Below are 71,818 nucleotides of genomic sequence, written 5' to 3'. Positions count from 1 at the left end.
TTCATTTTCGTATATCACTATCCTGTTTGCCAATTTTATAGTTGATAGAAAAGTGCTAAAAGAGACTTGCTGTTATTTCATAGTTTAAGAATAGAGGTAATAGTTAAAGTATAGACCAACACAGGTTTGCCTGGGAGATAAGGCAAAGCCAGTGGGGTACGCGGTAGATGATCAGGGATCGTCTACATTGATAAAAGTATATTGTGTTACGGTGGATCTTTGCATTGCGTACACGTGTCTCTAACAAAGACTAGCGTACGCAATCCAAAGGCCGACGCACGCAGCGTACATTACGCAACGGAGCGTCCGGTTACGCCCACGTAGCTCAAATCACGAAAAGTTGAATTTTAGCGCAAAGCGATAATTAACGCAAAAACGATAGTTAGCGCTAAGCGGTAAATAGCGCAAAAGGCGATAAATAACGCAAGTCTATTTTTGGAAAATCTGAAATTTAGTTTAACAGATCCTGCTCCTAATTGGTAGCACAGCTGGGCTAAAGAAAATTTCTGCGCAGAAATAGAAATAGAAGCAAAAGTGTACATGTGTTGAGTGAGTGTGTTTTTACCACATAAGAGGTTGAACCAAAAAGAAATCGGGTACTCGTAAGGGACATACGTGTAAGTGACATATACGGTGGCTAGGGAGGCATCCCTGGTTAAACATAATATTTGAGCATTAGAGTATAGCGGACCAGTATAGAACAAGACCAGGAGGTCAGACCAGGAGGTCATAACAGACCAGGAGGTCATAAGGAGACAAAGAAGTCCGCTATAAAGGTAAGAGGCACAACCCCGGGGGTTGGTGCAGAACCCATATAGGCCATACAAGCTCTGGCTGAAGGAATTCGCAGCCGAAATTTTCGATTCCATTGATCTCTCAGTACATAACAGGTAGTGCTTGTGTACTGAACGATTGTACCGCACGTCATTGTGTGCATTAGTAAACCTGACTAGTATCATTTTGCGTACAAAAGTCATAAACGCTAGTTGTACATTCTGACGTGATTTGTGTAATTTTTTATTTTTGAAGGGAAGTTCGCTGGTCACTCAGGAACTATCTAACAACCCCACCTTTACTGGAAAGAGTAAGTGTCCTGCGGGTAACCCTCACATGTTCCAGTAAACAGAAGGTTTCTGGTAGGGCCCTGTATCGAGTACGCCAGCACCATATCGGTGTGATCAGGTCGTATTGGTCGAGGTGGGCGAGTGAGTGGGGTACTCGGTAAACCGCCACCGCCGGCCTATTTTGAATAATCTGGTTTGCTGTAAGGGTTCGCTGAAGACCGTGATATAAAGATCAAAGGAGTAGTAAGCAACGCCTGCAGATTATGGGGGCCAGTTGTTCAGGTAGGGGGCGATCAACCTCGGTTCGGGTTGATTCAGAGAACCGACCAGTCGGGTCGGCAAGGTACATCATGTGTGAGAAATATGGAAGTCACACAGAGGTTTTATGTGATGAATGGGAGAGAATGACTGTACGAGACAGGGAGAAATTCCCAAGAATAGGTAGCTTCAGTCCAGAAGTGTTACAAAATTTAAGGAGGAGGATATGTCTCATAAAATCAACAAAGAGACGAATCCAACATCATGATTATTTACAGTTATGGCAACAGGAAGGTGAGATACAGAGAGGTTTGGCTCTGGCGGCGGGATCTGGGGCAGTCAGGAAACTGATAGCCACAGCCCCGCCTCCACCATACATTGCAGGAGAGAAGTTGATTGCGGAGAAAAACGCACTGGGGTGTAAAACACAAACTCTTAGCAACCCTGTAAATGTTAATGATGTTAACCAAGTAACCCATGCAATTATTGACCCGTGCAAGTTGTACCCTGTTCTGAACTTTCCTCAGGAGTGTGATCAAGAAGACGATTCGGCAACAATTTCAGCGCTCTCTCTAGCGGCCACCATATCAGAAACCACAGTAGGAACTGCACCACTCACGAGATTAGTGAAGGCCCCTAGCGGAGGGATAGGTGAGGTCGTGTCAACGGGTAAGTACGGCACCATGCATTATACCGAAACAATTTCACCACAAGTTGTAGAATCTACACAGAATGAGGTTGTTAGAGTTAACCCTGTTAGAGTAATAGCAGTTCCCAATGGGAAAACAGATGTATCAGGAGCCACTCCCATAAGGAACATTGCCATGTAAACTCCATTTTCCCGAATGGAATTAAGAACCATAGTGTCCGAATTTCCTGACCCCAGGAAAGACTTAGTTGCTAGCCAAAAATACATCAGGGATCTAGGGAACACTGTAGAGCCCAACAACAAAGATTGGCAGATACTGCTAAGAGCTTGTTTACCTTCAAATGTCGACTCAGTTCAATTCTTGGCTGATTGTGGACTAGATAAAGATGTGCCGCTTTCAGATGTGTACAACAAAGATAACGTAAAAAGGATAAATTTACAGCTAAAGGAGTATTTCCCAGCCGTTGTTAAATGGAACAAAATATTCTCCATTAGACAAAAAGAGTCCGAAACGGCAGCAGAATATTTTCACCGGGCACTATTAGAAATGGCAAAATACACTGGTATAGAAGACATTAGGACCAACCCAAACCATCAAGAAGTAGCAGTATCTGTACTGATGGATGGTTTAAAGGAAACACTAAAGGCTAGGGTACAGACCACGCAACCATGTTGGCGAGGTCTGTCAGTGTCCACTTTGAGAGAGGCTGCTATTGATCACGACAGAAACATCACCAGGCACAGAGAATCGCAAAGTGATAAGTTAATGTCAGTAAGTATACAGGCGCTGACCACAAAGCAGCCTGCGTATGTACCATCGAATCCTGTAAGTAAGTCAACTGAAATAACTTGTTATTCCTGTAACAGACAGGGACACTATGCACGAGACTGTAGAATAAAGAGTGTACAAAGATCTTTTCAACCCCCTAGACAACGACACAACACAAGACATTGGGAGCAGGGTCCACAGAGGCGGAGTTTTGAGCCACATACGGGGGAAACAAAAAGATACCCCCCGAACAGAGATTGGCATGCCTCTGGTAGTTCCCAGCTAACTCCCTCACAAGTAGTTGCTGCCAGCGGGATTCAGGGAGGTCAGCATACCCAATAGGGGTGTGGCCATACCTGTAATCTGCAGCCAGTAAAATTGATTGCCAGTCTTGGAGGTGAACCAGAGATTGCAATCAATGTAGCTGGTAAAACTTTAAACTTTCTTGTAGACACAGGGGCGGCCAAGTCAGTGATAAATTCGACAGTGGGCATGAGAACCACTGGTAGGACAATTCCAGCCATGGGAGTAACAGGAGTAGTCCAGCACTACCCTGTTAGCAAACCAGCCGAGATTACAATAGGGCCTTTGCATACCAAGCATTCCTTTTTGCTGGCTGCATCGGCACCAACCAATCTCCTGGGAAGAGACCTACTATGTAAAATGGGGTGCGTCATTTATTGTACTTCTGAAGGTGTATTCTTGGACATACCTGAGAATCACGCTCAGGAAGTGCGAGACATGTTAGACTCCCCATCAAAATTAATGTCACATTCCATTATGACAAATAGGAATCCATCCCAAGTAGAAGAGATGACTTCCCAGATACCAGAGTCACTTTGGACAAAAGACGGACAAGACACTGGATTAATGGCAAACGTAGCTCCAGTAGTTGTACAAGTAAAAGATGGTAGGATAGCTCCAAAAATCCCACAGTATCCTCTGAAGCCAGAGGTGGAGTTAGGAGTTTTCCCAGTAATAGAGCGCTTGCTACAACAGGGCATTCTGGTAAGAACGTCCAGCACTGCCAATAGTCCCATCTTCCCTGTTAAAAAGAGTGGGGGGAGGGGTTACAGGCTAGTGCAGGATCTAAGGGGGATTAACAAAATAGTTGAGAGTCAGTTCCCCGTAGTGCCAAATCCAGCTGTCATCCTAATGCAAATTCCTCCCACTGCCAAATTTTTCACTGTTATTGACCTCTGCTCCGCTTTCTTTTCGGTACCTCTGCACCCTGACAGCCAATATTTGTTTGCATTCACATACAGAGGAGTCCAATACACGTGGACTCGACTACCCCAAGGTTTCATAGATAGTCCAAGTATATTTTCTCAGGCTTTGCATGATTGTTTACAGTCTTTCCAACCAGAGAGTGGATCAGTATTGATACAGTATGTGGATGATTTACTACTGTGTTCTGATTCATTGGAAGCATCCCTGAAGGATACGAAACAGCTCCTGTTTCATCTTTCAGACACAGGTCACAAGGTTTCCAAAGACAAGTTGCAATTATGCCAAACTAAGGTAAAATATTTAGGACACTGTCTAACACAAGGACTGAGACACCTGACCGCTGATAGAATCCAAGCAATTAGAGACATGACACTGCCACAAACCCAGCAACAAATCAGAACGTTTTTAGGAATGTGTGGGTATTGCCGTAATTGGATCCCAGGGTTTTCCATATTGGCGTTACCTTTGCAAGAAATGGTCTCCTCAAACAAACCTGATCGGATTTCGCATACCGACGAATCCGAAACAGCATTTGAGAGACTCAAACAGTGCCTAACGCAGGCGCCAGCACTAGGTATGCCAGACTATGGGAAACCCTTTGAACTATACGGAACAGAAAGTGCTGGTTGCGCAGCAGGTGTACTAACCCAAAAATACGGTGACGCCAGCAGGCCAGTTGCATACTACAGCGCTCAGCTAGATACGGTAGCGCGATCCCTCCCCACATGCTTGCGAAGCGTTGCTGCAATAGCATTGCTAGTAACAAAAAGCGAAGATGTCGTGCTAGGCCACAACCTCACAATCCATACACCACATGCAGTGTCAGCCTTATTGAACTCTGCCCAAACCAGACACGTCTCATCAGCGAGGTTTACAAGATGGGAATTGGCGCTAATGGCCCCAGTAAACATCACCATAAGGAGATGCAGTGCATTAAATCCTGCAACATATCTCCCAGGTGTGCCTGGTCAGGCACAAAGGGTGGAAGGTGAGAGTGATGGGGAAGAAGGATTTAATACAAAGGAAGACACACATGATTGTATGGAATATTTGACCCAAAATTTTACCGCAAGGCCTGACATCAGTGACAACCCACTGGAAGATGCAGAACTCACGTTCTACATGGACGGTAGTTGTCACAGACAGTCAGACTCGGGAGACTTGTGTACTGGATACGCAGTCGTAGATGACCAAGACACCATAGAAGCGGAACCGCTAGGCCCACCTCACTCAGCCCAGGTTGCTGAACTGGTCGCCCTAACCAGAGCATGTGAATTGGCTAAGGGTAAGTCAGCCAATATCTACACCGATTCTAGATACGCATTCGGGGTAGTCCATGATTTCGGAGCCCTATGGCGCCTCAGAAATTTCATGACGGCAGCTGGTACACCGATAGCGCATGCAGCTCACATAAAAAGGCTTCTAACAGCAATACAGGAACCCGACAGAGTGGCTGTTATCAAATGTAAAGCACATACATATAGTCAAGACCCAGTATCACTTGGTAACAGCCGAGCAGACGAAGCTGCTAAGTTAGCAGCTGCTACCCCCATACCGACAGACACCACACAACTGATGGTATTCAATACCATCAACACACAGAAGTTGTGTGAAATGCAGAATTTGTGTTCCGCACAGGAAAGAGCAGTCTGGAAGGCAAAGGGATATGGCCAGGAGTCCTCAGGGCTCTGGACGGATGGACATGGTAAACCAGTGGCCCCCAGGACATGTCTTCCATGTCTGGCTGAAGCAGCTCACGGGCTGACTCATCTAGGCAAGGAGGGGATGTGCAAATTGGTAAGAGCATACTGGTGCGCCCCAGGATTCTCCTCTCATGCGAGTAAAAGAGCAATGTCATGCCTTACCTGTCTGAGAAAGAATATTGGAAAGGCAATACCTACAGAACCATCCCATATCCCACCTGCCGGCGGCCCTTTTCAGGTAATACAAATTGACTTCATTCAATTACCCCCATGTCGGAATTTGAAATATGTACTTGTTTGTATAGATGTTTTCTCGAATTGGGTCGAAGCATTTCCAGCGGCTACAAATACCGCTATGTTTACAGCTAAGAAAATTGTGCAGGAATTTGTATGTAGATATGGTATCCCTAGAATAATCGAAAGTGATAGGGGTACCCATTTTACAGGTGATGTCTTTCAAGGAATGTGTAAGTTGATGGGAATTGATAGCAAGCTGCACACTCCGTACCGTCCACAGGCGAGTGCGAAGGTCGAAAGAGTGAACAGCACTATTAAAAATAAATTGAGTAAAGTAATGGCAGAGACAGGATTGACATGGCCAGAAGCTCTACCCATTGTTTTGTATAGCATCAGAACCACTCCCAGGTCCCCTCTTAATCTGTCCCCTTTTGAAATCTTGTTTGGTCGACAACCGCATGTCATGATTAACCCTCAGGATGATTTGAAATGTAACAATGAAGTAACTGTAAAGTACTTAATTAACATGAGTAAACAGTTGAGGAATCAAAATGAAAATCTGAAGTTGGTGATTCCTGATCTACCTGATAGTAATTGTCATGACATTGAACCTGGGGATTATGTAATGATACGAAATTTTCTACGCTCAGGTTGTCTTATTGATAGATGGGAAGGACCATACCAGGTCTTATTGACTAGCACCACAGCATTGAAGGTTGCTGAGAGAGAGACTTGGGTCCATTCATCCCACTGCAAGAAGGTTGCTGATCCAGAGAAGTCCCGTGATAAGGAACAGACGGTAGAGGTTGTATCACTGGAGTGTCTGTTCCAGGAGGACTGAGGCGGCACCTGAGCCTTGAAGACCGAAAGCAGTTGTCGACTCCCCAATCCCTTTTATTGTTTTCTCCACTTCCCATCCCCTCTCCCTTGAAATTTCTTTTTCCCCCTTTCTCATTCTTCTCCATTTCCTCCTCAAAGATGGACTTGTCCCAAGAGACTGTGATCCGGATTTTCCTGTTAACCATGATGTTGACTAGAGCAGTCTGTTCCGGCGAGAGTACCATGGAGGTCGAGAGAGGTTCTGGAATGGGTTCCGATTATGATGATGGAGGCGTAGTTTTCCAAGATCAACCTAACCAACAAGCAAAGGCGAGTATCAGAAAACGATCCGATAGAAGAAATTGTGATGGATTGTTAGCTGAAGAAAACTGTATCTGCAGGCTTTGTAACAATTTGGTTGAGGATGGGTGCATAAAGAAATGCCAATCCAGTTTTAATATCCATATGGACCGGCATCCATTGAGTGACTATCACTCCTTAGTGGGTAATGTGTTAAACAAAACAGATTGTTGGGTATGATCTCAAGTACCTCAGGGTCATAGCAAATCAGGGCTAGTACCATTTCCTTTAACGATAGGGGAGGTACTTGAGTTAAATGGTGGGAGACCGGTGGACAGGAGATTTAACATCTCCAGCCCTCCTAGCTTGAAGCTCCACCAATACCATGTGGATAGGTCCCTCTTATGTTTTAACATCTCCAATCCCCGACAGCCGGGAAATTGGGAAGTGTCATGGAGCAACCTGACCATGACCTTCTCGCATAGAGCAGATAGAATGCCTACAGATACAGAGCTTGTACGCCACATAGCCAGTAGAGGAAAATCTTTCAGGTATAGATATACCTTAGGAAATAGGATTACTAGAGTTGGAGAAGTATCACCAGGATACTGCGCACATATCGTACAACCTGATACGTGCATTAAGCAGATGGAAGAATTAGGGCTAGGAGATTTCACCTGGAAGGTGTGTAATATGGTAATGTCCTACTCCGTCCCATATGTTCTCCCCGATGATGCATATTTCATATGCGGGAGAAAGGCGTACAAGTGGCTTGCCCCAAACTCTGAAGGATTGTGTTATATTGGAAGAGTATTGCCTGAAGTAATGACTGTAACTCATGATAAAATGAAAGACATACACCGTGGTGCCCAAGCTCCTTATACTCACACTCATTACGAGCACCGAGTTAAAAGACACCTGTCAGAAAGGTTAGAGCATCCGGCCTCTGATCTGATCCATGAATCCACCGGGATTCAGGTTCTGGTGGCGTTAGATTTCACTCGCACCGCTCGAGGAGTGATGAATTATAGATACATCTCTGCGCTTGCAAATTTGTTAGATAATATCACTGAAATGTATGATGACACGTTTAGATACACTGGAAGAGAACTCCAAGCTTATAAAACAGAACTGGTACAGCATAGAATGGTTCTTAATTACCTCACAGCAGTGACAGGTGGATATTGTGTTACATTGGCAACACAGTACGGCGTGAAGTGTTGCACGTACATCACGAATAGCACCGAGGATCCGGTAGAGGTCATAGACCAAAAGATGGATGATATCCTCCAACTAAAGTGGGAATTTCGCCGAAAACACAATCTCACTCTTGCTGCTGTAGGTAATGAGCTGACTGGTTGGGTGTCATGGTTGAACCCGCGAAATTGGTTCTCCGGTTTGGGAGACTGGGCTCAAGGAGTCATAATGGATGTTGGAAAGTTTCTCCTATGTATTTTGGGTGTTGTTATATCTATTGGATTGATATTTAGATGCGGGCAGGCTTTAATGAGGTGCAAACAAAGTACAAGAGTGATGAGTTTGAGGAGTGAGGAAACTGTAATTAACCTGGATTTGATTTATGACCCAATGATAGAAACCAGGATGTGATGAAAATGCGATTATACGGTCCGTTTCTTTCACCTGTTTTTCTGCTTTTCTCCAAGATAACAAGACCCCCTTGGACGAGGAAGTTGACGAGACGCTATACAGACAGCGGATGGACCAAAGAAAGAGTTTTGACCACTTGAGAAATGGACACTTGATGAACTTTGCCATGGATCCCCAGTTTCCCTAGTATTTTTAAACTCACGCTAGCCCAACATTTTTTGTAAATCTGATGGCACTGACAAAGCTTGTTGCTCATGCCTAAGGAGGAAAACAGCGCAAAGAAGACGACTTTCAACTGATACCGAACAAAACTTCGACGACAGATGTACATTTACCTGACATAGAATATCATTGCATTTTCCATAAGTGTTCTTCATCTTCATCTCTACAACCCTCAGGTAATAACACACATAATATAGGGAATACAGGCACAGATATCAGCAATCACATATTCCCCCATTCATGTATCATCAACTAAAATGTGCTCCCCATTTTGTTCAAAAACCGAAAAGAGCTCGGTAAAGTTTGACAGCCCATCCACAGACCCGTACCACGGGATAAGAAGGAATTCAAATGTATACTTCGCAATACCTCGAAGCTTGATTTACAACACGTACGGCACGATGATACATGACCCCCCAAACATGGACTCATACACACATGCTTCTGCTATCTCACTAGGTCATACCCTCTTCACACCTACTCCTCTCTCCTCCCCTACCCAACCATGGAAATGAATTAACCCCTGACATATATTTTTCTCCTTTTGAAATGTTTTAGAAGGTGGCAGTTATTATTGACTGCCAAAGGGTGGACTGTCAAAGTCAGAAAAATATCTCTATGCACACTGCCATATTTGCACCTCACGCTGGTCCGCGCTGCGCATGCGTGCGCTTTCCCGTGATAGCGCATACCCGCTGATGCGTGCACCCGCTCGCATCGGTATGCGTATTTACGGTAAAGAGTATGTAGTCGTAGCGTGCGACCCAATCGTTACATATTTCCACAATTAACGTAGTTTATAGATCATGGTCCCTTTGATAGATTCTGAAAGTTTGGTTAATATAGAATGTCCCTGAACGGAGGAATCCCTCTTTGTATTGTAGGAAGGGTCTAACAGGAGTCATACAGCAGTGTTTGGTACCCATCGGAAGAGTATTTAAATAGCAATATTCCGGTGTTGGTTTGGAGCGTATTAATCGCTCGTGCGAATAGTTATGGACATAAGAAGTTTATGTCCATTACTATTATTTACTCTTACTCAGGTATGCGGCGGGAAACCCAGTTTCCCACCCACCTGAGCTGTTTGAAATCGTCACAGCCCACCTGTATGAATCAACCTATGACCTCTTGTTATAGTGCGAAGCCGAATTCCTGTGTCCAATGGACGATCAGATTGTAGGGACCATTAGATTGCATTGTGTGTGGGGCATAAATAGGCAGGCCGACCACATCCAGCTCTCACTCTTCAACGGTTCTCATTGCTGAAAATCGGGTGCTGGATGTCCAGGCGCATGCGATCGTTTCCCCTTGTGCGTAAGTTTTTCTCCGTGATCATATTGTCTTACTGTGAGCCATTTCTCTCATCTCTCTCTCTCTCTCTCTACTCTTTCTCTCGTATTTTCCTTAAAGTATCTTGAATTGTATTGTATTGTATTTATAGTGTAGTTATTTGGTTAGGAAGTCTCTGTTATATTGTAGTGTATCATTTGTACTGTGATTCCTTTTTTTACAAGTATATTAGTTATAATACATTTAATAGGCTTTGGACCCTAAACAAGTATCTGTGTACTTTCTCATAGTGTTAAGTGTTCACAGAGCGTCGGTGACGCTCAAGCAGCTTTGTAGTTAATCAGGTTACACCAGGTTGCACTTACACACTGTCTCTACATAAAGGTATACTGTGAATCTCATTGTTAAAGGTATAGATATCAAGGTATAGCGTTGTGAGCGTCTGCGCCGCTGGTGATCTCCTCGTGGTCTCGAGCGTCCGCTACGCCATAGCGAATCATTACGTTTGTCTGTAGCCAATAGTGTGCCAGTCTGTGATCTCTGGGCCGTGAGCGAACGCGACGCTTGAGCGTCTCGCCTACGGCTGAGCGATCGTTACGCAAGTAGCGTACCCTTACGGTACTTCTTACGTAGTCAGCGTACAGTGTTTTTAGACCTCTTATAGGGTTATTTATACGATAAATAGATTCAGCTTTATCACTTCATTGCACAGGTACTGCAGAAAGGGTGCCCCCGGCCACACAGAGGGACATGTGTAATTCACAGCAACCAGGTGCAGACCAACACCATTACTGGTGGCAAGCAGCAGCACATTGTCTCCTCTCCTCCACATTTCACTCAGTGGACTCTGGATGCACTGTGGTCTTGTTATCCTTTGAGTCTGCGAGGCAGCCCTGAGGGGTCCTCTCCTATGGTTGGGTAGCAGGAAGAGTGGAGGAGGCAGTCCTGGGATCCTCCCCTGTGGTCGGGTGGCAAGCAGAGTGGAGGAGGCAGTCCTGGGATCCTCTACTGTGACTGGATGGCAGGCAGAGTGGGGGAGGCAGTCCTGAGATCCATTCCTGTGGCCAGGCAGCTGGCATCTTCTCCTGTGGCCAGGTAGTAGGCAGAGTGGAGGAAGCAGTCCTGGGATCCTGTCCTGTGGCCGGGAGGCAGTCAGAGTGGAGGAGGTAGTCTTAGGATCCTCTTGTGTGGCAGGACAGCAGACAGAGTGGAGGAGGCAGTCCTGGGAACCTTTCATGTGGCTAGACGGCAGGCAGAGTGAAGGAGGCAGTCCTGAGATCCTTTCTTGTAGATGGGCAGCAGGCAGAGTGGAGGAGGCAGTCCTGAGATCCTTTCATGTGGCTGGGCGGCAGGCAGAGTGGAGTAGGCAGTTCTGGGATCCTCTCCTGTGGCTGGATGGAAGACAGAGTAGAGGAGGCAGTCTTGGGATCCTCTCCTGTGGCTGGGTGACAGCCAGAGTGGAGGAGGCAGTCCTGGTATCCTTTCCTGTGGCTGGACGGCAGGCAGAGTAGAGGAGGCAGTCCTGGGATCCTTTCCTGTGGCTGGACAGCAGGCAGAGTGAAGGAGGCAGTCCTGAGATCCTTTCTTGTAGATGGGCAGCAGGCAGAGTGGAAGAGGCAGTCCTGGGAGCCTTTCCTGTGGCTGGACGGCAGGCAGAGTAGAGGAGGCAGTCCTGGGAGCCTTTCCTGTGGCTGGACGGCAGGCAGAGTAGAGGAGGCAGTCATGGGATCATTTCCTGTGGCTGGACAGCAGGCAGAGTGAAGGAGGTAGTCCTGGGGTCCTTTCCTGTGGCTGGTCAGCAGGCAGACTGGAGGAGGCAGTCCTGGGATCCTTTCCTGTGGCTGGACAGCAGGCAGGCTGGAGGAGGCAGTCCTGGGATTCTCTACTGTGGCTGGGCGTCAGGCAGAGTGGAGGAGGCAGTCCTGGGATTCTTTCCTGTGGCTGAATGGCAGGCAGAGTAGAGGAGGCAGTCCTGTGTGCGTCTCGGGGCAGGCACTACCCAAGGAGGGCAGACAAGGCAGCATGTCGCTGGCGCATCTGATCCATGGCGCCCTGCTCTATGCGGCACCCTCCTCAGCTACGCAGCTAGCGTGTGCCTAAAACTGTCTGTGGTCAGAATTAATAGGAAAAATATAATTCTTCCAGTGGGGTATGTGCAATGTGTCTGGCGCTGGCGATTGAGGATGTGGTTCTTAGTATCTGTTTTCTCAATATAGGGACATCATAAGACTTGATACAAAGCTAAACGCAAGTCGGCCATAACTGCTTCAGCACTGCGTGCGCAAAACTAAATGCATATTTTCCCCTCCTGCAAAATTGTAAGCCTCTATGCAGGCGGACCATCTCCTATCTGTGCGCTGGGGCACATAGACACAATCAGTATTTGTACCAGCCCTTGGAAAAAGGAGTATTTGTACCTCCGGCCAACTCCACATAGCCCGATACTCCGCCAGCATGAATGCAGCTGAAATGTACACATTGCTGCATGACCCGCTCTTGTGTCCGCTTAGTTATGGAGCCTGCGCATTGCAAGCACACGCAGCATACGCTGCGCAAATGCATGTTCCGCTACGTAACGGCCCCAGCGCATGATGAGTCATCTCGTAGAAAGACGACAAGAGGGTGCATAAAGGGCCTGATTCATCTTTGTATGCGAACCCAATGGTTTGTGTACAAATATGATGTTGGCACCCCTGCTCACAGTCTGCACACCCTTTACACCCCATATATTAACATACTGTAGCTCTTTTACTGATGCCCTAGAGCTGAGAGACAGATCATTGTATTTAGTGTTGCAGCTGTCCCCAATGTCTTGCATTAAAGAATCTGCTTTTCCTACCAGTGACGTGTCGCCGCTCTTGTGGCAAGTTCATAGACTACATCTATAATTAAATACAAAAAACAAAAACCATAAGCCCACCTGCAACTTTGATCCCGCCCCCCGTAGCAGTCAGAAGGAGCAGAAAAAGGGGAGACATATTGGGAAGATATAGAAGAGTATAGTTAATAAAAGAAAAATTGTTGTGCTAGAGAAGAATTGTTCCATCTCTTTGTGTCAAGGTGCTGTTATATTTCCTCTTCTCTGTTGTCTTCCCTCTGCTCAGTCTTCAGAATTAAGCCGCCTACACAATCGGTGACCTGCCTCTGAGGTGTCCGACGGCTGATATGGCTGACGGGCGACCCGCCGCAGGTGCCGGTGATGAGGGGAGTGAAAGATTTTTCATTCCCCACGTCACCCGGCTCCATTCCAGAACATGCAGGTTGTCCATATCGACCTGCATGTTCAAACGACGGGAGACCAACGATGAATGAGCGCGGGGATGCGCATCGTTCATCGTTGGTGGCTCCACACTGAACACTATGAACGACATATTATTCAAAGGGGGGCATTCTGAGTTGATCTAGCTGCCGTTGTTCGCTGCATAGCGATCAGTGAAAAAAAGGCTAATCTGCGCAAGCGTATGCACCGCAATTCGTACGTGCAACGTACGGGTACAAAGAGCATCGTGGTTTTGCACAGGTTCTAGCAACGCTTTCAGTCGCACAGCCAATCGCAAGGAGATTGACAGGAAGAGGGCGTTTCTGGGTGTCAACTGACCGTTTTCTGGGAGTGTTTGGAAAAATGCAGGCGTGGCCGGGCGTTTGCTGGGCGGATATCTGTCGTCATTACCGTGTCATTGGTCGAAGCAATCATCGCACAGGATAAGCAACTACAGGGCTGGTCTTGTTTTGCACAAAATGTGTTTGCAGCCGCACTGCTGCACAGGCGTTCACACTCCTGCAAAGCAAAAATACACTCCCCAGTCGGCGGCGACTATGCGTTTGCACGGCTGCTTAAAACTGCTAGCGAGTGATCGACTAAGAATGACCCCCAAAAAATGACCAATATCGTCCATATTGCTCATTAATGTGTAGGGGGCTTAAGTCCTTGTTCCACGCTTATCTGAATTCTCTGGTATAAGTGACCGCCGTCTCCATCATTTTCTAATGTTCGTACCGCAGACCTCAAGCAAGTCTGGTTTAAACTCCCATTTTGGCCAGAAGATAAAGTCGTTGCATGTTGTAATACTATATGTTTAATTTAGGATTCAGAATGCCAACACTTAACTTTCATTTAAAAAGACGCTAAGCCGCCGAGCAGGTGTCTCACCGCCTGGTCTTTCCTCAGAAATTGTTCTTAATGCATTTAACAACTGAATACAAAGTAAATGAAAACATTTGGGGACATTTGTAATCTCCTGTGCTTCCTGGAGACAATATGCAAATAAGCGGCACCTGGGCACGAGAATGAACCACTGGCAATGCCATTCGTACAAGCAGAAATTCAGCCTTGGAGAGAAATAAAGTGGAGAAATTGCCCATAGCAACCCTTGAGTTAGATTTGCACTGCAAGAGGTGTCTACTCTTTGGTTTACAGACCAGTTACAGTGGAGACAGGTCTGATTGCACAGGTCATGAGGGGCCAGATGGTGATGAAATAGGAGCTGTGTCAGTAGATATTCTATGTCAGCACAAGCCTCTGTCATGTTTTAAAAGTACAGTGTGGTATATTGAAAGGGCTACCAGATAGGAAGGCAGGGAATTCTGATGAAAATTTGGATAACAACATACATAGGGTGAGATGTTTCAAAGTTTAGAGAAAGATAAAATGGAGAGAGATATCGCCGACACTTTGGGGAGAGGTAGTTAGGCAGTGGGAGGAGAGATAAGGGCTAGGCACTAAGGGGAGGATTAAAGGTTAGCGATACACCTCTGGATCTGCGAGAAGTCATCATCACCTGTCCTCCAGGTTCGGAAGACAGCACTGGAGCCACCTGTGTCAACATTCTCATGTTGACATGATTGTGAAGATAATACACCATACCCACACACACCATCTGTCGAGAGAGAATAGTAAAGTGGAGGCACTAATGACGGTAGATGTTAGCAAATCTTTATTCATCGCCATACAAGTGAAGCTAAAGTTACGTTATGGATTGCTCCTGACAAATTCCCATAAATCTCCCATAAATGTATACAGTCCTTGAATTTATTATGCTTGGGGATAGTAGAAAATAATCTTGAGCAGCACGGGGGCTATGTACGGTTGATTTCTGGAATTATTTTTTTTGAGAAAAGGAAGCTCTGATCAGCCAACGTTGCTCACCTCCACCACCTCCCATTCGGTCTCCTGCGCTATAGTGCGGTCACGCTATATGTCACGCATCTTACGTGCACGCTGGAACATTTTTGCAATCTCTTTCCTCCTCCACCTTCAGAAACTGCCCGTTCAGTTTACTACATCTGAATTTGGGAGTTCCTGAGAAATAAACATCCAACTCCTTCGTTATTCCTGAGATCTTGGTCCTGGGAGGAGAGAACAGGAAGATACATTCACTGAGTGTTATTATTCTACTTATTTGTATGATGCCATCAAGTTCATAACACTTTATAGGGAAACAATTTACTTTGAAAACAAGACAATTTCAATAAAGAAAGTATAAACCCCCCTTCCCCCAAGAACGTATAAAAGGTATAGACTACACAGTATAATTGTATGGTTGCAGGGTGTGCAGTTCGGAACCCCCTGGACCTAGGTAGGTAAAGTACGCCAATGGGGCTTATGCATTTACAATTGCGGCAGTCCACAACGTGGTAGGAATAGCCATTTTTTACATGATTATACCAGCTATCTATTAACAATGGCGACCAGCGATGCAATCCAAATTTAATTGCAACCACATAACTGAATAAGGGAAGCCCCCCCTGTGTGCGCACACGGTCATGGGTTGTATGGTCTCAGCAAAATTTACATCGCTTAGCAGGTGGCCCAGTTTTCATTATAAAATGATGGGCAGTCTAGTTCGGTGACTCACTTGTATCCGGGATAATTCACCAAGCACTCCCTGTATCTCTTTGTCTTAGACGCTCCGCATGGGGAGGAGCAGAGACCCCAATTACTCCATTCCGACCAGTTAGCTTCAATTTCTCCTTTGGACACTGAAACCAGACAGATGTTACCATAGGTTCTAATGCAATGAGGCAAACTACCAGCAATCAACTCCCTACTCACGGTATCATTCATTACTGCATTCATTTGCTAACAGTCATTTACAGAGCGCGCAGTGGGGCTCATTCAGGTGCGGTTGTTCTTGCTGTTGTTGTTGCCATCTTTTTCCCTACGCAATTGCGATTATATGCTAATGAGGGCAGAAGCTTACCTGAGACTAATTCCTTGTTGCGACCGCTATAGCAATTCAATCGCTGCACAGTAAGAAAACATCGACCAATGGGCCTAATTCAGCTTTAGTTGTAGTGTTGCGAGAATTTGCAAAACTACAACTCCATTCTGTAGCCCATTGAAATGCAAGCGCATCGTTAAACAGAGATGCGCTCACACCTTAAGGGTAGCCCCTGCCAGTCGCTGAACTGCCATGTTTTTGGTCGCAGTGGCTCCATGCGACGTCATGTAGCTGCCGCGGCCCTGCACGCAAATAATCCGGACATGCCTGCATTGTCCAGGCCACGCCTCCGCAACGCCACCCTCAAAACGCTGGGTTGCCGCCCCTGCAGGGACTTAGATAGTGTTTGTGTGTGATCGCAATCTGAATCCTTGCGCATAGCGATTTCCGCACTTCAGCGTCCAATGCTGAATCAGGCCCTATGTGCGTACAATAGCCAATTTGCGACCGCACCTGAATAAGCCTCAGTAGCCTTGACATACAAGCTCCCAGTATAAATATGTTGTGTATACAGTTTTTATTGATGGAATGGACTCTCCCTCGCTGACCCTTGCTTTGCCTGACATCACAGAGTGCCCCTGGCTATGGATGACGCTTGTGATAGCCGGTGATAGCCTTCACCTACAGGAGGGGATTTGATAAATAGGCGACTGTCCTAAATCTTGCCTCATTTTAGGGGCTTTGATAGATAGACAGTCTCAGTATTTCATTGTGCTGCAGAGAAAGATCATTAGGAATATATATGTATTCGTTATCTGGAATTGGTTTAGGAAATTAAGGAGGGCCAGAATGTAACACAAATGCATTGCAGGGACAGAGGGCTCTGACAGGAGCCCATCACTGCGATCACTTTAAGTCTAGGTTCAGGGCCCAGGGCGCTAATGTGCATGTGTGCTCTGCTGGGAGATTGACGTGGGGGACCCTAAGAATCCTTCTCCAGGAATCTTCGCAGTATGCAGCTTATAGGCTAAAATTACTAATGCCATCTGCAGATGGCGTTATCTTTGGGAGCCAAGCGTTTGATAAATTTGGCATTTTATCAGCTCCTATAGAATACTTTTTGAGGGCGGTCGAAAATGGGATCACAGGAGATTTGTGCGGTTCCCTGTATATACACTCACTTGATGCTTATCATTGGCCGGTGGTCCCTGTTTTCAGGGGATTTCCCATAAACATGTTTTTTTAGAAATACGCCCCTTAGTGTTATGTAACCGATTCATTGTCAGCCTTGTCTATCTATCTATAGACTGAAGAGAGTAAGAAATATCATAGGCAGATGTAAAATGTGCAGAGAGTTTGATTTGGGTGGGGTGTTTTCAAACTGAAATCTAAATTGCAGTGTAAAAATAAAGCAGCCAGTATTTACCCTGCACAGAAACAATATAACCCACCCAAATCTAACGCTCTCTGCACATGTTACATCTGCCCCACCTGCAGTGCACATGGTTTTGCCCATTAGCAAACAAATTTGCTGCTGCGATCAGATCTGAATTAGGCCCATGGAACCACACTTACAGAAACAGCCTTCCACGTCATAGCATCGGCGGCTATCCCGGTAACTGCCTTTGCAATCAGCTCCGTTATGCTGCGGCTCAATACAACGGCGAGTCCTGCTCTGTAATCCTACTATGGTTTTGCAGTTGATATTTACTGTTGTATCAATATCAGCACACGGCTTCCAGTCCGTCCAAGGTCCCCAGCGTCCGTCAACTGCAAGATGCAAACTTCAGTTATGGCAACAGGACAGCAAACAGCAATAGCTGTACCACATAAAGCAAGAGCACATAGAACACTACCTGTGACGGCGGCCATTTTGTGATGAATTCACTGTAGAATTATCCAGGCTATTCCTTATGACTGGAATTATTTCTAAATCATCAATATTATTATTATTATTATTATCTCCTATATAATAGCCCAGATCTGTGATCTTGTGATTCATTTGCTAACGCTGGGCGGAGTCACAACAGTGGGCGGAGTTAGTCAAATGAGTCACAGATCTGGCCAAATCTATAGGACACTAGGAGCAGCTGCAGAAGCAGATAGTATGGACATGGCACAGGCAGGGGTGCATACCTCCCAGCTTTCTTCATGAGCACGCGCACACACACACACACACACACACACACACACACACACACACACAGCGAAAAGGGGGCGTGGCTTCACGGGAGGGCCCCGTTTTCGTCAGTGAGGGGGCATGCCCAGCGCTCTGTGAGCTGCTGGCATGCCCCCAGGGGCTGATTATGAGTCCGGGGGGCACAGGGTACTTGAGACAGGGGAGCCCTATCTCATTGCTGTGCCTGCTGTGGGTTGGGGGCGTGGCCTAATCGCGGGACGCAAGGCCACGCCCCATTATGCAAATTCCGGGATTTTTATTTTTTTATTTTTTTTTTATGGAATTTTGGCCCCTCAGCTAGGGCTAAATCCAGAGGAGGTGGTCGCTCCCCCCTACACACCCACACAGGCAGAAGAAAGCAGGGAGACTGCTGCCTCCCTGTAACACCACAGACCTGCCAATACGCAGCAGCGTGTGCTGACTGTAGCACAATGCTGCCGCTGTTGCTGGCAGGACGGGGGAGCTTCTGAGCTGGGACAGAGCTACTCGAGCCGGGAGGGCCCCTAAAACTGTGGGGCCAACGGTACGTACCGCCTGCCCCCCCCCTTAATCCGGCTCTGCTGCTGGAACCCCCCCTTAATCCGTACCCCCTGATGCCCCCTCTCCCTGTCTCCACTATTCACCGCTGCTCTGCTAAGCAGAACAGCGAGTACAGGAGCTTTCCAACTGCTCCCCCCCCCCCCCCCCCCCCACTGCAGGACACTGCGACCCGCGGGTGGGACAGCGGGACAGACCCCAAAAAATGGGACTGTCCCGCGAAAATTGGGACATTTGGGAGGTATGGGGGTGTGTGAGGGGGTATGCCATACTTGACCCCCACATCAGCATACTCAGCAGGGTCTCTCTGGCGGGGAGGAGCGTCACATTCTGGCACACTCCACGCTTCTTAGCTGTAGTTTTGTGGGTCACCAGCCGCTGTGCACTTTCCGTACTGCCTCTGTTATCTCCAGCCCCGGCAACCCCACCGCTAGCTGCAGCGCTGCCACCCGCAGTGAGTTGCGCCCAGCTCCTTCACACACTTTAGCCGGCGGGTAGCGCTGCAGAAGTCTGCGCTGCTTGCAGGCTCTGACCCCCTCCTCCCTCCAGCATCAGCGTCTCCTGGGAGCTAACCAGTCACTCCCAGTCTCCCCTTACCATAGTGCCCAGCAGCCGTGAGGTCCGCGCCACGTGCATGCTATGACCCCCTCCTCCCTCCAGCCGCAGCATCTCCTGGGGGCTAACCAGTCACTCCCAGTCTCACCTTACCACAGTGCCCGGCAGCTGCGCGAGGTCTGCGGTGTGTGACTGAGGAGAGGGGGGAGTGATGTGGACGGGCAGAGGAAGCAGGAATACAGCCTAAGAGAGTCAGCCATGCCAAGTCTCCACCAGCAGCAGATGCCAACAGGTTGGAGTGGAACAGCAGCAGCCAGCAGCAGTGACTCCGGTAAGACACATCTGTCTGTCACCACTGTTCTGTCCCTAATACCAATCTCTCCCGTGCCCTGTGTTCTGTCATGTCCCTGTCACCCCTGGCCTTGACCTGCCACCCTTATCCTGGCCCTTTCACCCTTATCCTGGCCCTTTCACCCTTATCCTGGCCCTGTCACCCTTATGCTGGCCCTGCTACCCCTATCCTGGCCCTATCACCCCTGTGCTTGCCCTGTCAACCCTATACTGGCCCTTTCACCCCTGTCCTGGTCCTGCCGCCCCTACACTGACCCTGTCACCCCTATCCTGTCCCTGTCATTTCTGTCCTGGCCCCGTCGCCCATGTCCTGGCCCCGTCACCCCTGTCCTGGCCCCGTCACCCCTGTTCTGACCCTGTCACCCCTGTTCTGACCCTGTCACCCCTGTCCTGGCCCAGTCAACCCTGTTCTGACCCTGTCACCCCTGTCCTGGCCCTGTTACTGCATACCCTCCAACTACCTTTTTGGCAGGTACAGTACCCGCAGCACCTCCAGACCTCTCCCCAATGCACCACACCTCCGCACCTTCCCCTCCACCGCATGCGGCACACCACCCCTCCCCCACATGCTGTGCCTCCAGACCCCCTACACCACCCGCGGCTCCCACTCCTCTGCCCCTTCACCACCCCCAGCAATCTCCAGGCCCCCTCCACCATTCACCCCCCTTATATGTCTCCCCCACACCTGCCCCCCTCCACCCGCAGCATCTGCAGACACCCTCCTCCATCCGCGGTCCCCCCCTCACCCACCCCTCCCCCACCAATGGCACCCCCGCACCTGCCCCACCACCACCTGCAGCACCTCCGGACCTCCTTCCCCATCTGCCGCAACACCCGTACCTGCCCCTCCCCTACCCATGGCGCCTACGGATCCCTACCCCACCAGTGGCACTCCCGCCCCTTCCCATCCCACAGCACCTCCGGAACCCTTCACCCATCTGCAACATCCCCACACCTGCCCCTCCCCCACCCATGGCACCCCTGCCCCTCCCCCACCTGCAGTGCCTCCGGACCCCTCCCCCATCTGCATCCCCCACTCCTCTGCCCCTCCCCCACCCGCAGCACCTCCCAACCCTTCCCCATCCGGGCCCCACCCCCACTTCCGCCCCCCCTCCATCCGCAGCATCTACAGACACCATCCGCAGTACCCCCCGCACCCGCTACATTCTGTACATTGTGGCCTGCAGGTGCTGTTCACGCCATCGCAAGGGGCTGCGCCTCCTTCACCATCGCACACCCTTTCATTGTGCAATATTTAACCACTAACAAAGGAATGCAGGTGATACTCCATATAACACAAATATTGAACCCCAGAAAGGCATGCAACGGTTAAGGGGGCGTAGCATCTTGCGACGGTGTGAAGAGCGCCCGTAGGGCGCGATGAAGCACCTAGTTAATAATAATAATAATAATAATCAATCTCCTATATATTTGCCTTAATCTGTGACTCTGTGCCCATAACGCTGGGCGGAGTCACAGAGCTGGGCGGAGTCAACTGCATCTGCTGCAGGGAGCTACCCCATACTCAGTGCCAGCAGCAGTCAGGTGCAAGACCCTACCTTACAGTATAGGAGGTGAGGCTGCTGTGCCTGTCCTCCCCCCCCCCCCAATCACCTGTGACAGCGGGCTGTGTGCTGTGCAGTGTGGGTCCCGAAAAGGGGGCGGAGCTACGTCATCACGAGGGGGAGCTACACGGAATAGAGGGGCGGAGCTACACGGGACCAGACAGCTGAACAGTGGTGGAATCAGCACTTCAGTGACGGCCAGCCAGACTTGGTAAGTGGAGGGTGAGAGAGAAATGTGTGTGTGTGTGTGTGTGTGTATAGTGGGGGGGGGTGTTTGTGTGTGTGTGTGTGTGTGTGTGTGTGTGTGTATATAGTGGGGTGTGTGTGTGTGTGTGTGTATAGTGGGGGGGGGGGTGTGGGTGGGTGGGTGTGTATATGGTGGTGTGTGTGTGTTTGTATATATGTGTGAATTGTGTGTGTGTGAGGTATGTCTGTGTGTGCGCACTTTATGGACGCCACTGCTGGGGGGGCCATTACATGCAAGGACGCTACTAATATAGGGGGGGCATTACGTATAAGGACGCTACTAATATAGGGGGGGCATTACGTATAAGGACGCTACTACTATAGGGGGGCATTACGTATAAGGACGCTACTACTATAGGGGGGGCATTACGTATAAGGACGCTACTAATATAGGGGGGCATTACGTATAAGGACGCTACTAATATAGGGGGGCATTACGTATAAGGACACTACTACTATAGGGGGGCATTACGTATAAGGACGCTACTACTATAGGGGGGCATTACGTATAAGGACGCTACTACTATAGGGGGGGCATTACGTATAAGGACGCTACTACTATAGGGGGGCATTACGTATAAGGAGGCTACTAATACTGGGGGGCATTACATATAAGGACGCTACTACTGGGGGCGCATTATGTATAAGAACGCTACTACTACTGGGAGGGCATTACATGTAAGGATGCTACTACTACTGGGGGGGCATTATGTATAAGGACGGTACTACTACAGTGGTGGCATTACGTATAAGGACGCTACTACTATAGGGGGGGCATTACGTATAAGGACGCTACTAATATAGGGGGGGCATTACGTATAAGGACGCTACTAATATAGGGGGGCATTACGTATAAGGACGCTACTACTATAGGGGGGCATTACGTATAAGGACACTACTACTACAGTGGTGGCATTACGTATAAGGACGCTACTACTATAGGGGGGGCATTACGTATAAGGACGCTACTAATATAGGGGGGGCATTACGTATAAGGACGCTACTAATATAGGGGGGCATTACGTATAAGGACGCTACTACTATAGGGGGGCATTACGTATAAGGACGCTACTACTATAGGGGGGCATTACGTATAAAGACGCTACTACTATAGGGGGGGCATTACGTATAAGGACGCTACTACTATAGGGGGGCCATTACGTATAAGGACGCTACTACTATGGAGGGGCATTACGTATAAGGACGCTACTACTATAGGGGGGCATTATGTATAAGGAGGCTACTAATACTGGGGGGCATTACATATAAGGACGCTACTACTATGGGGGGCATTACGTATAAGAACGCTACTACTACTGGGAGGGCATTACATGTAAGGATGCTACTACTACAGTGGTGGCATTACGTATAAGGACGCTACTATTACTGTTGGGGGGCATTACATATAACTGCTACTACTACTGGGGGGCATTACGTATAAGGACGCTACTATTACTGTTGTGGGGCATCTCCTATATATTTGCTTTAGTCTGTGACTCTGTGCTCGTAACGCTGGGCGGAGTCACATGCACAGATCTGGGCGGCTGGACAGTCCCCTCCCTCTGGGACCGCTGCCCGTCTCCCCCCAGCCACCCCCGCACTATGCCCGCCCCGCTCCTCCTGCTCCGCACCGTGCTGCTCCGGGCTCTGGGACCGCTGCCCGTCTCCCCCCCAGCCGCCCCCGCACTATGCCCGCCCCGCTCCTCCTGCTCCGCTCCGTGCTGCTCCGGCCTCTGGCCAGTAGAGCGGCCACGTCCGGCGCTCGGCAGCTCAAGAAGGGAGCTCGCTGGGCCGGGTCCCGCCTCTCCATCCTGCTTCAGCGGCTCTGGGACTGGTTGACATCCGAAGAGTTCCGGCAATCTGTACTGAGCTGCATGCTGTGCGTGCTGTGCGTGAGGCCCGAAAGGTGGGTGCTCTGATCCGGGACACTGCTGGGGATTTGGGAGACAGTAATCCACCCCACCCAACCACGGCACACGGCCCGCGGCATCCCGCACCCTCCCACCCACGGCATCCACCCAACCCTCGGCACTCCTGCCCCCTCCCGCACCCGCGGCACGCACCCCTCCCCCACCCGCGACACGCACTCCACCCGCGGCACCCCTCCCCCACCCGCGGCACGCACCCCTCCCCCACCCGCGGCACGCACCCCTCCCCCGGTACGCACCCCTCCCCCACCCGCGACACGCACCCCTCCCCCACCCGCAGCACCCCTCCCCCACCCGCCCCATTCCCGCCCCCTCCCCCATCCCCCGTACACACCCCTCCCCCACCCACGGCACTCCCACCCCCTCCCCCACCCGCGGCATTCCCGCCACCTCCCCCACCCGCAACACCCACACCCCGCAACACCCCATGCCCCTCCCCCACCCCTATACCAACCTCTCCCCCCGCTACACCCTCCACCCCACCCACCCCTCCCCCACCCGCAGCACCCCCCCACCTCCCCCACCCCACACCTACCTCTACCTACCCCCCCCTGCATCCTCCACCCCACCCACAGCATCCACCACATCCGCACCCCCGCCCCTCCCCCACCCACAGCACCCACCTCATTCGCCCCCCACCCGTGGCACACACCCCTCCCCCACCCACGGCACTCCCGCCGCCTCCTGTAACACCCACAACCAGCAAAAGCCACCGGCCCAACCCCAAAAACCCCGCACCACCCCCATACCCACCTCTCCCCCCTGCAACCCACCACCCTCCTCGCGGCATCCACCACATACGCCCCCCACCCGTGCCACACGCCCCTCCCTCACCTAAACACCCACAGCATCCTTCACATCCGCCCCCCTCCCGCGGCACACGTCCCTCCCCCACCCCCGGCACTCCTGCCCCTTCCCCCACCCATAGCACCCACACCCTCACCTCCACCACCCGCAGCACTCCCTTCCCCAACCGCAACACCCCTTCCCCACTCGTGGCACCCACAGCACCCACCGGTATTTTGTTTTGTAACACCTTGCCTCTCTTTATCCTCTCCCTACCACCCTGCCTCTCCCTATCCTTTACCCATCGCACAGCGTTTCTGTACATTCCCCCCCCCCCTTCCCCCCTACGCCTCTCTCTTTTCTGTATGCCCTCTATATTGCCCTCCATTTCTGCATCTGTTCTCTACCGGCCTGCGTATGTTCAAAGGAGTGCAGGGGTTAACGGGGCGTAGCCACAAACGACGGTGTGAAGAGCGCCCATAGGGCGCGATGAATCGCCTAGTATACTATTTATATAACACTCTCCTTCCAATAGGAGGGATCTTGTTAGCCTGGGTTGGGGGGATGAGGGGGCGGGGGGTTATGATTAGGTCGCGAGGAGGGTGGTCATGGGGGTTAGGGGGACATTTACTAAACAGTGATAAAAGCGGAGAAGTGAGCCAGTGGAGAAGTTGCCAATGGCAACTCTAGGGAAGCCAATCCCGGGCCATTTTTTCAATCCCGGGTATCGGGATAGAAAAATGGGCAATCCCGGGATACCCGGGATTGGCTTTTAGAGAGGTGGCTGCCCCCTCACCCCACCCCGCCCCGCCCGCCCCGCACATATAACTTACCATATACAGAGGGCGGGCGGGAGTGGATCATCCCCTGATTGCTGCTGGCTGCTCCTGACAGCGCAGTGTAACCTCTCACGCTGCGCTGGGGACCCGGAAAGTGGAAGCCGGGCAGTGTCTGAGCGTCCTGTGGACGCTCAACGCTGATCCCTCAATCCCCGGGATTGGAGCTTCCAATCCCGGGATTGAATCCCGGACATTTTTGGGCCTAAATCCCGGGATCCCGCCGATCCCGGGATTGGCCACCATAATGGCAACCAATCAGCACTGAAGTAACATCTATAATTTGCATGCTAGAAAATTAAACAGAGCTGCTGATTGGTTGATGGGGCAACTTCTCTACTGGCTCACTTCTCCGCTCTTATCACTGCTTAGTAAATGTCCCCCTTAGGCACTAAGGGGGTATGGTTAGGGTTAGGCTGTGGGGGGAGGGTTAGGCACTGAAGGGTGAGGAGTAGGTTTAGGCTGCGGGGGAGGGGGAGGCCTTGTGGGGGATTAGCATACATACCTAAAAGTTGTCGGGATCTTGACCATCATGATGCAACTGTCGGTCTTCTTACTGCCGGTATCCCAAGCGTCGGGATTCCTATACCATCCCCAACAGGACTCGAGCGCTTTACGTTTGCATTTAAGCACGCAATATCCAAAATAAGATTAACAGAATAGAGAACTAAGCACCTGAATTTTTTTAGGAACTAAAACGACATTAGCGAAACGCGTGAGCAAACAGGAAAGTCTTCCGTCTGTCCTCTAAGGAATTTAGAATGGGACCCTCTCGCACTGTAGGGGCAGCGAGTTCCATAGAGTCAGAGCCACCAAGCTAAAACTTGACCCCCCCCCAAACGAATTCAGGGAGAATATAGGTACTGCAAATAGTCCTTCATCTACAGATCGCAGAAGCTGAGCAGGGTAGTAAGGAATCAGTACACTTATAATCTTGTAAGTTGCTGAAACAGGTGTGGTAATACTGTAGTTATAATGCTTCTTTCCCTCCAGTGTGTATCTCTCTCTCTCTCTCTCTCTCTCTCTCTCTCTATATATATATACTGTGAAATACTAGAAATGCAGTCCTCCTTATTGAGCGCTCACAAGCTGCAGCTGTTACCCTCTGTGCAAAACAGACCAGCTCAGGGCGAGATGTACTAAGGGAAAAATGTGGTAAAACCCCTGTTTTCAGGGGTTTTACCGCATTTTTAAATGTACTAAGACCCAACCGCCGGTTTTTTGCCGCCCAGGGTATCGCCATCTCTGGATGGCGATGCCCTATAGAAGCCTATGGGCTTCTTATCGCAGGTCGCTGCAACCCACCGCCTACGCCGCCCCGGCCAAAGACGCCGACCCCCTTCCTCCAGGCAGCCCTGGTTGAGGAAGGTAATCTCCTCCTCCCCATAGCAACGCAGCCGGAGGTCCTTCCGGGTGTAGGGGTGAGGAGGAGGCACCGGGGGCAGCCTGCTGCTGCTTCCCGGAGTGCGGGCAGTGTGGAGACCACTGGGAGGTGACGGAGACCCCCCGCACACCACCTCACAGGTATCGGGGGGGGCCTCCGTCACCGCATTGCGATGTTGATAGCATATGTTAGTACATACGCGATCAACATCGCTGCAGTAGGTGGCGAGGGGCGGCGATGTATTTTAATACATCCCGCCCTCAGTCTGAAATAAATACAAACTCAAATAGTAAAGCCACAGAAAAGGAGCCACAGTGCTGCTATTATTCAAATGGATCTCTCAGCCGTGTATTTCCAACGCTCTACCCACATATAAAGGGTATAAAAAGATAGGTATAAACTTATGCCAAAATGTTCCATATGATCCAGATAGTTCATCAGCCGTGAATGAATCTCAAATAAAATCCTTTCTTCTTAAAAAAACATTCCTTTTTAAAACTCATAGGGGGGAATTCAAATGTTTGAAAAGTCAGTTGGGAGTCTGTTTTTTCCTGTCTAATAGACAGACACCCAACCGACTTTTCAAACATTTGAATTCCCCCATTGAGTGCAGTTTGGGTTTATGGGGTTTAACGGTATACAATCCTGGATTTCAGATGCACATAGAACAGAGCTCACCAGATCCTCGGGAAGCTGTTGTTAAAAAAAATGGTGCTTTCAAAGACGGGATTTGCTTTACCCGCTGACGCCAAATCTCCACCGCTAGCTGTCCTCTGACTGTGAGTTTCTCAGCGCTGCAGCGCCGACAGGCTTCTCCGCTCCTCCTACTCCCGAACTGTATCTCCCTGTTCTGCACGAACAAACAGCGACCAAATCCATCTGCTGCCGACGCGTTTCTACCCTAATAGGGTCTTTGTCAAGGCACCTTGACAAAGACCCTATTAGAGTAGAAACACGTCTGACCCTTTTTTTTTTATCAATGGCGTCCCGAGGATCTGGTGAGCTCTATTCTATGTGCATCTGAAATCCAGGATTGTATACCGTTAAACCCCATAAAATCGAACAGCACCCTACAAGTTTTAAAAAGGAATGTCTTTTAAGAATAAAGGATTTTATTTGAGATTCATTCAAGGCTGATGAACTATCTGGATCGTATGGAACGTTTTGTTTTAAGTGCATACCTATCTTTTTATATACCCTTTATATGTGGATAGAGTGTTGGAACTACACGGCTGAGAGTTCATTTAAAAAGAGTAATAGCAGTATATATATATATATATATATATATATATATATACTGTATACATATGTTTAGCCCTTTTTGCTCCCTTCTGATGTGTTCTGCCATATTATGCATGCACTAGTTACCAGCCCATCAAAATGACAGAAGAACATAACAATAATGTCAGTAAGGCGGCTGTGCGCGGCCGAACGGAGCAACACTTGAATGGCTCCGTCAGTCGCCATCTAGTGGTCGCTGGTATGCAAAACATTTGAATTCCCCCCACAGAGCTGAGGAGCAGCGTTTGCATCTTATTATATAGTCCCCGGGTATGTTGCATACTTATACACTGTGCAATACTGTTATCTCCTATATAATAGCCCAGATCTGTGACTTTGTGACTCATTTGCTAACGCTGGGCGGAGTTAGTCAAATGAGTCACAGATCTGGCCAAATCTATAGGAGACTGGGAGCAGAAGCAGATGGTATGGGTATGGCACAGACAGGGGTGCATACCTCCCAGCTTTCTTCAGGCAGACAGGGGTGCATACCTCCCAACTTTCTTCAGGCAGACAGGGGTGCATACCTCCCAGCTTTCTTCAGGCAGAAGGAGGGACACACAAGCAGCGAAAAAGGGGCGTGACCAACAAAAGGGGGCGTGGCTTCACGGGAGGGCCCCCGTTTTCATCAGTGAGGGGGCATGCCCAGCGCTCTGTGAGCTGCTGGCATGCCCCCAGGGGCTGATTATAAGTCCGGGGGTCCCAGAGCACTTGAGACAGGGGGGCCCTATCTCATTGCTGTGCCTGCTGTGGGGTTGGGGGCGTGGCCTAATCGCGCCCAGTGAGGCCATGCCCCCTTATGCAAATTCCAGATTATTATTTTTTTGTGGAATTTTGGCCCCTCAGCTAGGGCTAAATCCAGAGGGGGTGGTCGCTCCCCCTACACACCCGCACAGGCAGAAGAAAGCACGGAGACTGCTCCCTCCCTGCAACACCACAGACCTGACAATACACAGCAGCATGTGCTCACTGTAGCACAATGCTGCCGCTGTTGCTGGCAGGACGGGAGAGCTTCAGAGCTGAGACAGAGCTACGCCAGCAGGGGGGCCCCTAAAACTGTGGGGCCAACGGTACGTACCCCCTGCCCCCCCCCCCCCTTAGTCCGGCTCTGCTGCTGGAACCCCGATTTAATCCGTACCCCCTGATGCCCCCTCTCCCTCTGTCTCCACTATTCACTGCTGCTCTGCTAAGCAGAAAATTGGGGCATTTGGGAGGTATGGGGGTGTGTGAGGGGTATGTCATACAGACAGACGGGCACCGGCTAACTGTGTGCTTGACCCCCCACATCAGCATACTCAGCAGGGTCTCTCTGGCGCGGAGGAGCGTCACTTTCTGGCACACTCCATGCTTCTTAGCTGCAGTTTTGTGGGGCACCTGCCGCTGTGCAGGTTTCGTACTGCCTCTGTTATCTCCAGCCCCGGCAACCCCACCATTAGCTGCAGTGCTGCCACCTGCAGTGAGGTGCGCCCAGCTCCTTCACACACTTTAGCCGGCGGGTAGCGCTGCAGAAGTCCGAGCTGCTTGCAGGCTCCGACCCCCTCCTCCCTCCAGCCGCAGTGTCTCCTGGGAGCTAACCAGTCACTGCCAGTCTCCCCTTACCACAGTGCCCAGCAGCCGCGAGGTCCGCGCCGCGTGCATGCTATGACCCCCTCCTCCCTCCAGCCGCAGTGTCTCCTGGGGGCTAACCAGTCACTCCCAGTCTCCCCTTACCACAGTGCCCGGCAGCCGCGAGGTCCACACCGCGTGCATGCTATGACCCCCTCCTCCCTCCAGCCGCAGCGTCTCGGGGGGCTAACCAGTCACTCCCAGTCTCCCCTTACCACAGTGCCTGGCAGCCGCGCGAGGTCCGCGTTGTGTGACTGAGGAGGGGGGAGGGATACGGGTGGGCAGAGGAAGCAGGACTCCAGCCTAAGAGAGTCAGCCATGCCAAGTCTCCAGCAGCAGCAGATCCCAACAGGTTGGAGTGGAACAGCAGCAGCCAGCAGCAGTGACTCCGGTAAGACACATCTGTCTGTCACCACTGTTCTGTCCCTAATACCAATCTCTCCCGTGCCCTGTGTTCTGTCATGTCCCTGTCACCCTTATCCTGGCCCTTTCACCCTTATCCTGGCCCTTTCACCCTTATCCTGGCCCTGTCACCCTTATGCTGGCCCTGTTACCCCTATCCTGGCCCTGTCACCCCTGTGCTTGCCCTGTCAACCCTATACTGGCCCTGTCACCCCTGTCCTGGTCCTGCCGCCCCTACCCTGGCCCTGTCACCCCTTTCCTGTCCCTCTCATTTCTGTCCTGGCCCCGTCGCCCCTTTCCTGGCCCCGTCACCCCTGTCCTGACCCCGTCACCCCTGTTCTGACCCTGTCACCCCTGTTCTGACCCTGTCACCCCTGTCCTGGCCCCGTCACCCCTGTTCTGACCCTGTCACCCCTGCCCTGGCCCTGTTACTGCATACCCTCCAACTACCTTTTTGGCAGGTACAGTACCTGCAGCGCCTCCAGACCCCTCCCCAATGCACCACACCTCCGCACCTTCCCCTCCACCACATGCGGCACTCCACCCCTCCCCTACACGCTGTGCCTCCAGACCCCCTACACCACACGCGGCTCCCACTCCTCCGCCCCTTCACCACCCACAGCACCTCCATACCCCCTCCACCATCCACCCCCCATATATGTCTCCCCCCACACCTGCACCCCTCCACCCGCAGCATCTGCAGACACCCTCCTCCATCCGCGGTCCCCCCCTCACCCACCCCTCCCCCACCCATGGCACCTGCCCCTCCACCACCTGCAGCACCTCCGGACCTCCTTCCCCATCCGCAGCACCACCCGTACCTGCCCCTCCCCTACCCACGGCGCCTGCGGACCCCTACCCCACCCCCGGCCCCCACGCCCCTTCCCATCCCTCAGCACCTCTGGAAACCTTCACCCATCTGCAACATCCCCACACCTGCCCCTCTCCCACCCGTGGCACCCCTGCCCCTCCCCCACCTGCAGTGCCTCCGGACCCCTCCCCCATCTGCAGCCCCCACTCCTCAGCCCCTCCCGCACCCGCAGCACCTCCCGACCCTTCCCCATCCGGGCCCCCCCCCGTTTCCGCCCCCCCTCCACCAGCAGCATCTACAGACACCCTCCCCCATCCGCAGTCCCCCCCGCACCCGCTACATTCTGTACATCGTGCCCTGCAAGTGCTGTTCTCGCTGTCGCAAGGGGCTGCGCCTCCTTCACCATCGCACGCCCTTTCATTGTGCAATATTTAACCACTAACAAAGGAATGCAGGTAATACTCCATATAATACAAATATTGAACCCCAGAAAGGCATGCAAGGGTTAAGGGGGCGTAGCCCCTTGCGACATTGTGAAGAGCGCCCGTAGGGCGCGATGAAGCACCTAGTAAGGTAATATTATCAATGTTAGAAGATGCGATCCCCATTCCATATGCGGGTTGCACCGACCAGCCAATTCTCCAATAATGATTTCAGGTTGGAGAGATTTAACTCTTACATTTCCTGATGGCTCAGAAAGAAGAGGCAAGTCTTGTGTAATTTATACGTATACGTTTACCTTGTCATCATAGACACTTACTGGGACATGGCTGCTTTGTGTTGCAGATAACGTATCTCGTGGTAGATTCAGGACAGCGGTTCCCTCCATGACGGGGGGCCGGGTTATTGCAAGACCTCTCTTCTTTATTGTTTCCAATTCCGCAGGTGACCGAACACTCCGAGGCTTTCACCCACGGCCCCCATCCTCCATCAACTGAGGAAATATTATCCAAAGTGTTAAGGGTCTGTAGCTCCTACAATTTCCAATTTGCCCTACTAGTCCCTGGCTGGTGGGGCATGCTGGGACTTCTAGTCCCATAACAACTGGAGGGCCACATGTTGCTTTTACACATGTTTCATTAAATGTCATCCTTTGGGCAGACTAGATGGGCCAAGTGGTTGTTATCGCCATCAATTTCTATGGGCCGGATGTAATGGAGTTGCCTGCAAACTCTGCCGTTTATTAAGGGGCAGTCACTTACAAGGCATGGTTTTGCCTCGTAAACAATTGCCCCTTTAAAAAAATGTCGGAGGACTCCATTACAGCCGGCCCAATGTTTCTATGATTGGCGCTATACAGGAGTTACACTGAATGAATACAAAATATGAAACTCAAATACAAACTGCAAGATGCACAATCATCCGTTAAACGGATTGTTCATCTCACGCCAGGGGCGGTTGAAGAGAGGAAATCTACCATGTGCTGGCTCAGCGCGGGCACCCTCCTCTTTGGCTTCCTCTAGTGCTGATGTGCATGTCTCTGGGAACAAGGTGCTTGTGCTATGTTCCCAGGGACTTCTCTACTGCGCATATACAAATCTCCGGGAATATGGCCGCCGCACCATTTCCAGGTGATTTCTGTCTGCAGCGCCGGCTGATGTGAGACTCCAGAGGCAGGGTGTGTGGTGTGGTCCACACTGGACCAGGGGCCCGTGTGCACTGCACACCATGTACCCATTGTAGATACGCCAATGTCCCACACCTGAACGTATCAGGTGAAGGCAGCCATCTTGGGCACAGTACTTAGGCTGCAGTGGGTGACATAAGTAATAACTGGGAGTGTTGTGTACTTTGGGGAAATACAAAGTACAGTTCTAAGATGATAAACAATCGATGCCCACAGAATCGTCAGATCCAAGAATTATTCCACCCGCAAGCTTACCAGGTCAGGCAGCCATCCTGGGCCCACTACATAATTTATACCTCCCAACTTCAGAAGCCAATAATGAGGGACTCTTCTGGAAATCATTTCCCGTCCTCCCATCCCAATTGTAGGTTTTGCGGAAGGGACGACTTACTCGGTTTAGTTTTGAGTTGCGCCCTGAGGTGTGAGTGGTCTGTTAGGGATTACGTTACTGACAATTATGCTGTGTGTGGGTAATTGGGGGGCAATACCGGTCAATTGGGACTCCTTCTCCCATAGGATAAGGTGTAAGAAGGCACCTCATGTTGCGGGATGATGGGGGTGGGCAGATGGCCACTAGCCTTTTCGATTGGCCCAGAAAGGAGCGGCACTCCAACATGACCCATTTCATAAGGTACAGAATGCTCTGTTCCTTGCCGGTGGCAGTTGAAGAGGTTGGGCTGCAGCACAGTCTAAAATTCAATTAGGGACGTCACACCAACTACCTCCCCCCAACACTGCGGTTCATTGATATACATCCTGTTGTCCGTGTGTTTTATTTCTGTAGGGTATGCTTGTGTGAGAATATGAGCAGACCTAGGACGCTGGAGGGTTTAGTAATATTTTGGACAAATCCCAAAACATGAAATTTGGTGAAACCCCAATTCGAATTTTGGTTATGTCTAAGAATGTAGACGTTATGGTAATGTCATATGTGCCCACTATCCTAATTTGTACATGACCGCCGTAAATTGGGTCACTGAAGAGGGGCTGAAATAGGTGGGCCTTAGAGGTACAGTTTGTACGAATGAGGGATATTTCCTAATCTGTTCCAGCTTTCAAAAAGGAAGTTGGCAATTCTGGGCGACTTGGCCTCACCTGGACAAAAGGGAGTGCCAGCACAATCTCTGGTTTCTTGCTTGTTTCCCTCACAGGACCGTCCTGGAGGACTTACTGAAGGACTTGGGCTGTTGCACAGTCGATGACGGCTCTGAGTTGGTAAAACTTTGGAATCCTCTGCCATGCAAGTGGATGAGCAGTCACCCCAGTTACCCCAGTTGCTCCATGCGCCGTGAGCTGGGAGTGGAACAACAAGATTAGTAACACAATGGGGGAGATGAAGTGTAGAGTAGTTGCTCAAACCAACCGGCTTCTTACTGTCATTTCAAATACTGTGCTATAAATGACAGGAAGAATCTGATTGGTTGCTTTGTGCAACTTCTCTACTTAACCTCTCTCCAAGGCTTCATACATCTCGCCCACAATAATGTAATGAATAATATAATTATATTGCATTGTATTGTTGTTAGGGTTATTCTTGGATCTCCCCTATAGTACCCCATCGGGAGTCCTTGGCACTTACTGGGACACACTTGGTTGGTATCGCAGACGGTAGTCTCCTCACGGTTTCCAACACACAATCCACCACATTCAGGAGCTGGGTTATTGCATTCTCTCGTCCTCTTCATTTGACCCAATCCACATGTGACAGAACATTGGGACCATGGACTCCACGGAGACCAGCCACCCATCACTGATAGAGGAGATGGAGAAGAGCGAAGGTCACCACTGATAATTAATAACCACTGATTCATTTTCCTCCCAACATTTGGCAAAATAAGTGATTATACATAATGGACTTAGGGCCTGATTGTGTACTTTGTGTACATCCATGTGCCCGACGGTGCAAGGATAGTGTCATCGCCCATGGACGCTGAAATACCACAAGGTGAGTCTTTAGATCCACCATCTATCAAACCATTTTGGGGCATTAAGCTGCTGTTTTCGGGTATTAATCTGCCGTTAGCTGGGGGCTCGTATGTACAAAAACATGGCACCTGCATCGCTACTGCTGTGTCCAGTCAACCATAGGCCAACCCTTAGACTCGTTGTGCCGCGTTTTTTTTGCGTATAGGCTGAGAATGTGTATGCAATTTCGACTAAGTTTGTGATGGCTCCGGTGGGCATCTCTTATCATTCCTGGGCGGCATCCTTACTTGCTAACATCAGCAGTTGCAAAGCCGAGAAAATCGCACTTGCTATAACCTGTGCGTATAAACATGAATTAGGCCTATAGGGTTTGAAGCGGCTGCGCAATACCGTACAGCGAATATGCTAATGTCACAGCAGGTGACTGAAGAAAGAAGACGCCTACAACCGCCATCGCAGATCTCGTTGCTGTGTCTGAAGACACAGCATCGGATCACCGTTACGACCATCGGTCACGAGGGCTGCAGTCATTGTCCATCTGATTAAATCTAAGTTGGGCTGGGGGTTCCTGGTCAGTGACTAGGAGACGGGTATTCAAAGGCACCTAGCTTTCTTGACCACAGTCTCTTCACATCTAGGGCCAGATGACGCCGGTTGACGCCCAAGTTCAGCGGCCGTGCAGGATGCTTTTTTAAAGGGGTAATCACTTACAAGGCAAAATGCCGTTGTAAGTGATTGCCCTTTTGAAAAAAAAAAGTCAGAGTTCGGCCGGCATCTGAACACGGGCGTGATTACATCCAGCCCCTAGATGTACACAGCCTTTGGCTTAGCGGCTGTTGTGGAACTACAAATTACAGCGTGGCCTACCGGCAATGGCTGAGTAAGCCTGCTGTAAGTGTTTCTACGGTACCTACCAGGACAGCAGTCTTGTAGGGAGCAGATCTGAACTTCCTCCTTATGTCCAGGACAGTCCCCCTTCCCTATACACACCCGATTCCGGCTCTGAATTCCTTCCAGGCATGAGACGGTGCACGGACTCCATTCACTCCACTGTGACCATTCCGCCTCACTGTGGAAGGCGAGGAATATTATTCTTGGAGATTCAGCTTATAACCACAGATAGAGAGACCCGGGAGAGGGGGGTGATAAAGAGACCCGGGGAGAGGGGGTGATAGAGAGACCTGGGTAGAGGGGGTGATAGAGATAGACCCAGGGAGAGGGGGTGATAGAGAGACCCGGGGAGAGGGGGTGATAGAGACACCTGGGGAGAGAGGGTGATAGAGAGAACCGGGGAGAGGGGGGTGATAGAGAGACCTGGGGAGAGGGGGTGATAGAGAGACCCGGGGAGAGGGAGTGATAGAGAGACCTGGGGGGAGGGGGTGATAGAGAGAGACCTGGGGGGAGGGGGTGATAGAGAGAACCGGGGAGAGGGGGTGATAGAGAGACCCCGGGGAGAGGGGGGTGATAGACATAGACCCGGAGAGAGGGGGTAATAGAGAGACCTGGGGAGAGGGGGTGATAGAGAGACACGGGGAGAGGGGGTGGTAGAAAGACCCGGGGAGAGGGGGTAATAGCAAGACCTGGGGAGAGGGGTGATAGAGAGACCCGGGGAGAAAGGGTGGTAGTGAGACCCGGGGAGAGGGGGTGATAGAGAGACCAGGGGTAAGAGGGTGATAGAGAGACCCGGGGAGAGGGAGTTATACAGAAACCCGGGGAGAGGGGGTGATAGAGAGACCCGGGGAAAGGGTGAAAGAGAGATTCGGGGAGAGAGGGTGATAGAGAGTACCGGGGAGAGGGAGTGACAGAGAGACCGGGGAGAGGGGGTGATAGAGAGACCCGGGGAGAGGGGGTGATAGAGAGACCCGGGGAGAGGAAGAATAGAGAGACCCCGTGGAGAGGTAGTGACAGAGAACCCGAAGAGAGAGAGTGATAGAGAGACCCGGGGAGAGGGTATGATAGAGAGAATCAGGGAGAGAGGGTGATAGAGAGACCTGTAGAGAGGTGGTGACAGAGAGACCCCGGGTAGAGGTGGTGACAGAGAGACCCCGGAGAGAGGGGGTGTTAGAGAGACCTGGGGAAAGGGGGTGATAGAAAGACCCGGGGAGAAGAGGTGACAGAGAGTCCCTGGGAGAGGGGGTGATAGAGAGACCCAGGGAGAGGGGGTGATAGAGAGACCCGGGGAGAGGGGATGATAGAGAGACCTGGGGAGAAGGGGTGATAGTGAGACCAGGGGAGAGGGGGTGATAGAGAGACCTGGGGAGAAGGGGTGATAGTGAGACCAGGGGAGAGGGGGTGATAGAGAGACCTCAGGGAGAGAGGGTGATAGAGAGAGACCCGGGAAGAGGGGGTGATATAGAGACTCGGGGAGAGAGGGTCATAGAGAGAGACCCGGGGATAGGAGTTGATAGAGAGACTCGGGGAGAGGGGGTGATAGAGAGACCCAGGGAGAGGGGGTGAGAGAGAGACCCAGGGGGAGGGAGTGAGAGAGAGATCCAGGGAGAGGGGGTGAGAGAGAGACCCAGGGAGAGGGGGTGAGAGAGAGGCCCGGGGAGAAGGGGTGACAGAGAGACCCGGGGAGAGGGGGTGACAGAGAGACCCGAGGAGAAGGGGTGACAGAGAGAGTCTCGGGGAGAAAAGATGATAGAGAGACCCCGGTGGGAGGGCGGTGATAGAGAGACCCGGGGAAAGGGGGTGATAGAGAGACCTGGGGAGAGGGGGGTGACAGAGAGACTTGGGGAGTGGGGGTGACAGACAGAGACTCGGGGAGAAGGGGTGATAGAGAGACCCGGAGAGAGGGGGTGACAGAGAGAGAGACTCAGGGATAAAGGGTGATAGAGAAACCCAGAGAGAGGGAGTGATAGAGAAACCTTGGGAGAGGGGGTGATAGAAAGACCGGGGAGAGGGTGATAGAGAGTCCCGGGGAGAGGGAGTGATAGAGAGACCCGGAGAGAGGGGGTGATAGAGAGACCCCGGAAGAGGGGGTGATAGAGAGACCCCGGGGAGAGGGGGTGATAGAGAGACCCCGGGGAGAGGGGGTGATTGAGAGACCCGGGGAAAGGGGGTGATAGAGAGACCCGGGGGAAAGGGGGTGATAGAGAGACCCGGGGAGAGGGGGTGACAGAGAGACCCGGGGAGAGGGGGTTGACAGAAAGAGACCCGGGGAGAGGGGGGTGATAGAGAGGTCCCGGGGAGAGGGGGTGATAGAGAGACCTCAGGGAGAGAGGGTGACAGAGAGAGACCTGGGGAGAGTGGGTGAGAGAGAGAACTAGTGAGAGGGGGTGATAGAGAGACCTGGGGAGAAAGGGTGATAGAGAGGAGGCCCGGGGAGAAGGGGTGACAGAGAGACCCGGGGAGAGGGGGGTGACAGAGAGACCTGAGGAGAAGGGGTGACAGAGAGAGTATCGGGGAGAAGGGGTGATAGAGAGACCCAGAGAGAGGGGGTGACAGAGAGAGACTCTGGGATAAAGGGTGATAGAGATACCCGGAGAGAGGGAGTGATAGAAAAACCTGGGGAGAGGGGGTGATAGAAAGACCGGGGAGAGGGTGATACAGAGTCTGGGGGAGAGGGAGTGATAGAGAGACCCGGAGAGAGGGGGTGAGTAGAGAGACCCGGGGAGAGGGGGTGACAGAGAGACCCGGGGAGAGGGGGTGACAGAGAGACCTGGGGAGAGGGGGGTAACAGAGAGACCCGGGGGAGAGGGGGTAACAGAGAGAGACCTGGGGAGAGGGGGTGATAGAGAGACCCGGGGAGAGGGGGGTGATAGAGAGACCCGGGGAGAGGGGGTGACAGAGAGACCTGGAGAGAGGGGGTGACAGAGAGACCCGGGGAGAGGGGGGTGACAAAAGAGACCCGGGGAGAGGGGGTGACAGAGAGAGACCTGGGGAGAGGGGGTGATAGAGAGTCCAGGGGAGAGGGGGTGATAGAGAGACCTCAGGGAAAGAGGGTGATAGAAAGAGACCTGGGGAGAGGGGGGTGAGAGAGAGAACCGGTGAGAGGGGGTGACAGAGAGACCTGGGGAGAAAGGGTGATAGAGAGAGACCCGGGGAGAAGGAGGATGGAGAGACCCGGGGAGAGGGGGTGATAGAGAGACCCAGGGAGAGGGGGTGAGAGAGAGACCCGGGGAGATGGAGTGAGAGAGAGACCTGGGGAGAGGAAGTGATAGAGAGACCCGGGGTAGAGGGGAGTGATAGAGAGACCCGGGGGAGAGGGGCTGATATAGAGACCTCGGGGAGAGAGGGTGAAAGAGAGAGACCCGGGGTATAGGAGTTGATAGAGAGACCAGGGGAGAGGGGGTGATAGAGAGTCCCAGGGAGAGGGGGTGATAGAGAGACCTCAGGGAGAGAGGGTGATAGAGAGAGACCTGGGGAGAGTGGGTGAGAGAGAGAACCGGTGAGAGGGGGTGATAGAGAGACCTGGGGAGAAAGGGTGATAGAGAGAGCCCCGGGGAGAAAAAGGATGGAGAGACCCGGGGTGAGGGGTTGATAAAGAGACCCAGGGAGAGGGGTGAGAGAGAGACCAGGGAGAGGGAGTGAGAGAGAGAACCAGGGAGTGGGAGTGAGAGAGAGACCAAGGGAGAGGGGGTGAGAGAGAGACCCAGAGAAAGGGGGGTTCTAGATAGACTGAGGAGAGCGTCTGATCCGGAAGAAAGGTTGATAGAGAGACCCGGGAAGAGGGGGTGATATAGAGACCCGGGAGAGGGGATGATAGAGAGACCCCAGGGGAAGGGTGTGATAGAGAGACCAGGGAAAGGGGGTGATAGAGAGACCCGGGGAGAGGAGGTGATAGAGTGACCCGGGGAGAGGGGGTGATAGAGAGACCCGGGGAGAGGAGGTGATAGAGAGACCCGGTGAGGGGGTGACAGAGAGACCCGGGGAGAGGGACTGATAGAGAGACCTCGGGGAGAGGGGGGTGATAGAGAGACCTGGGGAGAGGGGGTGATAGAGAGTCCCGGGGAGAGGGGGTGATAGAGAGACCTCAGGGAGAGAGAGGGTGACAGAGAGAGACCTGGGGAGAGTGGGTGAGAGAGAACCGGTGAGAGGGGGTGATAGAGATACCTGAGGAGAAAGGGTGATAGAGAGAGAACCGGGGAGAAGGAGGATGGAGAGACCCGGGGAGAGGGGGGTGATGGAGAGACCCGGGGAGAGGGGCTGATAGAGAGACCAGGGGTGAGGGTGTGATAGAGAGACCCGGGGAGAGGGAGTGATAGAGAAACCCGGAGAGAGGGGGTGATAGAGAAACCCCGGGGAGAGGGTGAAAAAGAGATTCGGGGAGAGGGACCCCAGGGGAGAGGGGGTGACCGAGAGTACCGGGGAGAGGGAGTGACAGAGAGACTGGGGAGAGGGGGTGATAGAGAGACCCGAGGAGAGGGGGGTGATAGAGAGACCCGGGGAGAGGGGTGACAGAGAGACCTGGGGAGAGGGGGTGATAGAGAGACCCGGGGAGAGGGGGTGATAGAGAGACCTCGGGAGAGGGAGTGATAGAGATCCGGGAGAGGGAGAATAGAGAGACCCCGTGGAGAGGTGGTGACAGAGAGAACCCGAAGAGAGAGGATGATAGAGAGACCCGGGGAGAGGGGGTGATATAGATACTCAGGGAGAGGGGGTGATAGAGAGGACCCCGGGGAGAGGGAGAATAGAGAGACCCCGTGGAGAGGTGGTGACAGAGAGAACCCGAAGAGAGAGGGTGATAGAGAGACCCGGGGAGAGGGGGTGATATAGAGACTCAGGGAGAGGGGGTGATAGAGAGACATGGGGAGAGGTGGTGACAGAGAGACCCCGGGTAAAGGTGGTGACAGAGAGACCATGGGTAGAGGGGCTGACAGAGAGACCCCGGAGAGAGGGGGGTGATAGTGAGACCCGGGGAGGGGTGATAGAAAGACTTGGGGAGAAGAGGTGACAGAGAGACCCTGGGAGAGGGGGTGATAGAGAGATCCGGGGAGAGGGGGGTGACAGAGAGACCGGGGAGAGGGGGTGATAGAAAGACCCAGGGAGAGGGGGTGATAGAGAAACCTGGGGAGAGGGGGTGATAGTGAGACCAGGGAGAGGGGGGTGATAGAGAGACCCTGGGGAGAGGGGGTGACAGAGAGACCCGGGGAGAAGGGGGGTGATATAGATACCCAGGGAGAGGGGGGTGATAGAGAAACCTGGGGAGAGGGAGTGATAGAGAGACCCGGGGAGAGGGGGTGAAGAGAAAGTCCTGGGAGAAAGGGTGATAGAGAGTTCCGGGGAGAAGGGGAGATAGAGAGACCTGGGGAGAAGGGGAGATAGAGAGACTCGGGGAAGAGAGGGTGACAGAGAGAGACCCGGGGATAGAGTTGATAGAGAGACCCGGGGAGAGGGGGTGAGAGAGAGACCCAGGGAGAGGGGGTGATAGAGAGACCCAGGGAGAGGGGGGTGATAGAGAGACCGAGGGAGAGGGGGGTGATAGAGAGACCTGGGCAGAGCGGGAAATAGATAAACCCGGTAAGAGGGGGTGATAGAGAGACCCGGGGAGAGGGGGTGATATAGAGACATGGGGAGAGGGGATGATAGAGAGACCCCAGGGGGAGGGCATGATAAAGAGACCAGGGGAGAGTGGGTGATAGAGAACCCCAAGGACAGGGAGTGATAGAGAGACCCGGGGAGAGGGGGTGACAGAGAGAGACTCAGAGAGAAGGGGTGATAGAGAGACCCGGAGAGAGGGGGGTGACAGAGAGAGACTCGGGGATAAAGGGTGATAGAGAAACCCGGAGAGAGGAAGTGATAGAGAGACCCCGGGGAGAGGGGGTGATAGAGAGACCCGGGGAGAGAGGGTGATAGAGAGACCCGGGGAGAGGGGGGTGACAGAAAGACCTGGGGAGAGGGGTTGACAGAGACACCCGGGGGAGAGGGGGGTGACAGAAAGAGACCCGGGGAGAGGGGGTGACAGAGTGAGACCTGGGGAGAGGGGGTGATAGAGAGTCCCGGGGAGAGGGGGTGACAGAAAGAGACCCGGGGAGAGGGGGTGACAGAGAGAGACCTGGGGAGAGTGGGTGAGAGAGAGAATCGGTGAGAGGGGGTAATAGAGAGACCTGGGGAGAAAGGGTGATAGAGAGAAACCCGGGGAGAAGGAGGATGGAGAGACCTGGGGAGAGGGGGTGATAGAGAGACCCAGGGAGAGGGGGTGACAGAGAGACCCCTGGGAGATGGAGTGAGAGAGAGACCTGGGGAGAGGGAGTGATAGAGAGACCCGGGGAAGGGAGTGATAGAGAGACCCGGGGAGAGGGGCTGATAGAGAGACCTCGGGGAGAGAGGGTGAAAGAGAGAGACCCGGGTATAGGAGTTGATAGAGAGACCCGGGGAGAGGGGGTGATAGAGAGACCAGGGAGAGGGAGTAAGAGAGAGACCCAGGGAGTGGGGGTGAGAGAGAGACCAAGGGAGAGGGGGTGAGAGAGAGACCAAGAGAAAGGGGGGTGCTAGAGAGACCTGGGGAGAGCGGCTGATAGATAGATTCGGGAACAAAGGTTGAGAGAGAGACTCGGGGAGAGGGGTGATAGACAGAAACCCGGGGAGAGGGTACGGTAGAGAGACCCGGGGAGAATGGGGTGGTAGAGAGACCCGGGGAGAAGGAGGATAGAGAGAACAGGGGAGAGGGGGTGAGAGAGAGACCCAGGGAGAGGGGGTGAGAGAGAGACCCAGGGAGAGGGAGTGAGAGAGAGACCCAGGTAGAGGGGGTGATAGAAAGACCTAGGGAGAGGAGGGTGATAAAGAGACCTCGGGGAGAGGGAGTGATAGAGAGATACGGGGAGAGGGGTGATAGAGAGACCCGAGAATAGGAGTTGATAGAGAGACCCGGGGAGAGGGGGGTGATAGAGAGACCTCGGGGAGAGGGGGTGATAGAGAGACCCGGGGAGAGGGAATGAGAGAGAGACCCAGGGAGAAGGGGTGATAGAGAGGCCCGGGGAGAGGGAGTGAGAGAGAGAGACGCAGGGAGAGGGGGTGTTAGAAAGGCCCGGGGAGAGGGGGTGACAGAGAGACCCGGGGAAAGGAGGTGACAGAGAGAGACTCTGGGAGAAGGGGTGATAGAGAGACCCGGAGAGAGGGGATGACAGAGTGAGACCCGGGGAGAGGGGTTGATAGAAATACTTCAGGGTGAGAGGATGATAGAGAGACCCAGGGAGATGGGGTGATGGCGAGACCCGGGGAGAGGGGGTGATAGAGATAACCAGGGAGAGGGGTTGATAGAGAGAGACCCGGGGAGAGGTTGTGGTAGAGAAACCCGGGGAGAGGGGGTGGTAGAGAGACCCTGGGAGAATGAGGATAGAGAGAACCGGGGGAGAGGGGGAGATAGAGAGACCCAGGGAGAGGGGGTGAGAGGGAGACCCAGGGAGAGGGAGTGAGACAGAGACCCAGGTAGAGGGGGGTGATAGAGAGATCCGGGGAGAGGGGGTGATAGAGAGAACCGGGGAGAGGGGGTGAAAGGGAGACCCAGGGAGAGGGAATGAGAGAGAGACCCAGGGAGAGGGGGTGTTAGAGAGGCCCGGGGAGAGGGAGTAAGAGAGAGACCCAGGGAGAGGGGGTGTTAGAGAGGCCCGGGGGGAGAGGGTGAAAGAGAGACCCAGGGAGATGGTGTGAGAGAGAAACCTGGGGAGAGGGAGTGATAGAGAGACCCGGGGAGAGGGAGTGATAGAGAGACCTGGGGAGAGGGGCTGATAGAGAGACCTCGGGGAGAGAGGGTGAAAGAGAGAGACCCGGGTATAGGAGTTGATAGAGAGACCCGGGGAGAGAGGGGGTGATAGAGAGACCCAGGGAGCGGGGGTGAGAGAGAGACCAGGGAGAGGGAGTGAGAGAGAGACCCAGGGAGTGGGGGTGAGAGAGAGACCCAGAGAAAGGGGGGTGCTAGAGAGACCTGGGGAGAGCGGCTGATAGATAGATCCGGGAAGAGGGGATGATAGAGAGACCCCGGGGAGAGGGCGTGATAGAGAGACCAGGGGAGAGGGGGTGATAGAGATCCCCGGGGACAGGGGGTGATAGAGAGACCTGGGGAGAGGGGGTGATAGGGAGACCCAGGGAGAGGGGGTGACAGAGAGACCTGGAGAGATGGGGTGACAGTGTGAGACCCGGGGAGAGGGGTTGATAGAAAGACCTTGGGGTGAGAGGATGATAAAGAGACCCGGGGAGAGGGGGTGATGGAGAGACCCGGGAAGAGGGGGTGATAGAGATACCCGGGGAGAGGGTGTGATAGAGAGACTCGGGAAGAGGGGGTGATAGAGAGACCCGAGGAGAGGGTGTGGTAGAGAGACCCGGGGAGAGGGGGTGGTAGAGAGACCCGAGGAGAAGGAGGATAGAGAGAACAGGGGAGAGGGGGTGAGAGAGAGACCCAGGGAGAGGGGGTGAGAGGGAGACCCAGGGAGAGGGAGTGAGAGAGAGACCCAGGTAGAGGGGGTGATAGAAAGACCTAGGGAGAGGAGGGTGATAAAGAGACCTCGGGGAGAGGGAGTGATAGAGAGATACGGGGAGAGGGGTGATAGAGAGACCTCGGGGAGAGGGGGTGATAGAGAGACCCGGGGAGAGGGAATGAGAGAGAGACCCAGAGAGAAGGGGTGATAGAGAGGCCCGGGGAGAGGGAGTGAGAGAGAGAGACGCAGGGAGAGGGGGTGTTAGAAAGGCCCGGGGAGAGGGGGTGACAGAGAGACCGGGGGAAAGGGGGTGACAGAGAGAGACTCTGGGAGAAGGGGTGATAGAGAGACCCGGAGAGAGGGGATGACAGAGTGAGACCCGGGGAGAGGGGTTGATAGAAATACTTCAGGGTGAGAGGATGATAGAGAGACCCAGGGAGAGGGGGTGATGGCGAGACCCGGGGAGAGGGGGTGATAGAGATAACCAGGGAGAGGGGTTGATAGAGAGAGACCCGGGGAGAGGTTGTGGTAGAGAAACCCGGGGAGAGGGGGTGGTAGAGAGACCCTGGGAGAATGAGGATAGAGAGAACCGGGGAGAGGGGGAGATAGAGAGACCCAGGGAGAGGGGGTGAGAGGGAGACCCAGGGAGAGGGAGTGAGACAGAGACCCAGGTAGAGGGGGTGATAGAGAGACCTGGCGATAGGAGTTGATAGAGAGACCTCGGGGAGAGGGGGTGAAAGGGAGACCCAGGGAGAGGGAATGAGAGAGAGACCCAGGGAGAGGGGGTGTTAGAGAGGCCCGGGGAGAGGGAGTAAGAGAGAGACCCAGGGAGAGGGGGTGTTAGAGAGGCCCGGGGGGAGAGGGTGAAAGAGAGACCCAGGGAGATGGTGTGAGAGAGAAACCTGGGGAGAGGGAGTGATAGAGAGACCCGGGGAGAGGGAGTGATAGAGAGACCTGGGGAGAGGGGCTGATAGAGAGACCTCGGGGAGAGAGGGTGAAAGAGAGAGACCCGGGTATAGGAGTTGATAGAGAGACCCGGGGAGAGAGGGGGTGAGAGAGAGACCAGGGGGAGGGAGTGAGAGAGAGACCCAGGGAGTGGGGGTGAGAGAGAGACCCAGAGAAAGGGGGGTGCTAGAGAGACCTGGGGAGAGCGGCTGATAGATAGATCCGGGAAGAGGGGATGATAGAGAGACCCCGGGGAGAGGGCGTGATAGAGAGACCAGTGGAGATGGAGTGATAGAGAGACCCGGGGACAGGGGGTGATAGAGAGACCCGGGGAGAGGGGGTGATATAGAGACACGGGGAGAGGGGATGATAGAGAGACCCCGGGGAGAGGGCGTGATAGAGAGACCAGGGGAGAGGGGGTGATAGAGATCCCCGGGGACAGGGGGTGATAGAGAGACCTGGGGAGAGGGGGTGATAGAGAGACCCAGGGAGAGGGGGTGACAGAGAGACCTGGAGAGAGGGGGTGACAGTGTGAGACCCGAGGAGAGAGGTTGATAGAAAGACCTTGGGGTGAGAGGATGATAGAGAGACCCGGGGAGAGGGGGTGATGGAGAGACCCGGGAAGAGGGGTTGACAGAGACACCCGGGGGAGAGGGGGTGACAGAAAGAGACCCGGGGAGAGGGGGTGACAGAAAGAGACCTGGGGAGAGGGGGTGATAGAGAGTCCCGGGGAGAGGGGGTGACAGAAAGAGACCCGGGGAGAGGGGGTGACAGAGAGAGACCTGGGGAGAGTGGGTGAGAGAGAGAATCGGTGAGAGGGGGTAATAGAGAGACCTGGGGAGAAAGGGTGATAGAGAGAAACCCGGGGAGAAGGAGGATGGAGAGACCTGGGGAGAGGGGGTGATAGAGAGACCCAGGGAGAGGGGGTGACAGAGAGACCCCTGGGAGATGGAGTGAGAGAGAGACCTGGGGAGAGGGAGTGATAGAGAGACCCGGGGAAGGGAGTGATAGAGAGACCCGGGGAGAGGGGCTGATAGAGAGACCTCGGGGAGAGAGGGTGAAAGAGAGAGACCCGGGTATAGGAGTTGATAGAGAGACCCGGGGAGAGGGGGTGATAGAGAGACCAGGGAGAGGGAGTGAGAGAGACCCAGGGAGTGGGGGTGAGAGAGAGACCAAGGGAGAGGGGGTGAGAGAGAGACCAAGAGAAAGGGGGTGAGAGAGAGACCAAGAGAAAGGGGGGTGCTAGAGAGACCTGGGGAGAGCGGCTGATAGATAGATTCGGGAACAAAGGTTGAGAGAGAGACTCGGGGAGAGGGGTGATAGACAGAAACCCGGGGAGAGGGTACGGTAGAGAGACCCGGGGAGAATGGGGTGGTAGAGAGACCCGGGGAGAAGGAGGATAGAGAGAACAGGGGAGAGGGGGTGACAGAGAGACCTGGAGAGATGGGGTGACAGTGTGAGACCCGGGGAGAGGGGTTGATAGAAAGACCTTGGGGTGAGAGGATGATAGAGAGACCCGGGGAGAGGGGGTGATGGAGAGACCCGGGAAGAGGGGGTGATAGAGATACCCGGGGAGAGGGTGTGATAGAGAGACTCGGGGAGAGGGGGTGATAGAGAGACCCGAGGAGAGGGTGTGGTAGAGAGACCCGGGGAGAGGGGGTGGTAGAGAGACCCGAGGAGAAGGAGGATAGAGAGAACAGGGGAGAGGGGGTGAGAGAGACCCAGGGAGAGGGGGTGAGAGGGAGACCCAGGGAGAGGGAGTGAGAGAGAGACCCAGGTAGAGGGGGTGATAGAAAGACCTAGGGAGAGGAGGGTGATAAAGAGACCTCGGGGAGAGGGAGTGATAGAGAGATACGGGGAGAGGGGTGATAGAGAGACCCGAGAATAAGAGTTGATAGAGAGACCTCGGGGAGAGGGGGTGATAGAGAGACCCGGGGAGAGGGGGTGATAGAGAGACCCGGGGAGAGGGAATGAGAGAGAGACCCAGGGAGAAGGGGTGATAGAGAGGCCCGGGGAGAGGGAGTGAGAGAGAGAGACGCAGGGAGAGGGGGTGTTAGAAAGGCCCGGGAAAGAGGGGGTGACAGAGAGACCCGGGGAAAGGGGGTGACAGAGAGACTCTGGGAGAAGGGGTGATAGAGAGACCCGGAGAGAGGGGATGACAGAGTGAGACCCGGGGAGAGGGGTTGATAGAAATACTTCAGGGTGAGAGGATGATAGAGAGACCCAGGGAGAGGGGGTGATGGCGAGACCCGGGGAGAGGGGGTGATAGAGATAACCAGGGAGAGGGGTTGATAGAGAGAGACCCGGGGAGAGGTTGTGGTAGAGAAACCCGGGGAGAGGGGGTGGTAGAGAGACCCTGGGAGAATGAGGATAGAGAGAACCGGGGAGAGGGGGAGATAGAGAGACCCAGGGAGAGGGGGTGAGAGGGAGACCCAGGGAGAGGGGGTGAGAGGGAGACCCAGGGAGAGGGAGTGAGACAGAGACCCAGGTAGAGGGGGTGATAGAGAGATCCGGGGAGAGGGGTGATAGAGAGAACCGGGGAGAGGGGTGATAGAGAGACCTGGCGATAGGAGTTGATAGAGAGACCTCGGGGAGAGGGGGTGAAAGAGAGACCCAGGGAGAGGGAATGAGAGAGAGACCCAGGGAGAGGGGGTGTTAGAGAGGCCCGGGGAGAGGGAGTAAGAGAGAGACCCAGGGAGAGGGGGCGTTAGAGAGGCCCGGGGGGAGAGGGTGAAAGAGAGACCCAGGGAGATGGTGTGAGAGAGAAACCTGGGGAGAGGGAGTGATAGAGAGACCCGGGGAGAGGGAGTGATAGAGAGACCTGGGTAGAGGGGCTGATAGAGAGACCTCGGGGAGAGAGGGTGAAGAGAGAGACCCGGGTATAGGAGTTGATAGAGAGACCCGGGGAGAGAGGGGGTGATAGAGAGACCCAGGGAGAGGGGGTGAGAGAGAGACCAGGGAGAGGGAGTGAGAGAGAGACCCAGGGAGTGGGGGTGAGAGAGAGACCCAGAGAAAGGGGGGTGCTAGAGAGACCTGGGGAGAGCGGCTGATAGATAGATCCGGGAAGAGGGGATGATAGAGAGACCCCGGGGAGAGGGCGTGATAGAGAGACCAGTGGAGATGGAGTGATAGAGAGACCCGGGGACAGGGGGTGATAGAGAGACCTGGGGAGAGGGGGTGATAGAGAGACCCGGGGAGAGGGGGTGATATAGAGACACGGGGAGAGGGGATGATAGAGAGACCCCGGGGAGAGGGCGTGATAGAGAGACCAGGGGAGAGGGGGTGATAGAGATCCCCGGGGACAGGGGGTGATAGAGAGACCTCGGGGAGAGGGGGTGATAGAGAGACCCGGGGAGAGGGGGTGATAGAGAGACCCGGGGAGAGGGAATGAGAGAGAGACCCAGGGAGAAGGGGTGATAGAGAGGCCCGGGGAGATGGAGTGAGAGAGAGAGACGCAGGGAGAGGGAGTGATAGAGAGACCCGGGGAAGGGAGTGATAGAGAGACCCGGGGAGAGGGGCTGATAGAGAGACCTCGGGGAGAGAGGGTGAAAGAGAGAGACCCGGGTATAGGAGTTGATAGAGAGACCCGGGGAGAGGGGGTGATAGAGAGACCCGGGAGAGGGAGTGAGAGAGAGACCCAGGGAGTGGGGGTGAGAGAGAGACCAAGGGAGAGGGGGTGAGAGAGAGACCAAGAGAAAGGGGGGTGATAGAGAGACCTGGGGAGAGGGGGTGATAGAGAGACCCGGGGAGAGGGGGTGACAGAGAGACCTGGAGAGAGGGGGTGACAGTGTGAGACCCGGGGAGAGGGGTTGATAGAAAGACCTTGGGGTGAGAGGATGATAGAGAGACCCGGGGAGAGGGGGTGATGGAGAGACCCGGGAAGAGGGGGTGATAGAGATACCCGGGGAAAGGGTGTGATAGAGAGACTCGGGGAGAGGGGGTGATAGAGAGACCCGAGGAGAGGGTGTGGTAGAGAGACCCGGGGAGAGGGGGTGGTAGAGAGACCCGAGGAGAAGGAGGATAGAGAGAACCAGGGAGAGGGGGGAGATAGAGAAACCCAGGAAGAGGGGGTGAGAGAGAGAGACCTAGGTATAGGAGTTGATAGAGAGATCCGGTGAGAGGGGGTGATAGAGAGACCTCGGGGAGAGGGGGTGATAGAGACACCCGGGGAGAGGGAATGAGAGACCCAGGGAGAGGGGGTGTTAGAGAGGCCCGGGGAGAGGGAGTGAGAGAGAGACCCAGGTAGAGGGGGTGATAGAGAGACCCGGGGAGAGGGATTGATAGAGAGACCCGGGGAGAGGGGGTGATAGAGAGACCTCGGGGAGAGGGAGTTATAGAGAGACCTCAGGGAGAGGGGGTGAAAGAGAGTGCGAGAGAGATCCAGGGAGAGGGAGTGAGAAAGAGACCTGGGGAGATGGAGTGATAGAGAACCGGGGATAGGAGTTGATAGAGAGACCCAGGGTGAGGGGGGTGATAGAGAGACCCAGGGAGAGGAGGGTGATAAAGAGACCTCGGGGAGAGGGAGTGATAGAGAGATCCGGGGAGAGGGGTGATAGAGAGACCCGGGGATAGGAGTTGATAGAGAGACCCGGGGAGAGGGGGTGATAGAGAGATACGGAGAGAGGGAATGAGAGAGAGACCAAGGGAGAGGGGGGTGTTAGTGAGGCACGTGGAGAGGGGGTGGTAGAGAGACCGGGGGAGAAGGAGGATAGAGAGAACCGGGGAGAGGGGGAGATAGAGAGACCCAGGGAGAGGGGGAGAAAGAGATACCTAGGGAAAGGGAGTGAGAGAGAGACCCATGTAGAGGGGGTGATAGAGAAACCCGGGGAGAGGGAATGAGAGAGAGACCCGGGGAGAGGGTGTGGTAGAGAGACCCGGGGAGAAGGAGGATAGAGAGAACCAGGGAGAGGGGGTGAGAGAGAGACCCAGTGAGAGGGAGTGAGAGAGAGACCCAGTGAGAGAGGGTGAGAGACCCAGGGAGAGGGGTTGAGAGAGAGACCCAGGGAGAGGGGGGTCATAGAGAGACCTGGGGAGAGCAGGTGATAGATAGACCCGGGGAGAGGGAGTGATAGAGAGACCTCGGGTGAGAGGGTGATAGAAAAACCCAGGGAGAGGGGGTGATAGAGAGACACCGGGGAGAGGGGGTGATAGAGAGACTCAGGGAGAGGGGGTGAGTGAGAGACCCAGGGAGAGGGAGTGAGAGAGAGACCCAGGGAGAGGGGGTGATAGAGAGACCCAGGGAGAGGGGGTAATAGAGAGACCTCGGGGAGAGGGGGTGATAGAGAGACCTCGGGAGAGGGAGTGATAGAGAGACCTTGGGGAGAGGGGGTGATAGAGAGACTCAGGGAGAGGGGGTGAGTGAGAGACCCAGGGAGAGGGAGTGAGAGAGAGACCCAGGGAGAGGGGGTGATAGAGAGACCCAGGGAGAGGGGGTAATAGAGAGACCTCGGGGAGAGGGGGTGATAGAGAGACCTCGGGAGAGGGAGTGATAGAGAGATCCGGGGAGAGGGGTGATAAAGAGACCCGGAGATAGGAGTTGATAGAGAGACCCAGGGAGAGGGGGTGATAGATAGACCCCGGGGAGAGGGCGTGATAGAGAGACCCAGGGAGAGGGGGTGAGAGAGAGACCCAGGGAGAGGGAGTGAGAGAGAGACCCAGGGAGAGTGGGTGATAGAGCGGCCCGGGGAGAGGAGTTGATAGAGAGACCAGGGGAGTGGGGGTGATAGAGAGACCCGGGGAGAGGGGGTGATAGAGAGACCCGGGGAGAGGGCGTGATAGAGAGACCCGGGGAGAGGGCGTGATAGAGAGACCAGGGGAAAGGGGGTGATAGAGAGCCCCGGGGACAGGAGTGATAGAGAGACCCGGGGAGAGGGGGTGATAGAGAGACCTCGGGAGAGGGAGTGATAGAAAGATCTGGGGAGAGGGGGGTGATAGAGAGATCTCGGGGAGAGGAGGTGATAGAGAGACCCAGGGAGAGGGAGTGAGAGAGAGACCCAGTGAGAAAGGGTGATAGAGAGGCCCGGGGAGAGGGAGTGATGGAGAAACCCGGGGAGAGGGGGTGATAGAGAGTCCCGGGGAGAGGGAGTGATAGAGAGACCCGGGGAGAGGGGGTGATAGAGAGACCCGGGAGAGGGAGCGATATAGAGATCCGGGGAGAGGGGGTGATAGAGAGACCCGGGTAGAGGGGGTGATAGAGAGACCCGGGAGAGGGAGTGATAGAGAGATCCCGGGAGAGAGAGTGATAGAGAAACCCGGGGAGAGGGGGTGATAGAGAGACCCGGGGAGAGGGAGTGATAGAGAGACCTCAGGTAGAGGGGGTGATAGAGAGACCTCGGGGAGAGGTGGTGATAGAGAGACCCGGGGAGAGGGGGTGATAGAGAACCTCAGGGAGAGGCGGTGATAGAGAGACCTCGGGGAGAGGGGGTGGTAGAGAGACCCGGGGAGAGGGAGTGATAGAGAGACCTCAGGGAGAGGCGGTGATAGAGAGACCTCGGGGAGAGGGGGTGGTAGAGAGACCTCGGGGAGAGGTGGTGATAGAGAGACCCGGGGAGAGGGGGTGATAGAGACACCTCGGGGAGAGGAGGTGATAGAGAGACCCGGGGAGAGGCGTGATAGAGAGACCTCGGGGAGAGGGGGTGATAGAGAGACCCGGGGAGAGGGGGTGATAGAGAGACCCGGAGAGAGGGAGTGATAGAGAGACCTCGGGGAGAGGGAGTGATAGAGAGACCTCGGGGAGAGGCGGTGATAGAGAGACCTCGGGGAGAGGGGGTGATAGAGAGACCCGGGGAGAGGGAGTGATAGAGAGACCTCGGGGAGAGGGGGTGATAGAAAGACCTCGGGGAGAGGGGGTGATAGAGAGACCTCGGGGAGAGGGGGTGATAGAGAGACCTCGGGGAGAGGCGTGATAGAGAGACCTCGGGGAGAGGGGGTGATAGAGAGATCCCGGGAGAGAGAGTGATAGAGAAACCCGGGGAGAGGGGGTGATAGAGAGACCCGGGGAGAGGGAGTGATAGAGAGACCTCAGGGAGAGGGGTTGATAGAGAGACCTCGGGTAGAGGGGGTGATAGAGAGACCCGGGGAGAGGCGGTGATAGAGAGACCTCGGGGAGAGGGGGTGATAGAGAGACCTCGGGGAGAGGGGGTGATAGAGAGACCCGGGGAGAGGGGGTGATAGAGAGACCCGGGGAGAGGGGGGTGATATAGAGACCTCAGGGAGAGGGGGTGGTAGAGAGACCCGGGGAGAGGGGGTGATAGAGAGACCTCGGGGAGAGGGGGTGATAGAGAGACCCGGGGAGAGGGGGTGATAGAAAGACCTCGGGGAGAGGGGGTGATAGAGAGACCCGGGGAGAGGCGGTGATAGAGAGACCTCGGGGAGAGGGGGTGATAGAGAGACATGTGCTGCACATACGTCTGGACCTGAATCAGGACTATACAGAGCACAATTTTCAGGGTCATACATGCATCTAGTGAATGTCAGTGATCTGGGCACACGTCTCTCACCGGCAGGCTTGGCAGGCAGAGTTTCCATCCTTCTTGTAACCATAGTTGATATTCAAGCAACAATCTTCATCGGACACTCCGTCACCAAGGTACCTCTCACACTCTCCACTCACACTGTTGACCTGGCTGTAGCACTGCACCGCGTCTGACCCTATGGAGATTAGAGAAGATCTGATTTAAAACTTTTTGTTTTATGTTATCAAGCTTTTGATGTCAGAACAACTGTTTTGAGACAACATATCTGTACGTTTCTTACTGAGCGCTGCCATATTTCTGTGAAAATCTGCTGCCCTGTAAGCAGTAGTGTAATGTAAAGGGCGGCTGCAGTTCAGTGATTTTTTTCAGGATATGAGCAATCCTACATCCACCGAAGATGTGTTGTTAGTTCTCCAAGATGTTTGGAACAACCTCCCTGCTGGGTTCCTTCAAAAACTGTGTGCAAGTGTACCTAGAAGAATTGTTGCTGTTTTGAAGGCAAAGGTTGGTCACACCAAATAATGATATGATTTAGTTCTCTCTTCTGTTCATTCACTTTGCATTTTGCTAATAACATATTAACAATTCTAATTTTGAAAGCCATCTTACTTTGCAGCATTTCCCCCCCACCTGCCTAAAACTTTTGCACAGTACTGTATGTGACTGTACATATGTACGTGTATGACTATGTATGTGGCACTATGGGGTAAATTTACTAAGGTGGGAGGTTTTTTTTAGAACTGGTGATGTTGCCCCACAGCAACCAATCATATTCTACTTAACATTTATCTAGCTGCTTCTAGATATAATAATAGATAGAATCTAATTGGTTGCTATGGGCAACTTCACCAGTTATGAGAAAAAACTCCAACCTGGGCAAATTTACTCCTATGTACGTACGTACGTACGTACGTACGTACGTACGTACGTACGTGTATCGGTGTGTAACAGTACATATAAGTGTGTGTGGCTGTACGTATGTGTATATGTGTGCAGAGGCGTCACCGGGTGTGGTGACACCCGGTGCGCACCCCTGATCTCCTGCCGCGGCAAAAAGGGGGTGTGCCTTACAGACTATGGGGTAAATTTACTAAGGTGGGAGTTTTTTTTTAGAACTGGTGATGTTGCCCCACAGCAACCAATCATATTCTACTTAACATTTATCTAGCTGCTTCTAGATATAATAATAGATAGAATCTTATTGGTTGCTATGGGCAACTTCACCAGTTATGAGAAAAAGCTCCAACCTGGGCAAATTTACCCCTATGTACGTAGTACTACGTACGTGTATCGGTGTGTAACAGTACATATAAGTGTGTGTGGCTGTACGTATGTGTATATGTGTGCAGAGGCGTCACCGGGTGTGGTGACACCCGGTGCGCACCCCTGATCTCCTGCCGCGGCAAAAAGGGGGTGTGCCTTACAGACAGGGGGCGTGGCTTCACGGGGATCCTGAAATCGTCACTCTGGGGGCATCTCCGGAGATGCTGGGCACGCCCCCAGAGACGTACGTGTATCGGTGTGTAACAGTACATATAAGTGTGTGTGGCTGTACGTATGTGTATATGTGTGCAGAGGCGTCACCGGGTGTGGTGACACCCGGTGCGCACCCCTGATCTCCTGCCGCGGCAAAAAGGGGGTGTGCCTTACAGACAGGGGGCGTGGCTTCACGGGGATCCTGAAATCGTCACTCTGGGGGCATCTCCGGAGATGCTGGGCACGCCCCCAGAGACGTACGTGTATCGGTGTGTAACAGTACATATAAGTGTGTGTGGCTGTACGTATGTGTATATGTGTGCAGAGGCGTCACCGGGTGTGGTGACACCCGGTGCGCACCCCTGATCTCCTGCCGCGGCAAAAAGGGGGTGTGCCTTACAGACAGGGGGCGTGGCTTCACGGGGATCCTGAAATCGTCACTCTGGGGGCATCTCCGGAGATGCTGGGCACGCCCCCAGAGACGGTCTCCGTGCGCTGTCGGCTCCTCTGCTATGACAAGAGCCGGGTGCTGTAGCAGAATTTCACACTGCAGCACCTGGCTCCTGTCACTGCGGAGGAGCCGCACACGCCTTGTGACGCCACTATATGTGTGTGCTGCAGTGTCCCACGGGGAGGATAGTTAGGGAGGGAGCGCTCTTCTTCCCCCCCTCCCTACCTATTTGCATGAGGCAAGGTCAAGCCTAGCAGCAGAAGGGATGTACACACCCTGCGTAACATAAAATGGGGGTGGGGCCACGCCCCTTTTCATGTACGCTCTTAAGGTTTGCACACAATAACCTGATACCTGCCTCCCAAATGTTTCAGTGTTATGTGCCCCGGGCCTACCAAAGCCTAAATCATACATGCTGACATCCTGGTTGCTCTCTCCGGGAGAGAGCAGCCAGGTCGGCTCAGCAGGGGGGCGGGGCGGGGTTATGACACGGATAGGGGGCGGGCGGAGGCAAAACAGGGGCGGGTGGAGGCGGAACAGGGGAGGGGTTATCGCGGCACTTCATTTAAGCCATGCCTCCTGCTATGTAATTACCGGCATTATACAGCAGGGGGCGTTACTATGATGACGCGATTCTGCAAGAATCGCATCATCGACTGCCCGGACCGCCCACTTTACTCACTAAGTGGGCTGCCCCTAAAAAATCGGGAGACTTGCCTGCTCTTCCGGGGGGGAGGGGGGGGGGGGGGGGCAGGAGGGTCACCCGATTTTCGTGAGCCTCCCGCCCATTCCGGGAGAGTAGGCAGGTATGGCCTAAATCCAGCACTGGGTACACTGGTGAGGCATCACAAACACACCAATCTACTGCATATTTTCCCCTCAGATCGCTCTCAATTACCTCATTCTGTTCCCACAGCTGTGCATGTGCCAAAGTAAAGTGATTGCGTTACGCCCCAAAGTGGGCTCCAAAATATTAATAATATATATTTTTTAGATTATAATAATTGCGAGCTGCGTAGAGATGAACGCACGCGTGTCATTTGCACAAAGCAGGGCTGGTGTGCTCTGGTAGTGATGGCAGCTATGACACCAAACATACAGACAGGGCCGGTCTGGCCGCAGGGGTGGTCTTCAGTATGCTGAATGTCCAGTATACCGGCGCCGGAATCCCGACACCCGGCATACCGACAGGTATTCTCCCTCGTGGGGGTCCACGACCCCCCTGGAGGGAGAATAAAACAGCGTGGCGTGCGTAGCGCGCCACCGTGCCTGCAAGGGGCTGATTTGCGCTCACCACACTGTCGGTATGCCGGCGGTCGGGCTCCCCGGCGCCGGTATGCTGGTCGCCGGGAGCCTGGCCGCCGGCAAACCATACTACACCCTGGCCGCAGAGGTGCGAACAACTTTGCATACGGGCGACTATACATGTTTACCTCCATGCACGCAATGCATGGGGTGACCACAGCCGGCGTGCGTTCATCTCAGTATTGGGACCCCCGATTGTTTACAGCACACTGAAAATAGGTGATGTGCACCGGACATTTTTCGGGTTTTGTGTTTTGGTTTTGGATTCGGTTCCACGGCCGTGTTTTGGATTCGGACACGTTTTGGCAAAACCTCACCGAAAATTTTTTGTCGGATTCGGGTGTGTTTTGGATTCGGGTGTTTTTAGTCCTACAATTTGCACCGAGGTGGCTGGATGGCTAAGGTAAGCGACACAAGTGGCCGACACAAACACCTGGCCCATCTAGGAGTGGCACTGCAGTGTCAAGACAGGATGGCACTTCAAAAAAATTGTCCCCAAACAGCACATGATGCAAAGAAAAAAAGAGGCGCACCAAGGTCGCTGTGTGACTAAGCTAAGCGACACAAGTGGCCGACACAAACACCTGGTCCATCTAGGAGTGGCACTGCAGTGTCAAGACAGGATGGCACTTCAAAAAAATTGTCCCCAAACAGCACATGATGCAAAGAAAAAAAGAGGCACACCAAGGTCGCTGTGTGACTAAGCTAAGCGACACAAGTGGCCGACACAAACACCTGGCCCATCTAGGAGTGGCACTGCAGTGTCAAGACAGGATGGCACTTCAAAAAAATTGTCCCCAAATAGCACATGATGCAAAGAAAAAAAGAGGCGCACCAAGGTCGCTGTGTGACTAAGTTAAGCGACACAAGTGGCCGACACAAACACCTGGCCCATCTAGGAGTGGCACTGCAGTGTCAAGACAGGATGGCACTTCAAAAAAATTGTCCCCAAACAGCACATGATGCAAAGAAAAAAAGAGGCGCACCAAGGTCGCTGTGTGACTAAGCTAAGCGACACAAGTGGCCGACACAAACACCTGGCCCATCTAGGAGTGGCACTGCAGTGTCAAGACAGGATGGCACTTCAAAAAAATTGTCCCCAAACAGCACATGATGCAAAGAAAGAAAGAGGCGCACCAAGGTCGCTGTGTGACTAAGCTAAGCGACACAAGTGGCCGACACAAACACCTGGCCCATCTAGGAGTGGCACTGCAGTGTCAAGACAGGATGGCACTTCAAAAAAATTGTCCCCAAACAGCACATGATGCAAAGAAAAAAAGAGGCGCACCAAGGTCGCTGTGTGACTAAGCTAAGCGACACAAGTGGCCGACACAAACACCTGGCCCATCTAGGAGTGGCACTGCAGTGTCAAGACAGGATGGCACTTCAAAAAAATTGTCCCCAAATAGCACATGATGCAAAGAAAAAAAGAGGCGCACCAAGGTCGCTGTGTGACTAAGTTAAGCGACACAAGTGGCCGACACAAACACCTGGCCCATCTAGGAGTGGCACTGCAGTGTCAAGACAGGATGGCACTTCAAAAAAATTGTCCCCAAACAGCACATGATGCAAAGAAAAAAAGAGGCGCACCAAGGTCGCTGTGTGACTAAGCTAAGCGACACAAGTGGCCGACACAAACACCTGGCCCATCTAGGAGTGGCACTGCAGTGTCAAGACAGGATGGCACTTCAAAAAAATTGTCCCCAAACAGCACATGATGCAAAGAAAGAAAGAGGCGCACCAAGGTCGCTGTGTGACTAAGCTAAGCGACACAAGTGGCCGACACAAACACCTGGCCCATCTAGGAGTGGCACTGCAGTGTCAAGACAGGATGGCACTTCAAAAAAATTGTCCCCAAACAGCACATGATGCAAAGAAAAAAAGAGGCGCACCAAGGTCGCTGTGTGACTAAGCTAAGCGACACAAGTGGCCGACACAAACACCTGGCCCATCTAGGAGTGGCACTGCAGTGTCAAGACAGGATGGCACTTCAAAAAAATTGTCCCCAAACAGCACATGATGCAAAGAAAAAAAGAGGCGCACCACAGGTATAGAATGTAGATGGATAGTATACTTAATGACGACACAGAGGTAGGCACAGCAGTGGCCTTCCGTATCGTACTGCTATATATAGTATACTGGTGGTCACTGTGTCAGCAAACTGCAAAACTAAAATGCACCACAAGTATAGAATGTAGATGGATAGTATACTTAATGACGACACAGAGGTAGGCACAGCAGTGGCCTTCCGTATCGTACTGCTATATATAGTATGTTGGTGGTCACTGTGTCAGCAAACTGCAAAACTAAAATGCACCACAGGTATAGAATGTAGATGGATAGTATACTTAATGACGACACAGAGGTAGGCACAGCAGTGGCCTTCCATATCATACTGCTATATATAGTATACTGGTGGTCACTGTGTCAGCAAACTGCAAAACTAAAATGCACCACAAGTATAGAATGTAGATGGATAGTATACTTAATGACGACACAGAGGTAGGTACAGCAGTGGCCTTCCGTATCGTACTGCTATATATAGTATGTTGGTGGTCACTGTGTCAGCAAACGGCAAAACTAAAATGCACCACAGGTATAGAATGTAGATGGATAGTATACTTAATGACGACACAGAGGTAGGCACAGCAGTGGCCTTCCGTATCGTACTGCTATATATAGTATGTTGGTGGTCACTGTGTCAGCAAACTGCAAAACTAAAATGCACCACAGGTATAGAATGTAGATGGATAGTATACTTAATGACGACACAGAGGTAGGTACAGCAGTGGCCTTCCGTATCGTACTGCTATATATAGTATGTTGGTGGTCACTGTGTCAGCAAACTGCAAAACTAAAATGCACCACAGGTATAGAATGTAGATGGATAGTATACTTAATGACGACACAGAGGTAGGCACAGCAGTGGCCTTCCGTATCTTACTGCTATATATAGTATACTGGTGGTCACTGTGTCAGCAAACTGCAAAACTAAAATGCACCACAGGTATAGAATGTAGATGGATAGTATACTTAATGACGACACAGAGGTAGGCACAGCAGTGGCCTTCCGTATCGTACTGCTATATATAGTATACTGGTGGTCACTGGTCAGCAAAACTCTGCACTGTACTCCTCCTATATAATATTAATTATACTGGTGGTCCCCAGTCCCCACAATAAAGCAGCACACTGAGCACAGATATGGAGTGTTTTTTAGGCAGACAACGTATACTGGTGGTCACTGTCAGCAAAACTCTGCACTGTACTCCTGCTATATAATACAGCTGCTCCCCAGTCCCCACAATTAAGCAGTGTGAGCACTCAGCACAGATATATTATGCAGCACACTGAGCACAGATATGGTATGGAGCGTTTTTTTCAGGCAGAGAACGGATAAAACTGGTGGTCACTTATCAGCAAAACTCTGCACTGTACTCCTCCTAACAGCTGCTCCCAAGTCCTCCCCACAATTAAGCAATAAAGCAATCAAGTTCAACAATAAACGGAGAGGACGCCAGCCACGTCCTCTCCCTATCATCTCCAATGCACGAGTGAAAATGGCGGCGACGCGCGGCTGCTTATATAGAATCCGAATCTCGCGAGAATCCGACAGCGGGATGATGACGTTCGGGCGCGCTCGGGTTAGCCGAGCAAGGCGGGAAGGTTCGAACCTGCCTCGGACCCGTGTAAAATGGGTGAAGTTCGGGGGGTTCGGTTTCCGAGAAACCGAACCCGCTCATCACTACTGAAAATACAACGCGGGGTCGGGGGGAATAACGCCACAGATCGGTAATAAAGGGGGGCTTTACTTGATTATGTTTCGACTTCTTTAGAGAAAACCGGCCAACTGTCCATAGAGAACACTGGTCTGGAGCAAAACTTAGGGACATTTATTAAGCAGTGATAAGAGCGGAGAAGTGAGCCAGTGGAGATGTTGACCAATCAACCAATCAGCAGCTCTGTATCATTTTATAGTATGCAAACTATAGATGTTACTTCAGTGCTGATTGGTTGCCATGGGCAACTTCTCCACTGGCTCACTTCTCCGCTCTTATCACTGCTTAGTAAATGTCCCCCTATATTCATCATTAATATTATATGAATGCCGTTTAATGCTACACTGTAGAGATGAACAGTTATGTTTTAGTGTAGAATTAAGAATCATTTGAAGGAATATAAAAATAACTCACCTGGAAGCTGAAGGCCAAGCAGCGCCCCAAAAGCAATCTTTACGAGCAAGAGGACAGGAACCATGGTGGGTGTACAGGTATGGAGGTTACCACACGCAGATTCTCCTATAGGCGCTGTGCGAAGGTCTGTGTTGTATCTCCCCCTATAATGTCTGCATTACACAAGCTCTCCCGTCCTGTGTGTGTAACTCTGTACATCGGCCACATATAAGAGACCCTCCACCCCTTCTTCCTACTTGTTTACACAGCCGATGAGGCTGATAGCTGCCAGATCAATGTCTCATCTACAGAGAAGAGGGTGGACCTGTGATTGGATATGTTGTGAAATGAATAGAGAACTAGACAGGGGGAAGTGAGAGGAGGAGGTTTGGCTAAAACATATATTTACAGTATAAGGGGCCTATTTATCAATGCATATTTGACTGTTTCTACGGGAAATGCAGCACATGCCTATTTTTCAACCACAAAAAGCAGGGGTGTGGTATAAAAGATAGACAGTGTCTAGTTAGACAGTCAATAGATAGACACCATGGGGTATATTTACTAAGCTCCCGATTTTGACCGATTTTGTGTTTTTTCTTCAAAGTGTCATCTCGGGAATTTACTAAACTCAAATCTCGGCAGTGTTGAGGGCATTCGTATTTAGTCAAAGTTAAAAAATACGAATGAATACACCATCGGTCAAACGCGGCTGTTTAGGTATACAACTCGGTAATTTACTATGCATTCGTATTTGAAATCTCTACCGTGAAAGTGCATTAGCGGCCGTGAAAAAAACCGAATCGTAAAAAATGGCTGGAAAAAAATAGACCTGCTTTTGAGAAGCGTGTTTACATGTGTTTACAATTCTACATTAATCACACCTGAATTTTGGGCCCTTTAAAAGGGAAACAAGCACATTTTTAACATCTCTCACTCTGAAATGGCTGCTGCCGTGTGTAGTTTGTATTTTTTTTTGCCTGTGGGATACCTGAGAGTGCTCCAGCAGGCTACAATAAACCAGGGCCACGAAACTGACCATGGTCAGCAGGTTGTCCATGTTCCGCGGAGGCTGCGCAGGTATGGGGGGTCATTCCGAGTTGTTCACTCGCAAGCTGCTTTTAGCAGCTTTGCACACGCTAAGCCGCCGCCTACTAGGAGTGAATCTTAGCATAGTAAAATTGCGAACGAAAGATTAGCAGAATTGCGAATAGACACTTCTTAGCAGTTTCTGAGTAGCTCCAAACTTACTCGGCATCTGCGATCAGTTCAGTGCTTGTCGTTCCTGGTTTGACGTCACAAACACACCCAGCGTTCGCCCAGACACTCCTCCGTTTCTCCAGCCACTCCCGCGTTTTTCCCAGAAACTGTAGCGTTTTTTCACACACACCCATAAAACGGCCAGTTTCCGCCCAGAAACACCCACTTCCTGTCAATAACATTACGATCACCAGAACGAAGAAAAAACCTCGTAATGCCGTGAGTAAAATTCCTAATTGCATAGCAAAATTTACTTGGCGCAGTCGCACTGCGGACATTGCGCATGCGCAGTTGCGACTATTCGCTCTGTTGCGACAAAAAAATAACGAGCGAACAACTCGGAATGATCCCCATTGTTTTTTTAGGGGGCGTTTAAACTTTAACACATTGGCCGTTGTCCACCTCATACAGATGTTCTGGCTACATACAAACATAATTTCCCGTATGTATGACCAGAGCCGTCTTAACAGCAGTGTAGGCCCCTGGGCACAGCAATGCACTGGGGCCCCCTACAAATCCTCCAGCAGTAGGGGTGGGGGGTGCTGTCAGCGGCAGCTTTGATGTGCCGCGGGGGGTAGGGGGTGTTCTGTCTTCCGCTCAGCATGTAGGACGGGACCTGGAGAAATAATCTAGTGTTCACTCTAGGAGTGAAAAGGGGCATGGCGCACGGCCACGCAAATTAGGGGGCGTGGCCACACCTACGTCATTTTAGGGGGCGGTGCGGCCCACAGACGCTACTATAGAGAGCGTCTGTGGCCGGCGACGTTACTGTTGGGGGCGTGCCCAGCACCTCCGTCGGTGCTGGCCTTCCCCCAGCTCTCTCCCAATGCGTGAATGGATGCCGCGCGCATGCGCACGGCATCTATACACGCTGGGAGGGCAGGAAGCGGGCGGCTGTACTAGCAGGGCGCCGCAAAAGGGGCAGGGCGGGTTTTGCCTGCTAAAAAACGGGCAGGTCGCGGCGCCCTGCTAAAACAGCCTAGAGTGAACACTATAATCTCTGCTAATTACTCCTTTACTGCACAGATGATGGGAGATGTGGCTGGAGGGAAAGCACTAAACTGTAGAAGGGGGCATTGGGCTGAATGAAGGTGCCCTGGTACATGACTTTCAGGGTGGTAGGGGGTGTTTAATACGTAAAGGAGGGGTGGATAGTGGAATGGGCTTAATATTCATAATTTTCTGGTGGAGGGCAGCGTGCTTGACTGCAGATATCTCCAGTTCCTAGAAATAGATTTCTTAGCTTTAATGGGATAAAACAAACTAGAGAGTCTCACCTTTCAGGAGGTACTGGGGCCACCTTTCAGGAGGTACTGGGGCCACCTTTCAGGAGGTACTAGGGGCACCTTTCAGGAGGTACTGGGGACACCTTTCAGGAGGTACTGGGGACACCTTTCAGGAGGTACTGGGGCCACCTTTCAGGAGGTACTGGGGCCATCTTTCAGGAGGTACTGGGGCCACCTTTCAGGAGGTACTGGGGCCACCTTTCAGGAGGTACTGGGGGCACCTTTCAGGAGGTACTGGGGCCACCTTTCAGGAGGTACTGGGGACACCTGTCAGGAGGTACTGGGGACACCTGTCAGGAGGTACTGGGGACACCTGTCAGGAGGTACTGGGGCCATCTTTCAGGAGGTACTGGGGACACCTGTCAGGAGGTACTGGGGACACCTGTCAGGAGGTACTGGGGACACCTGTCAGGAGGTACTGGGGACACCTGTCAGGAGGTAATTGGGACACCTTTCAGGAGGTACTGGGGACTTGGGGATCAGAGTTCAGGAACCAGAGCAATCCACCAACAAAAATATAAAACTGCATATTAGGTGTGTGGAGCTGGAGCAGGGACCGGCTGCTGGAAGGCTGATATCTCTGGTTCTGGGCATAGTAGAGACAAGCTGCCAGTGTCCACCAAAAGGGGAGAGTCCCAGCCTTTGGAGTATACCCTCAGAAAAACTCTAAGTCAGACAGAACTCGAGATATCTGGCTGGGAAGAACAAGTATTAAAGAAAAAATACCAAATAAGAGGAAATGGGAAAGAAGTAGACTCTTGTTTGGGAGCACTCAACCTCAGAGGAACTGAAGTGTATCAATGTCTTATACTGATAAAATCATGATTTTATTAGTTTCTTAGTAAAATATGCAGAGTTATCGGAGTTCAATATATATGTGATTCAAGACTATTATGCGAAAATATTTATATAGATTAAAGTAGATAATTAGCAAAAATTGCTATAATATAATGTAAGCTGGAAAATCTTTTATATTATCAAAAAGGTGTCACCTTCTAGTCTCAGTAGTGTCCGTCATAGAGAGTATATAACCATCATTCATACTGCAAGAATCCCAAATGGAAAAATGATTGCAGAGAATTAAATCATAGGTCATATGGATCCGAGTACCTATCTGTGACTTAAAATTAGGCAGCAAAATTTATTTGCAGTACCAGGATGTTACAAGGTGGTCTCCCATCCAAGTACTAGTCCGGCCCTCCACTGCTTGGCTTCCAAGATCGGAAGAGATTGGGCATCTCCAGTGGGGTATGTCCGCAATTTTTTAAGCTAGCCCTTTTGTTTGTCACCTTAAATTAGGAAATGGAATTGATCGTATTTTCCACAAGAAAAAGGGGGGACGGACACACATGTGACACTTAGGCTCAAAATATACAGATTGGATATAACAATTATATGGCAAATAAATGTCAAAGCCACTAATATCCAAACAAGGTAAATCCTTCCTTGTTTATGCAGTACTGTACACCAGTCAAATATGAGTCAATAATAAACTCACTCGTAGTAGTGCTGTCTAAATATGTAAAACTAGGCATGCATTTATCACCAAGAGAAATCCCAAGATTACTACAAAGGAATCCTTTATAGTTAATGGGTTTGTATCTATATTTTTGACAACCAATAATCCACCATTGGTATATACATCTGAGGTATACAGATGAAAGCAAATGTTGCAGTAACAGGGTGTTCCAAAGTGGTCTCCAATCTAAGTACCAACCCTGCCCACCACCTTGTAGCAATCGTGCTTGGAGGCAATTAAGCACCTTTAGTGGGGTACATCCGCAATTGTATGCTTTTCACTGATTAGTGTAATCACTTTCAATTAGTGAGTTTCTAGACCAGGTGGCCCTTTAATGGTATGAACAGAAAGCTTGGATGCATGTAATGCCTTATATACAGATTTAAACAGGGAATTTATCAATACAATTCTTAGTTTCTAACAATGTACTCCACCACCTTCCGGAGTACCCAGGCACATAAGTTGGTTCAGCAAAAACAAATGAAAAATTATATTCATGACATTTTCATAAAATATAATACATAGTAAATGGATAAATAAACCATCTGTGTGTATCTATACAAGATATGCAGCTGGTTTCTTACCGCAGCATATGGTATATTGTTCTTGCTGAAGAGTGTAATTGTATATTAAATCAAAACATAACAGGTGTCAGCTTTAATAGCAGATAAATCCTCAACCATTCTGTGGTGATCAGGAAACATAGATCTAAACCTGGCAAACTTTATAGCAGGGGTGGGGAACCTCCGGCCCGCAGGCCGTATACGGCCCGCAAAGCCGTTTGGTTCGGCCCACCAGCTTGTGTCAGTGAGACACACTGCCGCTCAGTCCAGCGGCAGCGTGTCTCAGCTGTCAGAACAGGGAGACAGGGAGGAGAGTGCGGCTGTCGAGTGGGAGCGGAGGCGTGTAGTACTGCAAACCAGCCGCCGCTCCGTGAGCCAATCAGAGCTCGCGGACCGGCAGCCAATCAGGAGCCGCGGCTGCCGGTCCGTGAGCTCTGATTGGCTCTCGAACCGGCGGCTGGTTTGAAGTACTACACGCCGCCGCTCCCACCCGACAGCCGCGCTCTCCTCCGTGTCCCACGGTAAGCAGCACGGAGGGGAGAGGGGAGGGGGGAGGGCATCTGTATAGCTGACACTGTGGGGGCATCTGTATACCTGGCACTGTGGGGGGCATTTGTATACCTGGCACTGTGGGGGCATCTGTATACCTGGCACTGTGGGGGCATTTGTATACCTGGCACTGTGGGGGCATCTGTATACCTGGCACTGTGGGGGCATTTGTATACCTGGCACTGTGGGGGCATCTGTATACCTGGCACTGTGGGGACATCTGTATACCTGGCACTGTGGGGGGCATTTGTATACCTGGCACTGTGAGGAGCATTTGTATACCTGGCACTGTGGGGGCATCTGTATACCTGGCACTGTGAGGGGCATTTGTATACCTGGCACTGTGAGGGGCATTTGTATACCTGGCCTGTGAGGGGCATTTGTATACCTGGCACTGTGGGGGGCATTTGTATACCTGGCACTGTGAGGAGCATTTGTATACCTGGCACTGTGGGGGCATCTGTATACCTGGCACTGTGAGGGGAATTTGTATACCTGGCACTGTGAGGGGCATTTGTATACCTGGCACTGTGAGGGGCATTTGTATACCTGGCACTGTGAGGGGCATTTGTATACCTGGCACTGTGGGGGGCATTTGTATACCTGGCACTGTGGGGGCATCTGTATAACTGGCACTGTGAGGGGCATTTGTATACCTGGCACTGTGGGGGCATCTGTATACCTGGCACTGTGGGGACATCTGTATACCTGGCACTGTGGGGGCATCTGTATACCTGGCACTGTGGGGACATCTGTATACCTGGCACTGTGAGGGGCATTTGTATACCTGGCACTGTGGGGGCATCTGTATACCTGGCACTGTGGGGACATCTGTATACCTGGCACTGTGAGGGGTATTTGTATACCTGGCACTGTGATGGGCATTTGTATACCTGGCACTGTGAGGGGCATTTGTATACCTGCCACTGTGGGGGCATTTGTATACCTGGCACTGTGGGGGCAATTGTGGATCTGGCACCACACTATTGGGGGCATATGTGCATCACGTCCCATTTTAACTGGCCACACCCATTTTTTGGCGCGTGCGCGCCTCCGGCGCGCACACACAGTACCTCTAAGGGGCAGACCTACTGGGTGGCAGGGTAATTTTTTAAGTTGAGAATTTTTGTACGGCCCCCGAAGGATTTTATAAATATCCAAATGGCCCTCGGTAGAAAAAAGGTTCCCCACCCCTGCTTTATAGCATATCATTTTAGATTAGTACTACCACTAAGCAGTAATATAGCTTGTGGGGATATGTAGGTTGGCAGGTAACTATTTACTGATCTCCCTATGTAGAGACTGCTAGAGATTTAAGCATAACGGGTACTGTTATATTTATACCAGACACTCCGGTATTTCATACGATACCAAGCTATGTAGGATTTTGTGTCCCCAGGTTTTCCGGTGCAGGTATTGTGATTGTGGATAACGGGAGGAGTGCCGCTGATCCCCGCTGCTCCTGCCCACGATCGAGCTCCAGCAAGTGAGGAGAACGCCGCTACGTCCCGCGGTTTGTACCCGCAAACGGGTTCCAGAGAGTTGTGGAAGATCCAGTGGATATCCACCACTGTTTGCCCGCAATCGAGCTCCGGCGGGTGGGGAGAGCTGCTGACTTCCACGGCTTCTGTAGTTGCCTGGTGACAGGCTGAGATGATCCGGCTTACAGGTCACGTGTGCGCACCACGTGACCATAAGGGTCCTGACGTACGTTTTGCTGATAGGCTTGATCACAGGACGTGAGTCGTCACTGTAGGTTTCAGTTTTTAAAGGAAAGTCTGATTGCTGATTGGAGGTTCAGATTTGATGGACATTTTCCTAAGTCTATCCAGTTGATTCATTCTTCCTATAGATGACGAAAGCCTTATTAATTAGCTTCTTTTTGAAGCAAATGAAATTGCTTTGCAATTCCATTTTTAGATGTATACTGCTAAAGCATTAATTATGCTTCATACAATCCCATGATTGAGTATATGGTAGAAATGTATGATTTACAGGAATTAAAGATACAAAAATAATAAAAATAATAAAATAAGAAAAGGGGGAGGAGCAAGAGAAAAGGCATTGATTTTATATATAGAGGATTTTTTATGTCCATTACAACTGAGTAGTGCAGAAAGCGCAAAGTATAATAAAAATAGCAAAGATGAGTGAGGATTGAGGAATTATTATCAATAAAAACAGGAATAAGAGAGTTCAATTAAATAATTGAGCAGTAATAAATAATGATATGTGAAGGGTAAGTGGTGAAGGGAAAGATGGTAATTAATGATAAAGATGAAGATAGTGAAAATATAAGGTGTGAGTGTGTAAACAACAGAGGGCAAAGTATAATGTGCAAAATTAAGAGAAAATTATTTAAGGTGTCGAAGTGTAAGTTGTCTTATGTACAGCTATATAGACTTTCCAATTAAGGAGAGTGTTGTTATAAGGTGGCTACGACACAGATAAAATCAATGAATTATGTTCAGAGTGAGTGAGCTTTCCAAGTGTAAAAAATATTTATAATAAGTGAATAGGTAAAAGAAAATTGCAAGATAAGTGAGAAGAATTATAAAATAAGTTGCCGTTAATAGGAAAATATCAAGACCTACTAAATACCGTCTGGACCGATATTGATCCAAGATATTTGCCAGCAATTTAGTTCAGAAAGGACCCATAATTTATATTTTCATTCATACCGGCGGGGTAAATGGATCCCATTTTGAAAATCCATTCACTCTCTTTTTGCAAAAGGACGTTTGTGAGATTTCCTCCTCGTATGCCTAATTTAATCTTTTCCAGACCAAACACTTTTAATTCCTCCCATCTGTTGTTATGGTGAGTGTGGAAATGGCGAGCGACTGATGTTAGTTGCTTCATTTTTGCTTTATCCGAAACGGCATTGCGTATTGATCCTATGTGTTCTAGGATCCGCTGTTTTAATGGGCGAGTAGTCATGCCAATGTATTTCTGGTTACAACTGCATTTAATGCAATAGATGACACTTTCTGTCTGACAGTTCATATAGTCTGAAATTTTGTGTTTTTTCCCAAACTTATCTTCTATTTCCTTGGTTGGGTCAATGAATTGACAAGCTTTACACTTACCGCAGGGGTATGTTCCAGTTGTTGTTGGTTTTTTAGTAGGCAGTCTTTGAAAGTGTCTCTGTACAAGTTGGTCTTTCAAATTTCTAGACCTACGCCAGCTCATTGAGACTTTGGGGCCAAGTTTGGCTGATAAGGTGGGGTCTATATGTAAGATATGCCAGTGTTTTTGTATAGCATCATTGACCTTTCTCCATTCCTGACAGAAATTACCAACAAATCGGATGGTTGTGTCTGCTTTTGTTGGATTTGGAACTTTTTTGAAGATTATGTCGTCTCTGTTGGTAATTTTGGCAAATGTCATAGCTTTCTTCACTGAGGTATTGCTATATCCCCTAGTTCGTAATCTCTGGGCTAGTTCCACACTTTGTGTCTCAAATTTCTTATTGTCTGAGCAGTTTCTGCAGAGACGGAGAAATTCCCCCTTGGGTATATTCTCTATGGTGGGGGGGAAGTGGGAGCTGGTTTGATGTAGGAGTGTATTTGTTGCTGTGGTTTTCCGATATAGACTTGTAGCCACCATTCCCTCTGAGTCTTTGTAAATCATAAGGTCTAGGAATGGTAGTTCTAGCTGACTGATGCTATGGGTAAGGCGAATATTCAGATCATATGTATTGAGCTGTTCTATAAATTGGTGTAGTAGCTGTAGGTCGCCCTCCCATATCAGGAAGATGTCATCTATGTATCGATTCCACATAATGACATGTGATGTATATAAGTCATTACCATCATTGAAAACAACCTCTTTTTCCCACCACCCAAGAAATATGTTGGCATACGTGGGCGCACAAGCAGCCCCCATTGCGGTGCCTCTTGTTTGAAGAAAAAACTTGTCATTAAATGTAAAAAAGTTGTAGTGTAATACAAAATGAAGTAGTCGAGTAAGGAAAAGATGGAACTCGTCCATTCCTTCTGTATGTAGAAAGTATTCTACTGCTGCTATTCCATCTTTGTGGTCTATAGAGGTATATAGTGCCTCAACGTCTAGTGACACTAGATATTGGTTATCTTCTAGTTTTATATCATGTAGTTTCCTCAGGATATCTGTCGTGTCCTGAACGTATGAGGGAAGGTCTAGAACAAAGTGTGTTAAATGCAGGTCTAGGAAGATACTCACCTTTTCTGTCAGTCCCCCTATGCCGGACACTATAGGTCTTCCAGGTGGAGTCTGGATGTTTTTGTGTACCTTCGGCAATAAGTAATATGTAGGAATTTTTGGATTTTGGGTGTGTAGATAATCAAATTCCTGTTTTGTGATTATCCCTTGTGAAAATGCTTGATTTATTATATTGTAAAAGATTGTACTGTAATTTTGTAATGGATTCAGAAGTACTCTCCTGTAGCATTCCGTTGTGTGTAATTTTCGTTGTGCTTCTTTAATATAATCTGTTTTGGACCAGATTACAACATTGCCCCCTTTGTCCGATGGCTTTATGACGACATCTTGCCATGATTGTATTTCTCTCAGAGCCAGTATTTCATGCCGTGTAAGATTAGATTGTCTGGGGTATTTGTCTTTGTTCTTATAAATTTGGTCAAATTCATTAGCCACAAGTTTCATAAAGACCTGTACTTCTGGACATATATTTTCTTGAGGAAAATATGTGGATTTCCTTTTGCATATCGGTCTAGTAGGGGATCTAGATTCCATATCTGCTAATATATTTTGTTCCTGTTCAAGTTCTTGTAAAGCACTAAGGGCTTCTTGTTCAGCCAGAGAAAAATCCAGATGTGGTGATGTTATTTCTTATACTCTTGATGATATTCTTGAGGTAGTAGATGTAGTTATTTCCATTCTATCTGTGTTTCTTTGTGCTTCAGGAAAAGTGTTTTCTTTATTAGCATATAGTTTGGTGAGGAGTAATTTTCGACCAAATAATTTGAGATCTTTCTCCCACTTAAACCTATCGAAATGTTCCGTAGGAGAGAATGTCAGACCTCTACTAAGTACAGACTCTTGTGCTTGTGTGAGTTCATGTTCAGACAAATTAATAATCTTCAATTTAGATTCCTCATTGGGATAGGTTGAATTCACCATCGGTCCTGTTGGGGTTGCCTTCTGTACGTATTGCGAGTCATTGGGGGTGAGAAATCCCATTGTTGTGGACCCCTTCTTCCTCTTGCGCCCCCGCCTCGTCTTCCTCCTCATTGTCTGCCTCTTCCTCGAGGGTCCTCTAAAAAAGGGGTAGAGTTTTGTGTGTTGCTTGTTATTTCATTCCTAGCATTGGAGTACTTCTCTGAGATATAATCGGAGGTATCTTCTGCTCCAGACGTATCAGCTTCTGATGAAGAGTATTGATCCGTGTGTCTGGGAGGGCCTTTTCTCCAGGATGTCTTTTGCCACCTAAATATTTTACCGGACGAAAAGTCCCGTTTATCTCTTGCGTATTTGGTCTTTTTACGTTCAATGATTGTCTGTTCATAGGTCTGTAGTTCTAGTTTGTTTTTTTCAAAACATCTCTGGAATTGAGAGTCCTTTTCCCATGTCTCCAGTTTTTTGCCGAGATCTTCAAGGCCGTGTTCACACTCCTCTAATATAAGGTTGTTATGTTTTATCAAAATGTGCATGAGATCATTAGAGCATTTCAAGAGGACGTTCTCCCATTCCTTTTTTAGATTTTCACTGGCTAGATCAAAAGTTGGGAAGACTCTTGGACGAAGGCCCCTGGGAGATATTTTATTCTTAATGTAATTTTCCAGAGTAATAAGATCCCAATTAGTTCTAACTTGTTTCCTTAATAAGAGATTCAAACTCTGGAAATCTTTCTCCCAGCTGATGTGAGGTTCGTTGTCTGTTATTTCACTGGGAAAAATATCATCCAAATTGTCCTTATTCTTTCTTCTTGTACTCAATTCCTGTTTCAGATTGAAGGTCATAGTGGGATTTATTAAAAAAGAACTCCTAATATAATTAATTCTGAGAGAGTCGGATTGAGTTTCCTAAGAGTAGGAAAAATCCTGTCACAACTGAGGGCCTGAGCTGACGGGAGGCAGCCTCAGTTGTAGGGGCTGAGATGTACCGGAACCTGGGAGGTTGTATCAGACCCCTGGACATGTAAGTAACATGAAGAAGAACCGCCCGAAGGCGTGACCACGACAACTTGAATAAAAGTCAATGATGTTTATTTATGACAAACTCCATGCATCACAGTAGCAGTAAAAGAAACATAAAATCAGCAGAGAAATAATACAGTTCCTGGGTACTACAGGGGCAGGGGCCACAGAGCTCTGGTAGTATGAGACAGTTCTTATTATCTGCGAGTTGGAAAGTCCTTACCAGGCCTGACTGTAGCAATGAAGAAAGCCCAGGATCGTATCAGCTGGTGTTCCAGGGAAAGCTGGACTGCTGTAAATAAAATAGCTGCTGTGGGTTCTGGTTGGAACCAGACAGATGTTGGCACGGAGTGGATACTGGCTGGAACCAGTTAAATAATAAATGAAGCTTGAGAGCGATGCAATATGAATGAAATGTAGAGTTTGAGAGCGGAGAAATAATAATACCGGTGGAGAGTGGTAAACTGTAGAAAGGACACCGGCCCTTTAAGAGAAGCTGTACTCTGCTGGAAGCTGGGCTGGAAGCAGGTAATGTTGTAGCTGGAAACAGATGAATCCACAATGGATCGGAGAGTCAGGCTACACCGCAGGTGGAATGCTGGTGCGGGTCTCTATGGTGGAAGTCTTGAGACAGGAGCTGGAACCTGGAAGACAATCACAGGAGAGAGACAAACAGGAACTAGGTTTGACAACCAAAGCACTGACGCCTTCCTTGCTCAGGCACAGTGTATTTATACCTGCAGCAAGGAAGGGATTGGCTAGGCAATTATGCAGATTATCAATACTGAGAACAGATTGGTGGAAATGATCAGCTGACAGAATCCAAGATGGCTGCGCCCATGCAGACACTTGGAGGGAAGTTTGGTTTGTAATCCATGTGGTAATGAAAACAGTAATGGCGGCGCCGGCCACCGGAGACAGGAGGCGCCAAGCTGACAGGTGCACATCCAACCACGCGGACACAGCGGAGGCCGCGGCTGACGTAATCGCCA

The 71,818-nt window shown here is 51.4% G+C and overlaps 1 protein-coding gene and 1 pseudogene across 1 annotated transcript; both read right to left on the bottom strand.

Moving 5' to 3' along the window:
- Nucleotides 1–15,060: 15,060 nt before the first annotated feature.
- Nucleotides 15,061–59,835, bottom strand: LOC134948251 (properdin-like). Its single transcript, XM_063936120.1, has 9 exons — nt 59,531–59,835; nt 52,130–52,280; nt 35,244–35,398; nt 33,983–34,153; nt 33,499–33,696; nt 31,537–31,710; nt 17,886–18,080; nt 16,005–16,128; nt 15,061–15,495 (listed from the first exon to the last, which is right to left on the bottom strand). The coding sequence occupies exons 1-9, from the start codon at nt 59,592–59,594 to the stop codon at nt 15,357–15,359; spliced, it is 1,371 nt and encodes a 456-aa protein (XP_063792190.1). The 5' UTR covers nt 59,595–59,835; the 3' UTR covers nt 15,061–15,356.
- A 3,362-nt stretch (nt 59,836–63,197) lies between these two features.
- Nucleotides 63,198–63,317, bottom strand: LOC134952270 (5S ribosomal RNA; annotated as a pseudogene).
- Between the last annotated feature and the right edge of the window lie 8,501 nt (nt 63,318–71,818).

The sequence above is a fragment of the Pseudophryne corroboree genome, chromosome 8 (genome assembly GCF_028390025.1).
Source record: "Pseudophryne corroboree isolate aPseCor3 chromosome 8, aPseCor3.hap2, whole genome shotgun sequence".
Taxonomy (NCBI): domain Eukaryota; kingdom Metazoa; phylum Chordata; class Amphibia; order Anura; family Myobatrachidae; genus Pseudophryne; species Pseudophryne corroboree.
This window is presented reverse-complemented; position numbering and strand designations above follow the sequence as displayed.

Coding starts and splice junctions, on each gene's coding strand:
- LOC134948251 (XM_063936120.1), bottom strand. CDS start 59,594: ATGGTTCCTGTCCTCTTGCTCGTAAAGATTGCTTTTGGGGCGCTGCTT. Junction 31,711..33,498: donor TGGCACTCCCTTTTGTCCAG/GTGAGGCCAAGT, acceptor ATATTTCCTCAG/TTGATGGAGGATGGGGGCCG. Junction 16,129..17,885: donor TGACGTGGAAGGCTGTTTCT/GTAAGTGTGGTT, acceptor GTCTGGTTTCAG/TGTCCAAAGGAGAAATTGAA.